General features: G+C 40.5%; 3 protein-coding genes across 4 annotated transcripts; all 3 read left to right on the top strand.

Annotated features, from left to right (window-relative positions):
• Positions 1–69: 69 nt before the first annotated feature.
• On the top strand, positions 70–2,900 carry LOC119018966 (piggyBac transposable element-derived protein 4-like). Of its 2 annotated transcripts, XM_037097075.1 has the most exons (3): positions 70–167; positions 643–1,630; positions 1,858–2,900. In XM_037097075.1, the coding sequence occupies exons 2-3, from the start codon at positions 646–648 to the stop codon at positions 2,643–2,645; spliced, it is 1,773 nt and encodes a 590-aa protein (XP_036952970.1). In that variant the 5' UTR covers positions 70–167; positions 643–645; the 3' UTR covers positions 2,646–2,900. The 2 variants fall into 2 exon arrangements, with proteins under 2 accessions (XP_036952970.1, XP_036952969.1); XM_037097074.1 differs by lacking the exon at positions 70–167 and having other exon boundaries at positions 612–1,630.
• A 5,304-nt stretch (positions 2,901–8,204) lies between these two features.
• Positions 8,205–25,096, top strand: mccc2 (methylcrotonoyl-CoA carboxylase 2 (beta)). The gene is made up of 17 exons (XM_037099324.1): positions 8,205–8,427; positions 10,119–10,185; positions 11,040–11,124; positions 11,459–11,560; positions 11,808–11,935; positions 12,515–12,627; positions 13,487–13,600; positions 13,788–13,852; positions 15,107–15,206; positions 15,307–15,402; positions 16,797–16,869; positions 16,980–17,056; positions 19,265–19,331; positions 19,550–19,706; positions 20,840–20,954; positions 22,879–22,964; positions 24,669–25,096. Exons 1-17 carry the CDS (start codon positions 8,296–8,298, stop codon positions 24,784–24,786), a joined length of 1,695 nt encoding a protein of 564 aa, XP_036955219.1. The 5' UTR covers positions 8,205–8,295; the 3' UTR covers positions 24,787–25,096.
• A 4,842-nt stretch (positions 25,097–29,938) lies between these two features.
• Positions 29,939–69,963, top strand: tmem8b (transmembrane protein 8B). The gene is made up of 13 exons (XM_037097034.1): positions 29,939–30,875; positions 35,928–36,117; positions 36,649–36,856; positions 40,930–41,063; positions 42,184–42,452; positions 44,464–44,846; positions 52,623–52,719; positions 53,140–53,263; positions 57,342–57,484; positions 58,778–58,956; positions 60,671–60,817; positions 65,760–65,876; positions 68,845–69,963. Exons 1-13 carry the CDS (start codon positions 30,791–30,793, stop codon positions 69,178–69,180), a joined length of 2,412 nt encoding a protein of 803 aa, XP_036952929.1. The 5' UTR covers positions 29,939–30,790; the 3' UTR covers positions 69,181–69,963.
• Positions 69,964–72,089: the final 2,126 nt, after the last annotated feature.

The following is a 72,089-nucleotide window of genomic DNA, read 5'->3' as shown; positions in this document are numbered from 1 at the left end:
TGTTTTTGTTTCACAGAAATCATCATTTTTTGTTTTTCTTTCTTACTATACGAACAAGCACAGCTTTTATATTTCTACATCAACTTCACACACATGGGTCAGAAACGACCCACACAAATTTGCTGAATCATTTGGTGTCAACTGCGTCTGTGACATTTGCTCCCTGTGTAAGTACCATAAGTATTTTTCAACTGTTTGAAAATATTTGACAACAATTGTGAAAGATAACTGTACATGATATTTGATTGGGTTTAGGTTACCTTGAGTGAGTACATTACTTCTCAGAAAGTTAAAAGTAATTACTATGAGCTAGTTAGCTAGCTGTTGACATATTCTATGTCAGTTAGCTAATTCTACCATAGTTAGCTAACTGTTGTAGTTAGTCCAGCTAACTACTGTTTTTGTTTGTTTTTTTGTCCAGGTAACTACTTAGCAAAGGAGATTGCTAGGCTACTTATCAACGACGTTAGCTTAGCTAACTACTTAGCTTAGCTAACTACTTGGCTTAGCAGATTACAAGGCTACTTAGCAGAGTAGTTAGCTAAATAATTAGTTAAGATACTTAGCCAAGTCACCAAAATAAAGCTGTGTATTAATGTGTATCTGAAAATATTATGTGTGCTTTTTATTTTCTTTATCCAGAGTATGGCTGTTCGCAGATTTACTGCTGAGATGGTTGCAGCAATGATTCAGGAAGAATTAAATGAGGAAGATGAAGAGGCAATTTGTTCTGAATCCGAGTCAGAAAATTCTGACGATGATGACCCAGAATATGGAGTTGTGGGTGTGTCTGGGGATCCAGCACTCCTACATGAAGACTCCTCTGATAGAAAAGACGACTCATCTGGTGACTCCTCAGAGGAGGAAACTCAGACTCAGTCCAGTAGACTGAGTAAAAATGGGTCTTACTGGAATGAGAACCCCCCCACTCATGGCAGAACAAGAAGCCATAATATCCTGAGGAGCTGCCCAGGACCTACACCTGGATCAACAGCTGTCTCACCTAAAGATGCCTGGGATATGTTCATTACTGACAATATCATTGAAGAGATTTTGAAATGCACCAATTTAGAGGGACGAAGAATAGCCACAGCAAAAGGGAAAGAGTGGAGAAGCATCAATAAAGAGGAATTCATGGCCTTTATTGGTTTGACCCTCCTTGCAGGAGGGGAGAAGAGCTGGGATGTGGCCTTGCGGGAGCTGTTTATGGATCCGCTCCAAAATCCCATTTACAAAGCCACCATGAGCACTGGGAGATATGAAGATATCCGCCGTGTCATACGGTTTGACGACAAGAGGACCAGGGCTCTGCGACAGGAAACAGACCACATGGCGGCATTTAGGTACGTGTGGGGCTGTTTCCTGGACAACTGCAGAAGACGGTTCATCCCCAGTGACTGTGTCACCATAGATGAGCAGCTTGTGCCATTCCGAGGCAGGTGTAAGTTCAGGCAATACATGCCCAGCAAGCCCGCAAAGTACGGGATAAAAATCTTCTGGATGTGCGATGCAAGGGTACCCTATGCAATAGATGGAACTGTCTATACAGGGAGACAGCCAGGACAGGAAGTTCAGAGGAACCTTGGGGAGAGTGTCGTCCAACAATTGTGTAGCGGAATAAGGCAGACAGGTGAATATACAGAGATATACAGATATAATAGATAATATATAGATATAATAGAGAAATTAAGGTATACATTTCATCAAAATACACAATTTTTCCCAATCTCCCAATCCAATTTTTTCTATAAACAAAATAGTAGAACAGAACAGAATGCAATGCAATTCAATGCAACAGATGTTGTTAGAATTTAGAGAAATTTAGAGTAAATTTACAATCTTTCCCCCCTCTCATAGGTCGCAACATCACAATGGACAACTTTTTCACTAGTGTCCCTCTGGCTAAGAAGCTCCTCGAGAAGAACCTGACCATTGTTGGGACTCTTCGCCAGAACAAGCCAGACATACCACCTGTCATGAAGCCATCCAAATCACGGGAGATTCATAGCTCAGAATTTGGATTCAGTGGCAACATGACCATGGTGAGCTATGTGCAGAAGAAGGGAAAGGCTGTTGTCCTCCTGAGCACCATGCATGATGACAAGGCAGTGGATGACAGTCGAAAGAAGAAACCAGAAATGATCCAGTACTACAACAAGACAAAAGGAGGAGTGGACACAATGGATCAGATGGTTAGCAACTATTCATGTAAGCGGAGAACCTCGAGGTGGCCCCTAGTTCTCTGGTACAATATGCTGGATGTTGCCACCCTCAATGCCTACACCAACTTCACCACACAACACCCTGATTACATGGGTGGTGTGAACAATGCACGTCGGCTATTCATCAAGGAGCTGGGCAAAGAGCTTGTTATGCCACATATGAAGAGGCGCATGGAGGGCACACCCAAACTCCAGAGGCATATCGTTGAAGCAATGGAAAGATGTGGGGTAAAAAAAAAAAACCCAGCCACCACCCAGTCACAAGAAGCCATCCGGCAAGAGGGCCAAAGGAAGAGGAAGAGGTGCTCGATCTGCCCTGTCTCCAAGGACAGAAAGGTCAGCAGCTGGTGTTCCCAGTGCACCAGGCCTGTTTGCAAGGAGCACAAACATGTGGTTGTCATTTGTGAGCAATGTAAATATTGAGGTGGCAATTATTGGTCTTGTTATGTGGTCTTGTTAAGTTGTATTGTATTTTGTTAGGTCACATTTCACCAGTTTACAGTTCAGTTCAGTTATCTGTTACCAGAGTTATGTGTCATGGTTGTCATGGTTGATTCCTGCTTCCTAGTTTCCTACCCACCAATCTGTGTTCTCCTCACTCCCCCTCACACCTGTCCCTCCCCCTTTTGGATTTTTCCTGTAATCTTTTTTTGTTTATATAAAAGATGCTTTGGTCAACCCGTCTCAGCCTATATCTTCAAAATTGAATGACTTCATGCTGTAATAATCATAATAATACTTATTATGATTATTATTATTATTATTATTAGTAGTAGTAGTAGTAGTAGTAGTAGTAGTAGTATGAAGTAATTTAATTTTAAATCACACCGGGATGAATGGGTCATTTTTGACCCATGTGTGTAAATTTGATGTCGTAATATAAAATCAATTTTTGTTCATTAAGTATGAAAGGAAAAATGGAAGAATGATCAGTGGTAATCAAAAACAAGATATTTAAAGAATATTTGGAATATTAAATCATAAAATGAATGAATTTCAAAAGATGGAGAAAAGAAAAACTCACCCAGCATGAAATAACCTGGGAAATGAATGCGGGTCATATTTGACCCATGTTGTGCATTAGAGGGGGTGTGCATATGTTATGCATCAAAGGGTTAAAAGGATACATTCTGCACAAAAGGAATAATTACTCCTGGAAACGCCAGGATTTTTTTTTCCCTGGTCTAAATAAAAAAGCATAGATGAATTCCTATAACAGCTGACCGGCTGTGATGGGTAGCTTTTATATTCCTTTAGTACTAATAACTACTAGCTGTGAATCAGACATTACCAGAGAAACTCTGCTCTTAATAAAGTCAGAAACCTCTTGCTTATATGCACCAACAGGATTTTTCCTCTTACAAAAGCAGCAAATAAACAACTGACAAGCAACACAATAACTCAGAGTGACATTTTAAGGCATTAGAAGAGGGAATTTTGTCGCAGTGGGAGCATTTCTGCCCACTTATTCATATTTTTGGGACACGGGAGGATGAAAGTGAATACTGCCAGTCCCTTCCCTCGCCGAAAAATATGACAGATAGAAAATGAGGCTCCCATTGCTGTGAAAAACGTGTCTCGTCATGTGAATAAAGATTTGTTCCTTTGGTATCTGGAGGTGCAGGTTATGCTATACTTCAGGATCTGCTTTGGCGTGTTATATCACAGTGAATGTGCAAAGATCACAGCGTTCTCTTTAAAAGGCCTTGTATCACTCATGGACTCACACAGATCCATCCTCATCATATCTGACTCACTAATTCCTCCCAGTTTTCACTTTACCGGGCACTGTCATGTCGGTGAAAGAGAGTGGACGAGGGTGCACAAGGGAGCACGTCCATCAGTTTATCTGGTGGAGTAAATTCGATGAGATGAAAGATTTGTAAGGAGCTCTATACTTCGGAGCGATTCAAAGGGACATTTCTCACAACAACTGATGCCGCTAACAATCCCTCGCCCTATTACAGGCTAGACTGATGATTAATTCATGTCTCCGCCATCTTAACGAGGCTGTGGCCGTTAGTGGGCGGGAGGGGGACGCACTCTGTGGCGCTTTGATTTCCTACATTCAAGGCCGTGTCACACATTAATGACTTCTTTGAGCTGAGAAACGAGCATCATTATTTCTTTTCAAAAAGGGGAAGGATGGGAGATTTCAGCCCAGCTTGTAAAAAGACAGGGGAGGAATCATTTAGTGTCTGTGTGTGTGTGTGTGTGTGTGTGTGTGTGTGTGTGTGTGTGTGTGTGTGTGTGTGTGTGTGTGTGTGTGTGTATGTGGGAGTAAGGGACTGACTGACACTTGAGCATTGCAACCTGCATTCGAGGCGAAGGACTGAAAAAGCAGCTTTTTCTGCAAACAGCTCCACCCAAACAGCAATTAATGCTGTCGAAACCGGTTTCAGTGAGTAGAATTAACCTGAAGTAAAATCAGAATATTATGATATCAAATAATTTTATGTCACAGTCCCGTAACGTTGAGGGACTTCTGAGAGACAGCTAAAAGTTGTGTGGTAAAAATCGATACTCTGTGGTTTGGATCAAGCTCCCATAATGCAAGTGGGTAGCATCTTTAGGAGACCCTCCAGCCTGGTAAATGCCCATGTCTTTCAGACCTCCAATCTGAAACTAATGCATGAGATTATAAAAAAGTTGTTGTTTGCAAACCTAGTTTTCTTAGACTTTAGACAGCCACGGAGGACATTATCATTTCTTCAAATTATTCACAGGCTGTGTTCTTCTCCTCGTGATGAGCAAACTCACCTTCATGTGTCAAACTGGTGGAGTGTCCCTTGAACACGACAGCTTGTCTTTTATAACAGTGCCAAAACACTGCCTGACTTTTGGTACAGATGCTGAAATCTTACTTTGTTTGACACTAGAGAAACATAAAGCTTTAACACACACCTTTTTCTAATTTAAGAGAAGAAATATATATTAACACCAAATCACTACAATAAGATACAAAAAATGGCTTAAAAGGTTTACAGCCTTGAAGATAACCTGTGCGGCTGAATATGTGTTGAGTCTGAATTCAGATTAAGGAAAATTTGAGATTAACAGACCGACGCCAGACTAAAGCAAAAATCAACAGAACGAGGCACATTAGTATTGATTCTGAATGGACACCATTCTTTCAAATGACTTTACCTCGTTTTGTGTTTTAATGATGGTAGCTTCCTGTAGTTGTTTAAACATGCCTGGAAATGTATGTAATTGACTGTTGTGGGCTCTAGGGCGGGGATATAGGCCTCTAGTTCCTCAAATGAGCTGTCAATAAAGGATCTTAGGATCTCTGTTCAAGATCACGCTTTTTTTTTTTTTTTTGCAATTTTGTCACCAAAGGGACATTTGAAAATAAGAGAAGACAATTTCTACAGGAGTTTGTTGCAGTACTTAAACACCCAGCCAATTTATTGGTTTATTGTTAGCTTGTTTGTTCATCATCAGTTGTACGTTGCTGATGTGGTTTTATCTTGAAATGGTTTGCTTGAATAGAATCACGGATGTTTTTCAGTCATTTTGGTGATTGAACGATCAAATCATTCGGTGAGCCCTGGTGCACTGTGGATGGGAGCACTGACGTCCTGGGAAAGAACAACCCCATCGGAACTTAAATGTTTCATCACAGGATAAGGGTGATCACTCAGAACAACTTTGTACTGATTTGCAGAGGCCCTTTCCGTTAAAAGGACCCAAACCATGTCAGTAAAATGGCTCTCACAGTAAATCAGAGCTACAGAATCCCCTCACTGGAAGGGTCAGGCATTCAGGCCTGCATTGTTCTCTTGGTGTACAAGTACATCACACATGCACTCACCCACTTATCAAGAATGTAATGAAATATGACTCATTTGATTATATCACTCTCATCCATTTCTCTATAGAGCAGTGCCTATGGGTTCTGCACAACTTAACGCTCAAATGCCGATGAATTTGTGTAAGGAGGGGACCGCAGCCCCACTCTAGCACCCTCTCTGATCATAACCTAAGTTGTCAATTGAATGTGCACTGTTGACCACAATTTCCAACCCGACTGATGTCTTTCCCTCAAATCTAAATACAGATATCACTTATGTTGCTGTTCCTATTGAAATACTAGCCATATGAGCATTTGTTGTGACTGATGCTCCGTGCCCCAAGAATGAACCACCGTTTCAAATTCACTCAGATCTTTTCCTCTTGCCTGCTCAGCATTATTATACAGATGATGGATGGATGTTAACTTTAGTGCACCCATGTAAAGTAATTTGCATCTGTTATGTTTGTCCTCTGATTTATTCTGATTTTTCCTTTAATTTGCTGCTCGTTTATGCACGTGTTGCATAAAATGGACTAATTTCTCCTGTTAAAAGAGAGCAACCACATCAAGCAATGAAACACTAATATCACAAAAACAAAAAATATGTTCAAGGATAATACTCCCTGATACTTGATGTTCTGAAAGATAAATCCCTTGTCTGACCCCTTTGATTATCCACAAATTTCATGAGCACATGGTAACCTGTTATTCCTTTCTTTTTCATCCCACCCCGGTGTGCTTTTCAAACGCTTTCCTGCACTCTACTCCCTGTCAGCAAAAATATTTTATTTATTAATTTTTTTCTCGCTTTTAAGAGGCTTTTCATACCTCTACATCTATTCTGTCACTTCAGCGCTGCAGCAGTTAGAAGGGCTCAAAGGTCACAGCAAAGTAGAGAGAGCTGGATGAGTGAGAGGGTTTGAGTTCACACAGAGAGTGGAGGATTGTATATTTCCTAAGAAAACAGGAGCAGCCATTTGAGTGGAGGTCATGGACATTTCTATGCATGCTGATAGAATAGGTGGAAGCGTTGGAGGAGAAAGGCCTCTTAAAACTAAATGAACTAAAAGCTCTTGGTTTGAATGCTCTTCAGCCCGTACTCTGCCAAATGTACTCTAGCTAGAATAAAGCACTCGGGTCAGATGGGGTGTCCGTTGAAGCTTTTAGGCTAACTCTGATTCCCACTTAAAACCAACTTTAGTTCCCATTTCTGAACGAGACAAGGCCGTTTCTCTGCATCTGTGTGCAGAGTTACTGTGGCGTGTTGTATGCTTCGATCTTTCTTCTACATTTTTTAGACACTTGTGATTCGAGGTAAGTGGAGTCTATCTGCTTTCAAACAAAGGCACTAAGCAGTCAATTATAAATGTATTCTTATATTTTTTCAATTCATGATATCATTAGGGAGATTAAACAAAAAGCACTCCTGCCATAGTGTCTGTTTAATACAATGAATCCTCTCTCTCTCCCTCTGTCACACACGTGCCCACACATGCACACAGACAGACAGACACGCACAGATTTTGCACTGATTTTGAGTGTGTAGTGTTTGTAAAATCCACACGATGGCAGCATGGTTCTGAATAATGATCTGGATCCCTCTTACTAGGCAGCATGTATGAACCACAAACAATTTACATTTCAATTTACATCACGTTCCAAAAAAATCTAACATTTTAACTGAAATCTATTGGGTATTTTGCTGTGTATGAATATTAATTTGTATGTATTTTCTTAAGGTACAATGTAGTGTTTGCACCTTTTAGCCAGGTACAGAGGTTGTACTCAAGCATGAGGATTAATTATTGACCTTAGGAAGAGTATTTTGACACAGATACCCTCTATGTATGAACTTTTCTGCAACTTTAAACCTACTGTCTTCTTTGGGGGATGCAGCTGAAAGCCGTAGAAAATGCATGTAAATGGATCTTGAGCTAAGATCATTTTGTCAGTGCTGTTTTTCTTTTTTACTTGACACACAAGTTAATTATCATAATCCTGCAAAATACTATTCTGAAATGGGCCATTCTGCACATTTAATACATTCACTTTTTGTTGATAAAAATTAACTTGTTGAATACAGCTGTTCTTGTGCTGCTGCAGCACCTGGATTCCCCCTGTGGGTCAACACAGCCTTGCCTCATCTTACCTCCAACAGCAGGTGGCACTATGGAGCTTCACTCCTACTAACATAACCCACCGAAGAAGACCACTGCTAGGTTAGCTAGCAAGCTAGCAAGGTGCACGTATACTAAGTCACACGTGAGCATCAAAATGCTTCTTCGGACGGCCAGACCGTGGTTGGTCCGATGCAGGAGTCTGCCTCTGGCTTGCTCGAGGTCTTACTACGCCGATAAAGTAGCTCGACTCGGCTCGCAGCCGGATAAACAGTCTTCTGAATATCAGGTAGGCTAGCCTGTTGCTAACCCTAGCTAGCCACACGGTAACATTACAGTTGCTGCTAATGTCAACCGTCACTGTTGAGCTAGATAGGTTTGGTGGCTCACCTGACCTGAATAATCAGGTTAAGGTTAACAGCTATTGTTGACAAGCATTAAGGCTTCAGTTTGTTTAAAGTCGCTAAACCACACAGAGGCTAACATTAGCTAGTTAAATGGCTGCAAGAGGTCAAAACCTTGAGTCTGCATTGTGGACAAGGTCTTAGCATCACAATGCCAGTCTGACAAATGCATTTCTATTAACGACTGTTGTCTGAACAGCAAGTAAACACGTATTTTAACTCCACATGTCATAACAGGGCAGATTGTGACTCTTATTCAACCAAGTCAGTTTAATAAAGTGAAGTGTACTTCCTTGTATGCATCTTCGCCTCAGTGCCTAAACAAATTATTATGTTTAGTGGTGAAATTTTATCATACCTGCGACATCTCAGGTGTATATATAGGTGGGCCTATGGTACACTGTGAATCCTTTAAGAGTATAAACTGTGGCAATTATGATTTAAGAAAACAGATAAAAGTAATAAGACTTTTTAGATGACCACTTGGATGTCAGCTTTGCACACTGCTAAAACATAAGATTGTGATTCAGACAACCTCATTAATCCCACCACTTTGTTTGAACCGCTTGCCTGGCTCACGCACGAAACATCCAGTAACATGTGGACGCTAAAATAGATGAGTAATGAATTAAATACAAGATAATGAAATAAAATAACATATGCCAAGGAGTTCAATGGAAAAGTGGAAGCTGTAATAAATCAAATAAATAGTGTTAAAAGCAGAGAATGCACATTAGGCTACTCTGTTATTTTAATGTCTAAGTTTTTGTTGCTTAAGAGTGCTAGATTGAAGTTATAATTCAACCATTCAAATCACAAGGTGCATCTGTGTAACTATTGGTACATTCAGTACCCAGCATCCATTTTTAATTTTTATCCCCACTGATGCAATGCCAAAACATATCACTGGATGGCATCACAGACACATTTTCTGTGGATTAGTAGCTGGGAGAGAGACACCAACATAAATGTGTCTTTTAGGTGTTCATGTCCCACGTTAAATCTGTGTTATTGCAGCTGTGTTATTGACCTTTTTCATTTCCTCTTGAGAAATGCGGTTTGATGACTGAGCGCTGAGGAGGTTATAAACTTTCTTTATTGCAAGTAATCTAAGGGCTGACTTTAAGAATGAAATAGGCGCCATGACCATAAATTGTCCCATTTTTTGTAATAGGGTGGGGAAAAAAAATCTGTCACAATGCACTCAGAGGTTGGTTGGGTGTTATTACAAGCAGTGGTGTTTTTTAATTTTCTCTTATCTGATTGGCGAGTAGGTGTTAGCCTGATTGTTTGACAGGTTACTATTAAGCTGAATGGCGCCTTGATTAAATGGTATTTGTGGCATTCACATTAAACTTTTAATAGACAGATACACATTATTTTGTTGACCAAAGCCTTAAAACCATCACTGTTGTATGTATGACATTAAACTTTCCTACCTTCCTATATGGATTAAGTTACAGCCACATATTTTAGTCATTAGTTTCTTAATGTGGTTATTTGTCTGCCACAAATTGTAATCTTCAGAAAATACATATACACAAACAAATGTATGTTTGTTGTCGTTGTTTTTCAGGAGAATTATGACCGAATGAAGGTTCTTGTTGATGAACTGAAAAGCAGGACAGAGAAGATCAAACTGGGTAGGTGTTCCACTACACTAAAGTTCAATTCATAACATTGTGTTTTAATTCTAACATTGGAAATGAATTTTCACGCAGTCTCGGTGATGAAACTGTTGACAAAAACACTATTACTTCCCCGACCTGTTTTATTAAAACTGCTCATGATTTATATATTAAGGATTTGAGGACCGACTGTCACATGTGAATGTGCAAATTGCATGTAATGATTAATTAGACATTCGACACTGTGATAAGTTGGTTTTCCGGGAATTTCCTTCAGTAAACTTGAATAGCTCTGTTTGAAAGTAATTAATCATGATAGAACGATGGGAGTGATTTTGTAAGGGAGTGCATTTGATCAAAGATACAAACCACAGCCTGCTTCTTGAATAAATTGATCAAGAACAATCAGTCAATGTTTATGGCTCATGCCGAGCCCTCACAAGCAGCAAACTCCCATGTCTCCGAGTTGTGCTTTTGTATTAGGAAGCAAGAAACTGGTAGCAGAATGTTTTTAAGTTAATTTTCCTTATCTGACATTGTCCATGCTAATGAAGGGTGCAAACTTCAAGCTTTTACTGTGTCCAAACATTATCAGTCACACTTTTATTTACAGTAGACATTTCAGTGCTGATACTAATTTAACTTTGAGCATATTACAGTTAACAACTACAGTTTGTTTTATGAGAGTTGATAAGCATGCTAAACATACACTTTTTTTTAACATAGTTTAAATGTGTAGGGTCTAAGTATGTGGTTTGAATTTGGATCTACACTTAAACACATTGTATTAAGTTTAAAATAAACACTAGGCTTTGCAAAGTATTGCTTTTAACGTTTTGTTAATGTCCTGTTTATTTTTATGAGTGCAGGTGGGGGTGAAAAAGCCAGAAGACTTCATACATCTCGTGGGAAACTGCTGCCTAGAGAGCGTATAGACAGACTGCTGGATCCAGGGTAGAACCATCTTTTCCCATCACTAGTTCTGACTTTTTAATGGCTGACTCATACAGCACCCAGCAGACCAGATGCTATAGATTTGTAGTGGTTTGACGTCAATACACAAACTATGGCGCAGGTATTTCTTATGACTGATTCTGTCCACACTCCCCTGTATACTGTGAACAGGGAAGCAGGATGGGTTACTGTAGACTTAAAATATTTCACAGTCAGGACACACTCAACTGTGAACATCTCATGTGTAAAAGTGCAAAAATCCAAGCCAGGACATTTCTCCCTCACTGTTAAAAATTAACTGTGTTACCTGTTTTTTCGTTTGTTATTTTTGCAGTACCCCATTCTTGGAATTCTCTCAGTTTGCAGCATATGAGTTGTATGGAAAAGAGGAAGTCCCAGCGGGCGGTATACTTACCGGAATTGGGCGAGTTTCAGGGTAAGCGCTATTACATGATAATCTCTCACAGTGTGAGCTCTCAGATATTTATGAACAAATATTTTGATTGGAGCGAATATTTCTGCTAAAATAACACAGACTACAAAATTAAATTACATGGGGTGTTAATTTCACCGTTGTGCCTTGTAATTAGCTTTTTTCTTTAATTTCCAGTGAGAATTCACTGTTTTACTCCAGGTGCACCTGATCATTTTCAGTGTTTTCTTTCTTTTGTTATTTCTCACAGGGTGGAATGTGTTATTGTTGCAAATGATGCTACTGTCAAAGGAGGAACATACTACCCAGTCACAGTTAAGAAACACCTCCGTGCACAGGAAATAGCCCAGCAGAACCACTTGCCATGCATTTACTTGGGTGAGTTTTCCTCTATATGTGAGGATTTAGTAGAGAAAAAGACTTACAGATTTAAATAGGTTTAGGGCTAGCATTATTGATTAATCTGCTGATATATTATCTTCATGATAAATTAACTGTTCAGTCTATGAAAATGCTCCCAGTGTGTCCCAAGTGTCCAAAAGCCAGACTCTTAATTTACTCACATAAATAAAAAAACAAATCTTCAAATCCTCACATTTAAGAAGCTGGGAGAGGCAAACATTTGAAATGTTTGCTTGAAAAATTAATTAACTGACAATTAAAGTCACTCAGGAGAAAAATAAATATATTTTATATCAGTAAGTCTATAAAATGAGAGAACCAGAAGTTGTAGGTCTCCTCTGCATTTGTTCCAAAGACAATGAGCCCTTTGGGAGAAATACAGTTTTTCCTTTGTTTTTTTTTTTGTCAGTGTAGACTTGAGACATCCCAGAGGACCCTTGTTGAGGCTGCAGTTCATCATAAAAGTGGAGACTAGGTGTCTGTGATACAGCCTGAGCCTGAATGTTAATGATAATCATTGAGTTCTCTAAATATCGACTTTGTTGACTCCTTCAGTGGACTCTGGAGGGGCCAATCTACCCAGACAGGCTGATGTCTTCCCAGACAGAGATCATTTTGGACGCATATTCTACAACCAAGCCCGGCTGTCTTCAGAGGGAATATCACAGGTGATTTTACATGTTAAAAAAACCTACAGCAGCTTCATAATTTGCTTGTTTTTCCACAGCTTAGTGTTGTTATCGCGGATGGGGTATTTGTTGTATTTGAATTATCTTTTGGGTCTGATTCGTGGATTAGTTCTACGAGGGAGAATGGGATGTCTGAAAAATTATACCCGAGAGTGCAGAGATGGTGATTATAAATGAAGTGCACTACTGTAGGTTATTCATCTTTTCATTTTCTGCCGGCAGCTAAAATCCATCTCGCTATCGACTGTTGAAGAAGAGACATCCTGTGTTTAGAAGCAAAACAAAAATGAGTCCGTTGTGGGAAGGAGCTGATAAATGATGTAGAGAAGTCAGGTCTCGCACTCAGTAGACCTAGAGGTGATAAACACAGCTGAATATATTCATACACCTTTAAACTAAATGGCCATTTATTCATGCTAATATTGTCTCTCCTAGTGATTAAACTGATATATTATTCAAGGCTTACCCATCTGCGGCATCGTTTTTTTGTCTAAAGGTTTTTTTTTTCTTTTTTTCCCCTTGCCACATTTAGTATTACAGGCTGATTTACCGGTAGATTGCAGTATTACGAATTTACGAGTCTACTTTCCATTGCCCATTATATTTTTTTATTAATCTCATTGACAATTCACATCTTCACTCAAAAAGGTCCTGTAAGGACAGGTCTACAGTACTGCGTCTAATCAATACTTAATCTGCATTCCTTCTACAACCTTTGGAGTAATTGGGTTACATAATTTATAGTGTGCTTGTATTGCATTCATAGAAATCAGCCGTTCATGTCATAGCAGAACTTTTGGATGTCCATTGTACATATTAGATTCATTCTTCTTTCCAGATTGCTGTAGTAATGGGCTCCTGCACTGCTGGAGGAGCATATGTACCTGCCATGGCAGATGAGAGCATCATCGTGCGGAAGCAAGGAACCATCTTCTTGGGAGGACCTCCACTGGTTTGTTAAATCTTCATTGTTGGATTGTATTGAAATAGGATGAAAGTTGGCGCAGTGAGTCATAAATTAAGGACAATAATTAACTAAACAATAGCATGTCCTTTTTGTCTACCTAATTTCATTCAAGCTGTACAGTAAATGGTGACACACTGCTAGCAGACGCTACTTAATGCTTCTGTGTTTACAGGTCAAAGCTGCCACAGGGGAAGAAGTTTCTGCAGAAGACCTTGGTGGTGCTGATCTTCACTGCAAGTACGAAAAAAAACAACATTTCTCATAACAACACATCATTGATCCCTGCTTTTAAAGAACTCATCAGTCTTTAGAAACCCTTAGGCTGATGTCCACATAGGTTTTGTGACTCAACCCTAAAATCTGTGTAAGTTACTCTTTGGTTTAGCCCAAAAACATAAAGCAAGGCCTGTGAGTGGGGGAATAATATCCGGTGGTGAATTCTCCAGTTGCGCCATTTACAAGCTGGGTGAGGAGGTTGTTTCCTCTGGTACAATGTGTGATGTCATAATCAATACTGTAGTATGGATTTGTTTTTGCCTATTTATGTTATTTATTTATTTAGGTTCCCTTTTTACAACTACCAAGGCAGAATCTTTTCTTCTTGGGGTCCACACAAGTAAAAAGCAAAGTAGAATTTATGATATTAATCAAAAAGTCAAATATTATGTATCAAAACCTGTCCTATTTGGAGAGGGGCTGGTGTTCTGTTCTGTTAGAGTTCAAAATAGTAGTTAAAGCTGGTAAAGATGTTGATGGTACAGTGTCTTGTAATTGAGAGACTGGTGTCTCTGTCTCAGTCCCCACACATCCCTGTCACTTGTTTCTGCACTATGTAACTTCAGTGAGAGGGAAGGATCACAGCTTTACATACATGTTTACTTCAACAAGACAACATTGTTATTGCGTATTGAGTTTTTCTGTAGTTAGCACCAACATACTGTCTGAGAAATTGAAATTGTTACTATTGTGTGTATGGGTGGGGTCTACATAATGTTGCTTTAAATGTGTAATATCTGATGGTAAACTATCCCATATTTGTGACTGCACATTGCCGTGCATGCTTTTCACTTTAGAAGCAGTATAAACATGCACACCACATCAGAGCTATTGGAAATCAGCATTGATTGAAAGGGTGATTTAAAAAAATGTTTTCAGATCAAAATGTTTTTGAGATGTGTGAAACCCCGACTGGTATCGAAACAATGTTATTGAAATAAATGTGTTGTTTGGAGTCATTACTCCTTCAGTATAATTTGTTTTTCAGTTAACATAGATTTCAGTGTTTTTAACACACAGCTCATCAAGCAGATTTGAGGATTGAGCATTTACAAAAGTAAATACTCAATTTTTTGGAGGAATTTTATTTTTATGATTGATATCATTTGATTTTATTTAAATTGAAGAAACATATGCTGCTATCAGTGTTATTATTTTTAAGTAATGATTCTCGTGCTGTAATAATTTCACAGTGATTTGTTACTCATTTTCCAGAAAATCTGGTGTGACGGATCACTATGCATTAGACGATAACCATGCACTCCATTTAGCAAGAAAGGCGGTGAGAAGCCTCAACTACAGGAAAAATATTGAGGTCAGTACGATATCCATTAACAATCAGTTTTTCTTATCTAAAAAGTTGAGTGTTGACTGTTTGTGCTCTCTGTAGACATTCAGTCTGTTTTACCTTTTAGGTCACCACAGAACCGACAGAAGCCCCTCTTTACCCTGCAGATGAACTCTACGGCATAGTTGGAGATAACTTGAAACGCAACTTTGATGTCAGAGAGGTATGTTTCCTGTGCGTTGCTTTTATATTTCCACAAGTTATTGAACAACGCTCTAATATAGATTGATCCAACTGAATGATGTGGAGCTTTGTTAAATGTATATACATATATTTTTTTTGTATACATGGCTTTTGAAGTTGTAAAACTACTACATGGGACCACATGATGGTCATTTTAAAATAATTCTTTAGCTCTTTTTATTCAGCTGGTTACAATTATTAAACATTTAAAGTGTGTTTAGCAGAGCATTGCCATTAATGAAACACCAGAAAACAGGAAATATAGAACACAGACACATTTGCACTGTTTTATAATTAAGATATATGAATAAAACAAATGAATCTGGCTTTCACAGGTTCAGACTGAACTGTAAGCAACTGTCAGGTTTCTCTAACCAGAGCGCAGTCGATAATATTCGTGACTGCATCAATCACTTTGTATTTGCGCTGTCTGGCAGGGCTTGCCAGATGTTCTCATTTGGTTAAAGCCCCTGCCTTTGATCCTTGATGTAGACCCAGGAGCAACAATTACTGCTAACTCAAGAGATGTCAGCGTTTTGTAGTGTTGAACAGTATTGGCAGTCCATTTAGGATGCAGGATCAAGTGGCTGCTCCATGTATACAGGAGTTTTGTAACTCTAATAGACCTTTCAACATAAATAACCCCTACATGACTAATGTAAACTGTGTTTAAATTGCATATTACATTGTATATCTTGCTGTATCTCTCTTTTTCATTGGGTAACTTATTCTATTAATACCATAAACATCTCAGTTTGTAAGAGGCACACTCACACCTTCTTAAATTAATGATTTGCCTACTGTGCCCACTTTAATTGCCAAGTACTTTATGATAAACACCTGAGTGCTGTCAGTCACACCTGCTGACTCTGCTACAGCAGCATGTTGGCTACTGTCCTCCTCCTACATCTCTCTCTTCATAACTACAGCAATTCCTTCCTGACCCTCCCTCACTGCGTCAGCTGCCACAGCAGTGCTGGTTGAGGCATTAAGCTATTTTTTAAGATTTAATTGGATAACTAATCTCCCTGGTCGGACGGTTCAGCATTCCCACACGTGTTTGCTCAAGTTTCTAGGTACACTGTTTTTTTCCCTCATACATCTGGTCCAGATTGTCTGTCTGCTGTGAGCCCTTTTGAGTCTTTTTTTCAATAATCTATTCATCTGCACTGAGGAATCAAACATTTACTGTTGGAGTTAAATTATTAAAATTAATGTTACCCTCTTGCTCAAGCAGTCATTATTGACTAGCAGCTGTATACAGTGTGCTAACTTAAACTCAAAGCAAACCAAACAAACACTGTACACTTTAAATGCAAGTTATGCCTAGTTTTTGCATTGTTGGCTTTTACAACTCTATTTATTTGATTGCAGGTCATTGCCAGAATTGTAGATGGCAGTAAATTTGATGAGTTCAAGGCTTTCTATGGAGACACACTTGTCACAGGTATGTTTCCATCTTTATAATCCAGAAATGTATGTATGTATGTTGTTATTGTTGTTTTCTCATGGAGTCTCCCAGCCTTACTGTTAAACATTCAATATGTGCCTGTTCAGGATTTTCAAGAATATTTGGTTACCCTGTCGGAATCATCGGCAACAACGGAGTCTTGTTTTCAGAGTCTGCGAAAAAGGTAAATATAGTTTGTACCCAGAGATGTCTGAAACAGTTAAACTACATGTTCTCCAAAGAATGGATATAGATTTCTAAAGTCCTTTCAGAGTATATCCAGGGTGTTAACAGAAAACCTAAAATTTACCCTTGGCTTCACAAAATGTTCAGACTCGTGGTACATCTTCTACTCTGTGATATTGAACAGACAGGCAACAGGTGTGAAGTGCTTAAAGCACAATAATGTTGAATTTCCAAAAGAATAAGCATTGTACTGGCAGCGTGTCTCTCAACTCTTTTAAATGTCAAGGACTTGAACGCAGCACTGCAGCACAGTATTTTCCACAGAGATTTGCCGCTTACAACACTGACTACCAATATTACTCTCTGGAGGGAGCTTCGGTCTTCATAGATGGTTTGTAGTGACCTTTCACAGTCAAGGCGCCGAGTTTCTCCCGTACAATAAGCTCTCAAATTGCACTTGTCTTGGCCATCTCATGAGTGCTCTGATGAATGGCATTGTAATAACATAGCATTTAGAAACCATGGACAAAAGACAATCATAATTTTCATTCAATATAATTCACTTAATTTGCAAGCCAATCGGCCGTGAAGAGAGCTGAACTTTGCACAGGCTTAGGAAAGATGAGGAGCTGAATTTGTGATTATGGACTAATACGTTTTTCGAACACATTTTCAATTGGATTACAAGCCTGACCTGAAAAAAGGAGGTTTATTCAATTCAGTTTTTCTGTGAGCTCTCAATGTGACAGCACATGCGTTGGGTATCACATCAATGTAATTACACTCAAAAGGCACTGATACAGTGCTTCAGACAGACACAGATGTGGAACAGACATGCTCAGAGAGCATATCCAAGAAAAATCAATACAGCACCTGCATTTACAGAGAGGTTTTTGAGACACGCTGTCATCCCTAAGGACGTGCCTGGGCTTTATTATGCTAACAGTTAAATTGCTGAAAGCTTCTCCCCAGGTGTTTGTGAAAGGCAACAGACAGATTAAATTCTTGTTGTTGAGCGCCAAAACTGCTGGATCATTTTTCACCAAGTGACAGTTTCTAATAGGCAGACGTCTTTCACACTGTCTCCAACTCCTGTTTGGGCTTTGCAATGCAAGGCAGGATGCTTCACTGAAAGAAAGCCAGTGGAGGTAACTGCCAAAATAAGGAAAACACCTGAGTAATTCAGTAATACAAAGTATATGGAAATGAGGTGTCTCCATGGCATTAGCAGTCCTTTTGTGCTTGTTCTCCTTTGCAATAGCTCCTGGCAGCTCTGTGTTGTGCAGCGCATGTTTTCTGGCAAGTCTGAAGGCTGCTCGGCTCCTTCGTATTCAAAGTAAAATCTAGCAAACACAAAGCCAATGTGAAGCCTGATGACCTTCCTCCCACCTTGATAAAATTAATAAAGTTTGGTCGTGACTGGTCTTGACTCACATTAAGGTGTGGGCAACTGCTCATGGAAACGCATAAAGAATGATTTGTTGAACATGAAGCAGGTGTATCCAGAAGAGCTGCTCTCAGAGCTGATCACTGGTTGATCGATTAGAAGAAAAGATAAAGAAAATAAATCAACTAACCAACCTGGTGACTGGTAAATCTTCTCAGTGGGTTTTCAAGCAAAAATGGCAAACATTTTAAGCTGGTGCCAGCTTCTTAAATGTGAGGATTTGCTGCCAAATGAAAAGTCTCTTCCAAACAGTTTTGGAACTGTTGGTTGGACAAGAGAGGCCATTTGATAGAGTACCTTTCAGCTCTGGGAAATTGCTATAGGCAATTCTTACACTTTTGGCCATTTTGTAGACTAAATGATTTATCACATAATCCTGAAAATGTAATGGCAGATAAAAAACATAATCATTTAACTGCAGTCTTTGCATCCAGCTCCTCAAGGTTGTTCCAGCCTCCAATTATAGTCCAAATGGTGCATTCTGTGTCACAGTTCAGCCTATATACTTGTGAGCTTTCATTATATAGTATATTAGTTATTTATATATTATATATTGATTCTGCTTTTTCTGTTAGTGATTGATCTCCAGGTGTTATTGCTGTTCATATCTTTGCGTACCTAGAACAAATACATCGGTTACAGTTTTGTCTTTTGCTATCAGGTGGTACTTACACATGTCTGTGCATTTTGTCCTCTGGGCAGTTTGTCTGCCGCAGTGAGAATATACTAGATTCAATAAATATTTGAATTCGTTTACAGGGGACGCATTTCATCGAGTTATGCTGCCAACGAAACATCCCACTTATTTTTCTCCAAAACATAACAGGTCAGTGGGGATTATTGACATGAGATTCTGTTCTGTTGCTGTGAATTTACTTTCTCTTCCTGTTTCTCCCTCGCCTCAGTTCAGAGTAAACAAAATCGTTTTTATATGATTTTTATATGGGGGTATTTATTAGTTTTTATGTTCCTCCCTATAGGTTACAACACACAAAGTTTTTTATTTGCCAATCCTCTTTTGTTTCCTCTTCATCTCCATCTTAGGCTTCATGGTGGGTAGAGAGTATGAAGCAGGAGGTATCGCCAAAGATGGAGCCAAGATGGTGACTGCAGTTGCCTGTGCAAATGTACCCAAGATTACTGTTATTATTGGGGGCTCCTATGGTGCAGGAAACTACGGCATGTGCGGCAGAGCCTACAGGTATGATGGCGTTAATGAGTCCTCTGTGCTGTATAAAAAGACGGCAGCGGTGGCATCACAAGTAGAAGCCTGGCCAAGACCCGTTACATAAATATGATCATTAGCTGTGTCTGAGTTGTTAGTGCATAATTTAAGTGTACAGAGTGTACTGTGCTGTTCAGTATGCAGAATAATATGCATCAGAGATTTTTTTTACATTTAGGAGAAAGTAAAAGCATACAAAGAGGCTTTCAGAGGCAAATCTTTTCAATGCCAAAACACATTTTATAATTTAGCCATACATTTTAATGTGAATTTCTTGACACTTACAACCTGTCCTCGTCGCTTCATTGTTTGTTTTCTTCAGATAATGTCCCCCAACATTATTGCCTCTCAGGGAATGATAAGACATTCCACTGATTTATTTGGACTCCTATACCGTTGTCAGACTCAGGATGGACAGGGAAAAAAAGCATTAATATCGAGGTGGCAGAACTGCAGATAATTATTTTTTTCCCCTTTTTAAACATTTCTAAACTGATAATGCCTCAAATGACAGCTCCATACTCAGTTTATCAACACATATAAACAGACTTGTAAAAACTTCCCTTTATTAAGTATTTTTGTACCGCATTGTGAACACTTCAATAGAAATAGTAAGATTTGCATATATTAAATAAAACGGCTCGGACACGAGCTGTAATTTGTCATATTGAAGAACTGAATTAATGTAAACCTTCCTCATCTTTGTCTCACTCATCTCTTGTTCTCAGTTTTAAATCCATTTAGAGAACTAGTGGCAACCACCGTCTTGTAAAACCTAAAGAAACGCAGATGATATGGCCGTTTTTTTTGTTTTTTTTTGCTAGTTCTCAGCTTTGGTTGGACTTTTAGACTTATTTAGTATTATCCAAGTTGTTCTACTACCCAGGCTGAGCTCTCATAAATCATTTTTTGCTGTAGTTGTCATCAGATAATTAGATTATTACTGGAGATTAGATCTTCATTAATGTAGATTTGTGTTTAGATTTCTGTGATTAGATCTTCATTAATGTAGATTTGTTTTTGGTTTTGATCTTCTTAATTGTTCCTCTGTGACAATTCTGGCCTGACAAGCGTAAGGAAATTGATGTTTCCTTATTTTCCTCTCATAGCCCTCGGTTTCTCTACATGTGGCCAAATTCCCGAATCTCTGTAATGGGTGGTGAGCAGGCAGCCACTGTCCTGGCAACCATTACCAAGGATCAGAGGGCACGCGAGGGAAAAGAGGTAATGATTCACATTAATCATCCCATTTGCGCCTCACTGAAAAGGCTTGAATTAGCTTTGGTGCATTTTCTGCCAAAATCATAAACATTATGAAAGATACTTCTCTCTCAGCAGTGCTCTGACATGATACTTGTACAAGGATACAATTATATCAGTGTTAAGTGTTACAGTGGCAGCATAATGCTGAATAGTGCAGTCATCAAATGGCTGTAATTAAATGGTGTCAGGTATGCTGTTATGGGTCTATTTAGAGTGCATTAATTGCTTTGGAATGACATCAACGCCTTGATGGCAGGCATTTCAGTCAGTGTTGAAGATAGTTTAACTAAGTGTGGAACTATAATGACTGAAAGGGTAGCAAAAAAAACATTTAATATGGTGAATTTCAAATGTAGTCTTATTATTATTTTTCATTACCTTTTTACTTTCCTTTTTTAGATTAATCTACCTGAATTTACAGTGGAAGTGATCCTGTTCTTGTCTCTGAACATGTATACATATGTATCCTAAAACACCTTTTCCAGTAAACAAGTAAACTCAAAGCTCTTGTTGAACCATTAGGTGTGTGTATAGTTTTAGGCTCTTTTTAGATGTTATTTGCTGTTTTATTTCCCCCAAGGCATTAATATCTATAGGAGTTTGATCACACTAAATTATTTTATGTATTTTTTTTGCCTACATTTTTTTATGCAAAAGTAAGTCTGCAAATAACCTGTAACTGCCCCTATAAGCTGTTAAACACAGTGGGTCCACATTATATAGTCTTTAATATCAATATCACTGAAAATGAACACTTATTGTAACTCATGTTTTTGTAAGAAAAGCTTCAGGTGTCTGGCAAAGAAAATGCAATTTTGTGACCTCAGAATATCCCTGCTTCAGAGTAACAGAGGCAAATAGTCAGTTGATTTCTCCAATTCCCTATTTACACTAATTTTCTGCATGTAACATAGTAAAAAATCCTTATGTGGAAAAACAGTCTATTCAAAGAGCAAAATGCACAAATACTTCATAATCTTGCATCTCATTTCTATATGTGTGGCTTTCAAAACAGATATAAACTATATATTGCTGGATTTGATATGCTTCATTATGCATTAATGATCCAGAGGCTGGTGTATAAGTGACTCGGGAGAGAGGAGAAAGAAGAGCGACTGCCTCACTTGTCTACACGATCACTCATTGGCTATAGTAGGAACAAGGGAGGGCATGCTTTGTTTTAACAGGATGCAGGCATCAGTACTTTGCAAAAAATAATAAAACACAAAATTTAGAATTCAAGTAGACAAGTCCTATCCTTCCTCCTCCTGCCAATCCATCAGCTTGACTTCAAGTCTCAGTAAATCAGCAATTGGAGTGTGTTTGTCCTCTGTAATGTAATGGAAGTTGGTTTGGCTTAGCCAACACAGCAGTAAGACGAGCTGTCTAGGATTGTCAGCCTCCTCCCACACCTCCTCTACCATGTTATTAGATCAGGACATGATGGAGAGGGAAAAATGAATAAACTGGACCTCAAGTTTTTGTCAACCATCATTCAAACACAGACCTCTGAACCATGACATCACTCTTCTTGTTACTGCAACTCACAGGCTAATGCATACAAGTGGCTTATTATGATGGACACTGTTCACTTGTCAACCCAAATCTCATCTGATTCAGTAAATGTATATATATACACCCCCAGGTTAAGGATGAGTCACCGAGAATATTGTAAGGTTGAGCGTTTTTGATTTTAAAATGCTCAAAATAGTTTTTGTGACCTGTACTTATTATTTAACAGGAGCTAACTGAATAATTGACACTGTGACACAGAATAAAGAAAGTATATTTCTCACTGTGGTTTTCACCGACAGTGTAGTAGTGGTCTCAGAACCCATCGGCTGTTGTCTGATGGCGATCTTTTGTTTTAACATTTTATTCACAGTTCACTGCAGAACAAGAGGCGGCCATGAAGGAACCTATAGTGCGCCGGTTTGAAGAAGAAGGCAGTCCATACTACTCCAGTGCTAGGTGAGGACATATTGTACTATATGTCACAACCTGGTGTGTCTTAAATGATATACTGACACTACTAAAGAAAGACGTTTATTGCTAGGTCTGACACAAAATATATTCCTTGTGGAACAACAATATAGGGCAGAGGTTTTCTACGAACAGGCCATCAGTCTGTGTCTCTGATTTATTTTTAAATCATCTCAATAAATCATGTGATCTTGCCTTTCCAAAGCACCAAGAAACCACAACAATGACTCTTCATGCATGAGGAGTGATGCTGTGATGTGTTTCAAGTTTATTTCTTTTCCATTAGATGTCCTGTTGTTCTGTCAATATGGGCCATCTCTGCTTTTCCATTCAGTCCTGTGGTCTATCTTTTATGGTGTTTGTTAGTAGAGCAAACATTAGATGATGGAGTTCTAACAAATAAAATACGCATTTCAGATATTGATATTAGTCAGAATTAGTTAACAGCAGGCCCTCACTGGGGCTGAAAATATCTTTTTCCAGGAGTGTGCTGGCCAACGTAATAAAACACAGAACACACAAGTACAGTGAGTTAGAAGAACAATCGGTATTCACAAAGCTGATGAGACCAAAATGATTTTAAATGGACAAACATCTTAAACGTACTAGATGTGTAACAACAAACATCCTGCTGGTTCAGCCGTGATCTTGCAGATGACTTAATGAGGCTATTAACACATTTATAGAGATGTAGATGTAGAGATGATTCTGGCATGAGATAATCATACTGATGTGTTTTGCGAGATGGATCAAAAGCGTTGATGACTCCATTGAGTCAACAGAATTTGGCTGTATTGACCACCAGCTGTGGTCCTGTTGAAGATGCTGGTTGATGATAATTATTGCCACAGTATTTGTTTCAAACTTTTTGCCCTGGTGTCTTGTTAGAATTGTCTAAAATATGTAAATTATTAATATCAAAATGTGAAACCACCCATAACTGTCTGACCATAATTTAAAGCGGCAACAGGGAACTTTTCCCACCTAAATTTTACAATTGGTATTATTGTAGCACCACGTTTATTCAATAATTAGTTTATATTAGAAATGGATTCCCAGTTAACTTTTCTTTTCTTTTCTCCCGATGGCAGATAAAGATATATACATATATAGTGATGGAACCAATGTGAACACAGATGTTTCATTTTTCTATATCCATTACATTGTGCAATCAATATTTACTTGATAATGATGTGTTGAAGCAGAAAAAAAAATTCTGTTGCCAGTTTAAGCTCACCAGATGTGTAACGGCCAACATTTAGGACAGAACAATGCCGATGGAATCATAACCTCCATTGTGATGTGGAAGAAGAACAGAAATGTCGAAAAACAACCTATTTCGCAATGTTAAAGAAAGTAAGAAAAAAAATCCTGGATGTGAATGGGGTCTATTCTGGGCTGAGACACCTCTTCCATCCAAGTTTTGTTGAAATCCGTTCAGTAATCCTGCTGACAAACCAACCAACAAATAAACAGACAGACAAACAAACAGACGCAGGTGAAAATAACCTCCTTGGCTGAGTAAACAATAGAAAATGAATTTGTGATATATTTTGATATACCTTTGATGAGCAAGTGAGCTATTGAGGGAGAGGAACACAAACTCTCAACATGAGACTTGCACACACGACAAGAGGCATCAGATGAGTGAGGTGTGATGCACTTTCATCCATTTATTTGTTTGTTTCACAGGCTGTGGGATGACGGGATCATCGATCCTGCCGATACTCGTCTGGTTCTGGGACTGAGCCTCAGTGCTGCACTGAATGCACCAACGCAGAAGACACGTTTTGGAGTGTTCAGGATGTAGAGCCCTCAGACCTACCTGTCAAGAGCTGGACATGTACTGTAATTATACTAGTTTTTGTAGATGTACTTGTGAGAATAAGAGCAACAAACAGAAAAAACAAAAATCACTAAAGTAGACTCACACAACGTTGGATCCATGTGATCGGATGGTGATGGTATGCTGTTGTTGTGGGACATTTCCACTAATAAGTTGTGCCTTAACTGTTACTATTTCAGTGTAAATGCAAACTGTTTCCTTCCTCTCTTTGATGGACCTGGTTTTTTTATCAAATACTGTAAATGTTGAAACATAAAAATGTAGAACATAAAAATGCTGTCTTTTTATTCAGGATCATAACTGCAGGAGGAAATTAAATCCTCATAAGGGGGCGCTGTTTAGCTGTAAATATCTGATCAGCCAGCAGCTAGAGGGATGACAGAAGCAACATTTGTCAAGCTAATTGCCTTTTTAGATGACGCTAAATGGTGTTCTGGTATTGACAGAGGGGCTATTTTGAGGAAAATCCTAACAAAATAAAGTTTTTAAGGACGTCCGTGCCCAGTGCAATTATCTCTAAATGCACACTTAGTGTAAAATGACTTGTCCGGAGACATCAGTGCTTCTATTGTGCTGCCTGAGCCACCCCTTCTGTTTGTTTTTGTGCTGCAGCAGGCAGGAATAGGATGTGGTCTATAGATGGCATGTTGCAGGCAGCGTGCCGCGTGCCGAAGCTGAGCCACCGAGGGGAGAGTGCTTAACTTCACCAACTGGCCCCTCTTTCTTTCCCCACCTCTCTCTCTTTTCCATTTTGTCCGTTTATCTCTTTGAGCGAGCATGTTGGTATAGACCATCTGAATACACTCTGGCTACAAGTTTTTTTTTTTCCCTCCATAGGATTTCCAGAGGCCAAGGATTAGGTGCAGCAGTAGATCCGAATGTTCGACTGTCTTCATATGTAGCCAGCTGGTTTAAAATGCTTAACTGGTAGCCCCTTACTGCTCCTCTGTGTGTGACTGTGTGGCGGCTGCATTGAAGCTGTGAAGCGCCTCACCTTAGGGAAAGCAGAAATAACTCGGGCCATGATGTGCATGCGTGTGTGTGTGTGTGGACGCCACCCACACACATGCACATCCTCCTACCACCACCTCCTACCACCAATTTTTTAAACCTGGTTTGCCGGTCATGCCTTCATCTCCGCCCACCAAATGTCAACGTGGGAGGCATTACCAAACAGCATGAACCAGTTTGAAGTGTCTAGATTTCATTGAAGTGAGCAAAACTTTCTAGAGATTTTAAGACTCAGGAAAGCTTCGTCTCATTCATGTTTTCAAGAGGAGACACAGCGGGAAAATGTCAATCAGGAGTATTTATGATGCCTCTCTGTTGTCAAACAGCTCCTAATTGCAGTAATGATCCCTCACTGGGTGGCTTCCAGGTCTCCTCTGACAGAAGGGCGAGGTCGTCCTTTTGTCTGGCCAGAATATCTGGCAGGCTCTCCGTCTGATGTCGAGTATTTTTGGCTTTGAGGTTGCACAACACTTGACAACCTAGAGGATGACAGGCTTCCCCAGCATACACTGGATTAAAAGGGCGATCAGGACAGGTTGCCAGACAACCAAACAGATGCTCTCATTAACGGCTGTGTGCAGCCGGTGTTCTCAAACTTGGATGTTTTTTGGATCATCGGAGGAAATTAAAGTGACTGGAGGAGGCTCAGAAAACCAGACACTCCACATCAAAAGTTGTGAAGTGTCAAACTTTTCATGTTAGAAATCCTTTTAACATCTTTGTCGTATATCTTCATAGTGTCATACAGATGAATTATATCTAAATCTAGTCAGATGCAGTGAGGCTGCTTTCTAGCTGAGGTTATTATTATGGGTGGAAAGTATCACATTACAGGTACTCCAAGTACCTGTACTTGGTGGTACTAACTAGAAATAATTGTACAGATATAGCACATTTTATTCAACTTATTTAACGACTATAGAATCTAATCAGTATGGTAAATTAACTTGGATTTATATAGCAGCTTTCCACCTACCAACAACAGAGCGCTTCACATTTACCCATTCTCATGCACATTTGCACATGGATGTTAGTAGATGCCATGCAAGGTGCCAACCTGCTCATCAGGAGCCGTGCATGACATTTCTACGCTCAGCGGTTCTTTTGAGAGTAATTGAGGGTTCACTAGCTTGCAGCTGGTGGATACAGCGATCTAGCCACCGACCTTCTGATTAATGGACGACCCGCTCTACCTCCTGAATCCCGGCAGCCCTGGGAAATTCACTAGATACCTGGCAGATAAAACCAGCATCACCTGCTTTGGCATTACAGTGTTGAACAAATGAATGTATCAATAATTATAATCCAATAATTTACATCATTCTGAAATCTGCTGTATGACATTTTGTGTCCTTTTACTTTTGGTACTTTAAGTATATATTTTTGTTTTCACTTAAAGGTCCAGTTTGTGAAGTAGTTGATTGTCGAGTCTCGCTGCCAACTCATGATGTACTTGGCTTGCTGGGTTGAGCGTCAGTATTTGTCGATTAGCGGATGACACTCAACAGTCAAGTCTGTTACAAATTGGAATTTTTTTGTACAAGATCTGAGAACTTCTTCCACCTCCTCATACACAATAAGTGGCTTTGAGTGGGTTGAGCTTTTTCAGGAAATTCCACAATTTTTACGACACAGCAAGAAGGAAAAACTTCTTGCTGTGTCGTTCCTCATTAAAGTGACAGGAGAGTAGGATCTCACACTGGCTGTCATCAACGTTTAAAGTGTTTGATTTAGATTTGCAAATTACACCTGTACACCTGAACCTCAACCAAGCAAGGACCCGCAATCTTTAACAGCAAAGCAAAGACTAACAAAACTTGAACAACCTACAAACACACATTTATATCACACATGCATACAAATAAGCTCAACTCAGCCTCAATATGTCATATCTGCTCAACATAAATTGAATATGTTGAATATAAATAAAAATACATACATCATGCGTGTATGTTCCATCCTGAAAGGTCAGGATCTCTTTCCTCAGAATCCACTTCATTTATAGTCACTAGTTCACCCAGAGTGAGCCTAAATCATGATCTGAAATGGTGCCAAGAACAAAAATGTAAAACTCTTGGTTTTGAATGAGGTTCTTTTGCTTGTGAGTTGATAATCGCCCCCTTTGTTCTGCTCTGACCTTCCTGTGGAGGAGGCTAAGTAGATGACGACTTTCTCCTTTTAGATTTACTCTCATTCTGCAAGGCAAAGGTTTGTTATCTGTCTTTTGTGAGGCTTACTGTGACTGTTTGCATAAATCACTTGAGAGATGATGTGAATTCAGACTAAACTATTCTGTAGTCAGTAGTTACAGGTAGATTGTGTTACCTGACTGGAACTAATTTACCCAAGAAACCTGAAGTGTGCTATGTGTTGGGTTAGTTTAAGGTCAGCACCGATTTGTCACAATGTGAAACTCAGCCTTCTCATCATTCTTAACCCCTGAGACGTTTGTCCTCCCCTCAGTGCGAACAATCCAGATTACTGATTCATTTGTGTCAAATAAATTAGGGCCAGTGTGATTCAGGAGCTCATTCACTCTCTGACAGATCTGCTGAGACAATTATGACTCATGTCGGAGTCACCCCACAGCCTAAAAATAATCTTGACTGAGAATTTGGGTCAGTCTTAATGTCCACTTCCTGGAGCGAAATGGATTATTGTCTGACAGAAAATGCATTTTATTCTCCCCACTCAGTCAGAAATCACCTGCTGAAACACGAGAGGGAAAATTAGTGTTGCAAAGTCCTGGAGATAACTGCTGTGTTCTAATTTGGAAGAAGAGATATTCTTTGTATTCTTTTTATTCTTTTTTTTTTTTTTTCAATTTGAATGAAACTCTGACAACAGCACAATCGTTTAAATAGTCTCTTCCCTCCAGTTCAGTGCTGCTATGTTAATGTCATTATTGGTCTCTGGAACAGTAAACAATGTGTTTCTTTAAAGGGTGATGCCACCAATTGTACAAATTAATGTGTGTTTACAGGTCTTGTGGATTACCGCCGCATATGTAAATAGAGTCGTATAAAACCTTTTGAGGCTCCAGAGAAAGCTGCACGTAAACTGTCCAAAATGACAGAAGCCCTAAATGGCCATGGGTTCATCATATTGTTTACTCTGTTTTCCCGTGAAATGAGTTAAACTTTGTTTTCTTGAGCTCATATGGTATTTATGTCGTTATCAGGAGATAACGATGTTGTTTTTCTGAGATAACAAAATCATTTTGTCATTATCGGGGCTGACAAAATATGAAGTGAGCTCGATAAACAACATTACGTTCATCTGTTTTTTTATTCACTCAAAAATTAATTTAGATAAAGCATAAAAGTGCAAAACAAAGGAGGATAAAGACTTACTGGCTACACGCGTGATCACGTTGTTCATCAGTTGTCATTGCTTTCTTGTGATCCTGAATCAATTAGGTTATCTCAAGAAAGCAATGCTCCTTATCTGGACATCTCGACAAACATAATCTTGGGGAAACAACAGTTGTTATCTTCTGATAATGACATGAAGAAGTCATGAACTCAAGAAAACCAATGATATTTAAATCATTGTCACAGGAAAACTGAGGAAATAATATGTAGATGGTTTCTCTTCACGACGAGTCCAACAGTGTGACTAGAGGCACAATGCCTGACCAGTGGGCTGCTTTTCAACACATGGCACCTACATTACCCATAATGCATCTGTGCTACTCTGTGACATCAGCATTCAGTTATGAACAAATAATCAAAATAGATACAGCTGAAAACCTGAGATATTGCCTTTTTACATTCCCTGCATCTTTTTTTCATTTTCAAAACCTGGCGCCTACATTACCCACAATTCAGCTGAGCCACTATCTGTGACATCAAAAGTAGGCAGATTATCAGATTACATGTAGCTTCTTCTGGAGCCACAAAAGGCCTTAGACTACTTTTTTTCCACATATGCAGTGGTTGTCCTTGTGACCGGTAAACAGACTTTAATTTGTAAAATTAAAAACCCTTTGACACTGACTTCACCTCCTTATCGCTGAGGTTTCCATGTAAGGACTGCAATATAGCTTTTTTTTCCCCTTTCATTTGATGTTATTGAAAAGCCAACATGTCACCCAGTCCTTTGTCCAAACTACTTTAATATCTCATGAAGGTGGCCATAAATGAACATGTCAGACAAATAAATATACATTACATTTTATGACATTACACAAACTGTAATAAAACAATAGCAGAAATCCAAATACAGGCCCACCTACTTGGGAGTTTTGAGTGGTGGTGGTGCTTTGAACACGATCAGTCCAACATCTGGTTTATAATTATGCATTTAAAAAGTGTCAAGGTGATAAAAAATAATAGCTGAACAGTGTTAAGCTGTTAGATGAAACATGGGGGGGTTAAACTTATTACCAGACAGAAACAGAAGCATCTGCTTTGCAAATGAAACACGCTGCAATGCAGACGAAGCTGCAAATCCATCACGATGACCTGTGTCATCGGGACACATGTGAGTTCAGGGCGCTGCTCAGGATCACACCAGGTCACATCCTCCCTCCTCTCAACTTTCTGTCCCGGGTCCTGGGTGAGGAGCCTCCGGGGGCAGCTGCAGCCCTGGTGTCGGTGTGTGTGTGTGTGTGTGTGTGTGTGCCGGTGCTGGTGCTGTTGGTGGTGGCCCGGACGCCGAAGTGACGAGCCTTGTGGTGCAATCTACGTGAGCACCGTCCCCGGGACTGACAGGGCCGGAGGTCCAATGAGAACGAGCCGACATATTGAGGTTGTCAAATCAAAGCCAAAGGGGAGGCGCTGTCCCGTCCTCGTCTGGATTACGTCATGCACAAACAGCTGGTCGTTGGCAAAAAAAAAAAAAAAAAAAAAAGAGAGAAAGAAAAAAAATCTGAAAAAATGTAGACCAGCGCAGCGACTGGAGAGAAACTGCAGCCGGGCTGGAGCCCCTCCACTCAGTATTTGGCTTTTCAACGATGTGGCAGCCGGAGCGCCCGGGCTCAGGATGGAGCCCTCCGAGGCTCCTCTTGCTTGTTTACACCTCTCTCTGCGCTCTTGGAGGTGAGTGTTGTGTGCGCTGCTCCGATTCACGAGGAGCTGTTCTCTTTGTCGGGGGTGCTGAAATCCTCCCCGAGAGGAGCAGCAGCAGCAGCGGCGGCGGCAGCAGCAGCAGCAGCAGCAGCAGCAGGAGGAGGATCGGATCCCGTCCTCCCTTTGCTTTACAATTCAGTCTCCTGAACATCCACAGCTGCTGCTTTTTCATCCGTCAAAAAACAAAACAAAAAACACCCGATTTCACGCACACAGACCGGGGCTTCCGTGAGGTGACGCATGGTCGCCGCTGATAATGGCACGCAACACATTGACAGATTGCTCCCGTAGGTTCGGAGCCGCTGCCGGGCTGAGGTGTCTGACCGTGGCCGCAAGAGAAGCACGCCAGGCTGGACGCTTCACGGGGTTGATGCTCGCCTGCCCCTCTGGTTCTTTGTGTGTTTGTTTGTTTGTCGTTGGGGTTTTTTAATGCTGTGTTAAAGAGAGCTAGAGACACAAGTTGGCAGGGTGCTGAATATGACCAGAGGATGAAATGTTGGGAGTTTACACCTTGTTGTTTGTTTCAATTGGAAAAATGAGCAGATTGAATTGGATTGTGTTGAAGTTCAAGCTGTCACATCCCTGCAATGTGACATGCCTTTTGTCATCAGATGTGCCCAAAAAGTCCAACAAAACGTTCAACCTCTTGTGTGTTTATTGTCTTTTTCTCAACAATCAAATGTTGTGTTGGAACACAGGAAAGGTGTTTGTTCTTTTCTCCCCCCCCTCCACCCCCTCCATCAACCTCCACTGTCTTTGCTGCTTCAAGGCAGAGGCGTGAAACAAAACCCACCTCAGAGCTGAATTGTGGGACAACAATGAATCCATACCTGCAGCACACGCTGTACTCTCTGTGGTCACTGAAGACCCCTCAGCTCTGTCTGAGGACGTTGTAGTCGCCTGATGAGACTTGTTGCTGTTTGTGCTCCATCAGTTTAGGTAAATCATTGGACTTTTGTTGAAGTACAGAGAGGACGATCAGAGTGATATTGGAGGACTTGGTCTTATTGCAGAATTCAGAAAAAAGAAAACAACTGCTGTATATCTGAATGGTTATTGTCTGTCTTCCTCCTTGAATAGAGGGGACGCTCGGTTTGATCTTGTTAGGGTTTCACATGTGACAGCTCTGATGTTGCCGTCTTTGAGGCTGAAAGAAAGAAGGGGTCGTGTAATTTTCATGACTTTGTGGTTTCTGCTCCTGTCGGCGAGCGAGGGGCAACATGAAGCAGAATACAGTGTGTTTGACCAGGTGTGGGAATCAATCTTTTTGTTTGTTTGTTTGTTTGTTTGTTTGTTTCCCTGCCAATCGTTTGTTGTTACAGATGGTTTCCTCTTCTCCATCTGGTGTTTTTAAAGATTTTTTGTAATCAAGCAAGATCATGCTAGTAGAGGGGGAGTTTGGAAAAGCAGCTTTTACCTACGCCATAAAGAAGAAAAAAAAATCAAGTTTAAAGACCATCCAGCTCAGCATTCAAGTCTCTTGTTGAAATGACAAAAAGCAGGATTATGTCTGTATTAAGCCTCTAGCAGAGTCAAAAACAGTGGTTGGGAGGCGCTCATTGGAAAGATTACCGAATTCAGAGCCATGTTGTAAGAAAAGCCTGTAAGCACTCTGGCTGCCTTTATCTCCAAATGAAACGTCTTCATTTAGCTGGCAAACAAAATGCGCTTATTTAGATATTTTGGCATGTTTACACCTCCACATTGAGCGGAGTCGCAGTGTGTGTCTCTGCTGGATTGTCGCTGAGACTGGCGCTGCTGATTTCCTTTTGCTTTTTTTTTTCACATAGAGGGGGGTTTGAAAATAAATATGCAAGTTTATTATTCAAATCTTCCAAAAATAGCTCAGGACGTGGGTTTCATTCATGCATTTAATTTGTCATGACAACCTCAGATACAGATTTGTTTCAAATTAAAGCCTGTCTCTGTTTATTTGGTGTAACTGTATTGTGTTTCTTATGTATGACAAAACAATTAAGACCTGGAAAACACAGGCTAGTGACACCCTATTTCAGAATATCGATCACACAATGTATGATATCAGTAAATCTGCTGCAGAGAAAGGTGTGTAGGAGAATAACTTATCACTAAGAATAACAAAAACAGACCATGGATTCCTGACTCGCCACGTCCACACACCCAGCACGGTGCAAGTCTTTGAGTTTGGTGAAGTTCAATCAAAGAGTGATTTTAAGTCTGAAAAATATACCTTGAATTGGATTTTCCTACCTCCAGTAGTTATCTCAGAGCCCCTTTTGACCCACAATTTGGGAAACCACTGACATAAACTTAAGCGTCCTCTGAGACACATCAGGCGTTCAGAAACAACAGTAACCAAAGATCATCTGCAGCAGCCATCATGGCTGTCATCATGGTCCAGGCAGACAGTTAAAAGTGCATGTCTACACTTAACATAAGTGCTTTACAGGGTGTGTGGTTCAAGCTCATTGTTTATGTAATAAATTGTGACTTTCTTGTTATTGACATTACAAAGCCTGAAGAATGCAGAGCCTGACCGATACTGGACTTTTTTTGGGGCCCACGCCAACACCAATATTTGGAGGTTTAAATGCTGACATTTATGATATTCATACACATGCAGAACAGGTTGTTAAACACACATTTTCTCGCAGTGATCCGTCAAACGTTGTTATTGGTGAAAATTGCCGTTTATAGTCCGTCAGTGACTTTTCAGTTATCTGTATTGTGGAAGAAAACCGCGACTGTTCACTTTACCGGACAGGCAGACGAGGCTCACTGCAGCGTCTGAGCCACGCTCCATCTAGCGAGGTATCGCACTTCAGTCTGTGACATGTGACTAGTCATAGGTATCAATGTAATGAAAAGGTAATGAAGACCCTTGACATGAGGAAGACTCACAAACAATGCAGATAGCAAAGCTGAGGAAGGGCTGGGATGAGAGTAGATATAAGGCTGGGAGCTTTGTTGCGGGATTAGGCTTCAACTCTCGACAGCAAGGTTTCTGCTTCATTCTTCCGAGTTCCTGCCTCCTTATTCTGCACCTTTATTTTTCAAGGTTGCTTCCGTAGGTGAGAGGCTGCGCGGGCTTTGAGGACTGGTAATAGTGTGGGGGAGCAGAGCAGAGCCATTTTTTGCTCTTTTTTTTCCTGAACAAACATTAGAACACACTGCACATTCAAGAAGAAAAAAAGAAAAAAAGAAAAAACCCTTTCCCTTTATGCATCTGCCGCTCGCCGCCTTGTCACCGTAGAGGGTCACTTTGCTGTCTTTCACTCTGTGTCATCAAGGCAACGAAAGCAGGCTCAAACGGCAAAACATGCAGCTGCAAATGACAGCGTTAGTACTGCGCGGGGCTCGCTTGCTGCAATTCTTGAAAATGAAATTAATTCATGCTGTTTTAGCGGCACAGGCTTTTCATCGCATCCCCAAAACAGTATTGTGGAACTGTGCTATTTTTGTACAAATATCAGATGAGACAAATTATCCCCCCTCAAAGAGAGAGAACAGTGAAAGACTTCACCACAGGTATTCTGAGTGCAGATGGCTGGTATGCAAAAAAACTCAAAAAATAAAAGTGTGACAAATATTCTACTCCGGTGAAACATCCAGCTGCTGACACATTTTCTCCTTGAAATATTGCCTTCTTTCTTATCTACTTATGTTTATGTTCAAGATAACACTTATCTTACGGACACTATATGTTCTAGTATAGCAATCAAATGACTCACACGCAATTTCCTTCAGATTTTGCCCACCCGCTGGGCGTCCTCGATGCCAGCTTTGCTCATGTGCGTAATATAGGAGATTACGCCTGTCACTTGTTCTGCAGCTTTTATATGCGGTGCCGTTGGTGGATGTAATCCAAAGATTTTCCATTATGCAGGGGTGCGAGTGAGCCTGCATACCTGCATCTCCCTCAGCTGTTTTAAAAGCAGTCTGTGGGTCACATATTTAGATGATCTAGCTCTATACAAACAGCTTGTCGGGTTCAAGGAGAAGCTTATCATTGTGGACTCAGAGTGGAGTAAGAGAGAGGATGCTCATGTCTCCATTGTGATTTCGAGAATAAATGGAGAATGTTATGTCTTCATAAGCAGGAGTCTTCATCAGCTCTGTGTTAGCCAGGCTAGCGGGGTGGCTGGGGATTGCAGTGTCAATCTGTTGGTTTGTGGAGCGCTACTCCAGGCCTGTGACTGCTGGAGGGTGCTGTGAAATTTTAGACAAATAGATGCTTAGAGGGTGAAGTGCAAGTAACAGATATTAGCATGCCAACATGCAAACTATGACAGGAAACATTACGTTATCATTATGAATATTTTAGCATGCTAACACACTAAACTAATATTATGATTATACCATTGACAGCATGTCACAAAGATTATACCTGCTGACCCGTAGCATGTTAGCATTGTCACTGTAAACAATTTAGCACACTAACACTTTTAACTAAACTTGTTGCCTGAACATAGTAAGCATAATGCCAAACAACAGCATGTTAGCATTATCATTTATAAGTTTTAGCATACTAACATGCTAAACTAAGATGGCGGACACAAACACTACACCTGCTAAACATTATACTATTTACAGCATCACACCTGCTAAACCATAGCATGTTAGCTTTTTTTTTTTTTTTTTTTGTACACTAACATGGTGAACACAGCGAACGCTACACCTGATGAATGTTACACTGTTAACGGCATGTCACTGTGAGCATGTTAATATTACCACTGCCATGCTAAAGTGGCATGGTGGTGCACATATTTGGTTATAAATTTCATACATTTGTATGTTTATATGTATATATATATATATATATGTTACATGTTTATTTTCTTAAGTATGTATGTATTCATAGGAAATTATTAAATAAGGAAGACTATGTTGTATTACTAGCTAAAGATTAATGGGGAGGGGGTGGGATTTGATCAATCAATCAATCAATCAATCAATCAAGAAATCAATCAATCAATCAATCATCTAGTCTTGTTAATCAATTTTAGTTTGGCAAATTCTCACAAATATTTCTCTTTCCCACAGACTGCCTTTTTGTGACTGAATACTTCACCCGCACGCCTCGTAAGCTGAATGCTTTCAACTCCTTTGCGAGTGTGGAACTGTTCCACTTCAATGTGCCTGATGACACCATGATGGCCGTATGGAACCTCATCACCTTCAAGGAGCAAGGCGGCACATTTGGAGACAGCTGTCCGAACCGCAACGTGACTGTGTAAGACGTCGAGTGTGTCACAACGTCCTCCTCTTTTTCTGAAGTTGCCCTGTCTTTTGCTACAGCTGAAGCCTCCTGCTTCTTCGGGTTAAAAATAGATAATAAAAAAGCATGCTATACACTTTACAGTAGCGACTTGTTAAACCTGAGCAGCGTCAGCTAGTACTGGCAGCCTTGACATATGGAGGAGCTGCTGTTAAAACATTAGCCGCATTTAGCTTTTAATTTTGCTTGTCTATTTCTATCACGTTGGGGGGCAGTATTTGTCAAGAGCGGTATCTCAGTTGACTCTCAGTGTCCCTGTGATGTTATGATTGACGTAGACATGGTTATCACGTCCAGATTTGTGACACTGGATATGATTATTAATGTCTTGGATTTGAATTTTTCATATTTCAAACAGAAGATGCCATCTGTGCTCATGCTGTCAGCTGTTCCTATGGATGGATTATATATTTGGCAGGTGCCTCAGCTGCGTGTGAAAATATTAGGCCTGACACAGGGATTGATTGTCAGCTTTGTGATTAATAGGTACTTCAGGTCTGGGGCTCCTCCAGTAATCAACCCCCTGTACACCAGCTTCCCTCGGGATACAGTCGTCCCAGGATCCTTTGCTGTGACTCTCACCTGGACTCTTCCGAACCGTACAACAGGAGCGTTCAACGTGACCAGCCCGCTCCCTGGAGACTGGTTCCTGGCGGCACATTTACCCAAGGATGAAGGCAAGATCTCAGTCAAGGTGAGCCTGAACATTTATCACAAGTCGCCATCATAGATTAATCTGTGAGTTGTTACTCTGGCATCGTGGTTGCTGCACTGCACTTCCTAGATGTCCACTTACACACTCACAAACAGCGTAAACAACACAATCTCCTGTTGTTGGCACCGTGGCAAACACAAGCTTGTGATACACGTTTTGTTTCTTGTTACTTCATACCAATCACATGACTTTAATGTCACTACCACATTGCAACTTACTGTGCAATAGAATACACACTTAACTATAAACTGATCAACGTGTAAGTTGTAAAGCTGGAGTTAGAATAGTTTGGACCTTAAGTCGGCCTTGTAAAGAGAGTAGATGAGTCTCCATGTTCGACGTGATGACGTTTTACGTCACCGACAAGTTCTGCAGTTATTTAGCCACTTGTTAGCAACCGCCTTTTTCGAGACACGTAGACCTAAACCCCTTAAATTTACATGTATGTTTTATATCGTAGAAGAAAATGTGAAAAGCTTTTAGGCTTGTGTTAACTGCCGACCTTACTCCTAGCATTTAACCGAAAAAAAACCCCATTGACTTTTAGATGAGGGAACTAGAAGTGCAAAACTGCTAAAATATGAAGTATAGAAGTACACCTGAGATTGGTGGGAGTCTTGATAGTTTTACAGGTATTTGGCCATAAACTGAGTAATTGGTTGTTGTGTTAAAATAAAATGTAGAGTTAAAAAAAAAAAAGACCTGATATTGATGCTAGATGCTGCTGTCTGAAACTCTAAACACCATTTCATGCTTTTCAAGACATGTCGCTTAATTGTCAACCTCATTTTGTCGTGACAGATTATCACCAAAGTCATTCGGAAAGATTCGATGGGCATCATAAATATCTGTATCAAAAGCTGTGCCAATCAAACTGCTAAAGGTCGAGATATGCCACTAGACAAGAGACGATTTTGATGGTTTTGTTGGTGGCGCCGAATGAAAAGTCAGAGTATCACCAAAGTCAGCATGATTTATCCTCTGGGTACCAAGAACGTCTGTACCAAAAGCCATGGCAGTCCATCCAGTAGCTGTTGAGATACAGTGCAACTACAGCAGACCCACACTGGCAGCCCGGCAGCCATGCTAACATGGAGAAAAACTAATCGTTTAGAGCGGTGAATGAGAAGCTTGAATCACTGTTTCGTTTACATCGCTCGCTAATTGAGCCTGTTAAAAGTGGAAGCGTAACTTAAATGTGATTTACATCTAAAATATGTTCTTCATGGTTACTTAGGTCTCATTCATGGTGGAGAAAAAAGAATCAAATAAAAGTGATGCAAGTCTTCGATGGGATTAGCATTCTGGCCTGTGCTGCAGAGCTTAAAGAGGCAGAACAGCGTCAGAGAGTTTTTCTTCATCTCATCGTGTTCTCCTATTTGGCCACATAAACACCTGCTGATTTCCATTTCAGGCAATTTATTTGTCATTGGCATGGCGTTCCGTTGTGCTTCCTTTGTGGTTTTCCACTGGCTAGAAAAGGTGTACCTGGAATGCACAACAATCAAAAATATCATCAAAAGTTGCTATCAACATTTCAACAGAAGAATTGATGTGATTCGGGGGCACTGGGAATTGAGGCAGCGGCGGCTAAAATGTGACCAGCCTCCATTGACACACGGTATAGATGGAAATAGCGTACCTCCTTCAGATTCTGCTCTCTGAGGCAATTTTCTGGCAGCAAAGATGTGATGTTTGCAGTTCAGAATGGAAACATGGGTGGAGGCAGAGCGAGCGGCACGGAGGGGGATGCACACTGCAATTATACCAATCTCAGTTGTGTATTGAGCTTAAAACAAAAGACGTGAGGAGTTAGCACCCAAAAACAAAGAAGTGGTGATCTCGTTATTGCAATTAGGAAACACAAAATGTTTCCCTTTGAGAGTGAGCCTGAGAGTAATGATTCAGGCAAAGTCTCGTATTTCATTTGGGCATTTTTGTTAATTATCTGACCTGTATACCGAGCTAATGATTGTTATTTCCGTATTATCATTTCTCCTTCTAAAATCGCACCTGCTCTTTTTCCATCGCTTGCTTATCGAGATCAGGTGCATCATATCCTGACTGAAGTCAAGGATAATCAAACAAAGCTCACTGTAAATGAGGAAATTGATGGGAAGTGACAAGAGCGGTGAATGATATTAACTGTTTAGCCATCCATCCAAGCACCTTTTGTGCCCCCAGCTGTTCACTTGTATGACTTAATTAAAGCATAGGGCAACAGATTTATCTAAATGATGGGGAGGTGAACAAGACTCTTAAAGGAGCCATATTATCCTCATTTTGAGGTCACTTTTTTTTTCAGGTTCACTACTAGAATACGTTTACATGTTTTAATGCTCAACTCTCTGAAACTCTCTGTTTTAGCTCCTGTCTCTTAAAAGCCCCTTTAAACCAATGACAAGCCAGTGGCTTGGCATAAATCTTATGAAGTGTGTGAAGTGGTGACATAGTGTAATGTCACAAAGTCATCGATTTACAGGCGGGACTGCTGAAGAGACACTTCAGGAGCAGTGTGTTCCGTGGGAGAGTGACGCTTCTGTTGGTGCAGACTTGGACCTTTTTTAACTTTAAAGACAATTTGTGCACAAGAACGTCTGTAAAATGTAAAGAACACTGAAGGAGAGGATAAAAAAGCAGAATAGGTCTCCTATAATCAGTCTAGATTATGGAGGAGTTCTTTTTGCCCATTACTTACTCTATCTAACTGTTTTATGATGATCTTTATATTGGTTCCATATTGGCTTGACACAGCAGTTTGCCAGTATATGTTAGACGTTCATGCTGGATATTGGCCAGTCAGCGTTGTCTACTGTCAGCACAATGGAGCTATTTGTGCAAAAATCTACTGAAACTGTCTGGAAAAGCTCCAGTTGCATATCTGTTTGTTTTTTTTAAACATAATTTCCAAATTTAATTGTTCGTATATATTTGTTTATTTTGTAAATTAGCTTTGTTATCCATCCAAACACATTAAATTATCTTAGCTAATAAAGTGTACCTTTACTGCCTTATCTAAATTATTATTCTTGCAATAAATCCTTTCCGGGTCTGCCTCAGAATGATATTGTGAAGTGTTCCCTTTGTTCGATAAAGCTGAAAACGTGCTGTAAAAGGTTGCATTTATTGCGGCACTATTGCAGAGGATTGCATTTGATTGTTCAGGTGTACCTAATAAACTGGAAACGCAGTGTATACCCCAGAGTTTCCCCCAAAATTGCATTTTCTCGGTGGGTCATTCTGACTGAAAGCGCCAAAATAATGCAATTAGTCACAGTTTCAATGAAGAGTTTTACTGCTCTGTGGCCTTAACTGATTATTATAGGCTTTAACATCCTGCCAAGAAGGAAATTCAGAGGAAAAATAAATGAATGTTTTTTGGGGTTTTTTGCCATGAAAATGTTCAAATCTAAATCTATTTTAAAACCATCGAAAGCCATCTGCGCTTTAAAACATTGGACTTTGAAACCCATATTGGTCAAGCCTTAATTAAAACACAACTTGCTCTACAAGACACACGTGCCGCTCTCAACTGACAGGCTGTAATAAATCAAAGGGTCACCTCGCAGCTCCCGGACTAACGCCACATGCCACAGTAATTGTGGCCCAAACGGGAGGGGTTAGTGACTGGCTGACAGGAATGGACGACCTCATTTGGCATTCACACCTGTCCCTTTGAATCAGGTGCAAAAGGCCCCCGGTCCTTTTTTAAAACAAATTTCACAGCAGATCATGTGTTGAAAACAATGCACGCTCGCCTGGCTCCAAGTCATTCGGTCTGCTCGGCTCATCTCACAGAGTAATGCACATCCAGCATTAATGGTTCAGAACCACACGAGCGAAATAGCGGGTGCATGTTACTGTGTGCGGCAGGCAGAGGGAGGACGGAGTGATATTAATCCAGGAGGGTGACAGGCTTTACGCACACGATCCATTAGGATTTCTCGGGCAGTCTGAATGATATCTGATCTCCTCCTCACAAGCTTTTAAGAAATACCAGTGAGTTAACCACGGAAAATGACATTTAAACCACTGTTGTGTTATCTTTGTAGGGTCTTTCTGAAGAATGCCAGTATCTGTTCCAGCCTCAGCTCATCGTTCAGAGGCTAATCGGGATCTCAGTGCTTTATCCTGGATACTTCATCGAACAGATGATCCCCGTCCACAACCGATCTGCACTTTACAAGTAAGTCCTCCAGCTGAGCTTTATTACTCACTTAATCAAGAATTATCTAAGAGAAAAATATTGTTTTTTTTGTGCACAGTCCACTTCCTCATCTGCCGCTTAAGTTGATTCTCCTGGAGCCTTCTTATCTTTGAGCTTATCTCACATTCTCATTTCCAAAAGATGCAATTTCCATGTGTGTGCTTCTAGTGTGAGCACCTTTATTAACTTCCCCTTCTCTCCAAAAGTCACCTCAGTTATATGAGCAGAGGCAATAGGATTTTTTTATTTTTTCATTTCTAGGTCTATTGTTCATTTTTTTCATGAACTTTAGAAGGTGCCTCAAGGAGTGGGGATTTAATATTATACGCATTCCGCATAAACAGAATGATAAGAAGAATATTAAAAAGTTTGTTTATGATTAAGTTGTGTTGATTTGCTTTAGCGTGTTGCATGTACGTATGAACATTATACACTTTTACAACTACTTTTAAAACACGGGTCTGCAGAGTAACAGTGGGCTCTGTGACCAATCGTTGGACCTTTAAAGTGGTGACCAAATTGACCAAATTGACCAAATTCATACTAAAACTGGACCAGGGGACAGGCCAGGGCTAGCTGGTTAGCATGGTAACAACACAAAACATACTGTAGACGACATGATTTCAAACCTATTTTTATTATTATTATTATTTATTATTATTGTTTCTTCTCAGTCTTTTGATAATTTAATGAATCTTATTGTTGAACATTATAAGTCTTACATACTGCACCTTTAAACCAGATAACGCTACATTGGAGATGGTGTTACTGCAAAGTTACAGAAAGTAAAGTCACGCTAAAAGCCTTCTGTATAATTAAAACTATAACAACAGAGACGCAGTCCTTTATCATAATTATCGTGGCCTTTTTGTCTAATAAACATGAATAAACATGAATATATGAATGTACTTGAATATACTTGAATATATTTACATTTAGTGCTATTCTACATTTTCTCTCTATGATAGATCATACAGCCTCAGTTTGTGCTATTGTTTCCTGAAATGTATTCTCGTGTGTGTGTGTGTGTGTGTGTGTGTGTGTGTGTGTGTGTGTGTGTGTGTGTGTTTTAAATCTGTGTGCATGTGTGCTTGTGCAGAGTGTTCATCCCCAATTATATATCAAAGGTGAAGGTTCAGCTGGTAAACTGCAGCACCAAGAACAAGAGTAGCGAGAGTTGTCCCGTGGTGCTGAAGATAAGAGCGCGGGCGCCGCCGGTGCACAACTCGAGTGCCCTCGACTGCAGGGAGTGGAACCCTTGTGAATTAGACACCCTCGTACCTGCCTGGGAACAGTGGTACTACATCCTGGTGGAGCGATATCTCACAAACTGCAACGTCTACTTCCGAATCGGGGTGCAGATCACAGGTGAGTTTGTTTTTAGAGAAGTAGGATTGATGAGTCTTCAGAGTTTTTTCTTTAGTTATTTATTTTTATTTATTTATGGCTCGCAGTGAATTCCAGCTGAGCTCTATTTATTTTGTCTTCATAAAACACAGCAGTGTACATTCAAGGATATTTCAGCTCACTGGTATTCCTGCTTGTCTCAATGTGAAGATTACCTGCTATGTTTTATTTATTAGTCCCATGCGCAGACAGTTTTGTAAATGAGAGTATTTCACCAATTTTGCCAATTAAACAAAACATTTTGACGATCATTCGGTGATTAGTGGTGATGCTGGATTTCTCTTCTCTCTTGCCGTTTTCAGATGAACCGTGATCACGCTTGTTGCCACAATCTCTGAGCTCTTTGCTTCCAGCGTTGCTCATAATTTTTCTTCCTGCTGCTTTGATGTGTAATTTAAGATGATACCGGAGTCGTTTTCTGTGAAAACCTGAGCACTCATAAATTAAGCCAAACAAAGGCTCAAAGGAGATCTCTGCAACGATGCAGTCAGAGTATAAAGGATTGTAGCTTTCAGCTCAGATGAAGTAAAAAAAAAAATCTCCAGCGTCTTGTATAGCGTGCAGATGTTTGGGGAAATTTAGTCCGAACATGTGTTTTGCTGAAATCAGACCATTAAGAGGCTTGTACAGCCCAAATCGAGGCGATTGGTATGGGATCCCTAAGAGGCCAGTGATACCACGCTTAAGTGCTACACGCTGTTTTGGGGCTCTGTGGAGCCGAGATATTCTTTCTGCTCACTCCACAGGGATGGCTCACAAATCTGTGGGAAGTCTACTCCCGTGTAGCGATCCCCTCCCTCTATACGGTGCACTTTGTCACCATGGCAACACAGACACTAATTATTCACACTCTGTTTCTCTCCTTGCCTGCCAGGCAGATCTCACTTGACCTTTTGTGGATTTAAATTGAAGAACACCTCAGGTTCAGGGACCATCTGGAGTCCTCACCTTTCTCCCGCTTCTCTCGCTGTTGTCGGTTATTGTTGTTTTGCACCGTCTCAGAAATATGTGCCCTTGTTTGAATCCGGTCCAATTTCCGCGCACCGCGGTCGCTGGCTACACAGGAAGCATCGAAACTAGGTTATTTATTATTGTTGTTTGTACAGTATTTTCACTGGAGGTGTCCTGGCCTCAATAGAAGATTGGTCGTTTATGTGTTGTACTCTGTACAAGCAAACAGAAGCCAGTCCTTTGGATTATAAATGTTATGAAACGATATGTTTTCACAGCCCCTTTCACTCCCGGCCGCCCACACATACATATATATGTGTGATATATTTGGGTCTTTTATTATTGATTTCGCACAGATTTCTTCTTTGTTTCCACCAAAGTTACATCTGCCTGGAGCCTGCAGTATTTGGTAGTTGAGTATTTTTATGGAGTGCTTCAGCTGCCTGAACGGACATCAAAATACTTCAAACCCTTTCAGAGACAACACTATGCAAACGAGGCTGAGCTTGAAAAGCCTTTGAAATCCTTTCCCCTTGGGGACTGGCGGTATTTGATGGTACTTTGCCAGTTGCCATCAATGACCATTTTGCAGCGAGTTGCTTTGTGTTGAGTGAAAGCATACTGTTTGCAATTACCGTGGATCTTTGTCTCATTAAAAAGCAGTGTACAGCGCTGAACCTTGCTGTTTACATTATGGAAGCCAGCCGAAGGGGATCATTTCAAACATTTGCAAAAGACTCGGTTGCTTAGCATGCATAATAACGGCAAGTCAAATAACTGACTTGGTTATTGTCTGTTTGTTTGAGATTTGCCTGGGATTGGTTCTGCATTGTTCATTCACAAACACAGATTGATTTCATGATAGGGATTATGACATTACACAAGATGATGATGATGGTGCTGCACAGTGCTCTAAAAAAAATAAATAAACAAAAACCTGCAGTGAACATCCTGCTGTCTGTACAGGAATCAGTTTGATTGATTTCTTCTGTGAATTTGATGTCTTCCTGCTCTTGACTAGATTGCTCCAAGTCCAATTTGTCAAAGGATCAAGCTCAGCCCAGCTCCTCCATGAACATGCCTCAGTCCTTTGGCACCGCGATGGGTTTCTCGCTGTCTGACACGCTGTCGATGGCGGCCCTGCCCGGCCCGTCGCAGAACGCCAGTCAGCTGCACTCCTCAGAGGACAGCATTGTGTACCTTGCCCCCACCACCGACACTAACAAGTGCTGGCCCATCCGTCCGACTCTGCGCAACGAGCTGGACACCTTCTCTGTTCACTTCTACGTTTTCTTCGGTCCGAATATATCAATTCCACCGGACAGAGCCGCTGTGTTCGCCATCAACCTGATGCCTGTTTTAGACAGTGGAGGAGTCCTCAACATGGAGCTCAAACTCAACATGGTGAGTCATAGTTCCTTTTTTTTCTCCTGAAATATTGTTACTGGTATTTTTTTTTTCAACCACATCAAGGCACGTAAAAATGGATCCCCCAGACATCCCTCTTGTTTTTTCTCCCTGTTAACAATCCTCATACAACGCTGCTAAAAGAGAACAAAACAAAAACAAACAAGAACAAGATCCTCTAGATAACACCAGCCCTGCTTGTTCTATAATCTATGGTAATTGTAAAGACCATTTTTTAAGGACATCTTGCTATTACTCAAATTGGTCGATGGGTGTTTTCACAAAGGTATGAACACTAAATCTAAAGGCGCGTCTTTTTCACACAACCCATTCTTTGTCTATGTAGGAAGCCGTGCAATGAGATGGGGTGAGGTGTTTCCTGCTCCCGCTATGTCGCATAACATTGATTTATGACTACTTTATGCAAATACAGCACAACAAGCCGCCTCTGGAAACTACAAAAAAAAACAAAAAAAAACATTAAAGCTAACAATAGTCGAGATAGAAATGAAGAATGATTCTGCTATTTCTTGCTTAAAATGTCTTCAGAAACACATTTAGCTGAGCTCTTTTTGTAATATAAGAGGAAGTTTCTGAACGAGCCACCATGTTGGACTGTTTTGAGATCCAGGAGAAAACAGCCTGTGAGTGGTTTTCATCCAATCAGGCGCAGCCAGTGAGTGATTGCATGGTTGTTGGAGGGAGGAGCCTGTTTTGGTCAAGTGTAGCATCCCCTCGCGTCTCCTGCTTGAAATGATGTGTTTGCTTTGAAGAAGATTATATTTCGACTCTATGTTCTGTTTTGTTTTGTTTTTTTCATCGAGAGACATAAATTAGGTACACGTATGTAAATAAACCTTCAAATGAAGGGATGGCAAGATTGAGGTGTGTATTCATTGTCTTGATATGCAGACATTTATTGGTGTTGATGAATGAGATCTTTTGATTCAATGTGTTGGACAACACTCTGTTTCCCCCCTCACACTTCACCTGCTGTACACTTAACTACTGCAAAAAAGATCAGATAGTAATCAGTAAAGTAAACATGCAACAGAGGGAAAACCCCCAGCCAGCGAGGGCGAATAATTGGGCTCACAAAGTGTCTGGCTGAGCTCGCCTGCTAAATATGGATGCTCGTATGGTCATAGACTTTGCTCTGGGAGATGAAAAAGTTCAGAGTGAGCCAGGCGCCAGTGTTTGGGCATGTGACATATGCTTATAATTGAGAGGGAACAAAAATACCAAAAATCAGCCATGCAGTATGTGGTGTGATGTCTTTGTTAAGCTGTCCTTCAGATCATAACGGCATCAGGGATGCACCTGCAGCTGCTCCGGTGGTCTACAGGGAGCCGAAAAAACTGCAGAGCTACAGGCTGGCAGATGGACTTTAAACATTTTCCGCTAATAGAAAGCACGTCAGCCAACACTGAAAGAACTAGAGGATGAAGCGTAAAACCACAACAAATATCTTTGATTGTTCCGTTCAGAGGAATGTCCTGACATTTTGGGAAATGTGCTTTTTTTTTTCTTTTTTTGCCGTCTTCCTGGGAGACAGATTGATATCAGATTCATCTCCCTGCATTCAGAGGAGATATTGGTCGAGGGTATTTTTAGCATAGTACCTGTAGCGTAGCATAAAAGGCAGAAGCAGGTGGAAATAACTGGCCTTCAATGAAGGGGGAAAATATCCCCTTTCAGCAGCTAAACAAATCTCAACGCATGGTCTATCCAAAAGCTCTGCTGGAGCTCTCGACTGGACCGGGTCCTTTTCCTCAAGAGATGGAATTAGCCAGTGGTCAACAAATCAAAGAATTAGTAGAGTTTAGTTTGGAGTCAGTCATGAAGAGAAACGTATTTGTGTTTAACGCCAATTTGGGCTATAAGAACCTGTTTCTCTGAGATTTTATAGATAAAACATATATAATGTCATATTAAGTGATAATGAAAAAAAATGTGTTTGTTGCAGCAACATATGAAAATGGCTTAAAATGGTTTAAAGTTGTTGTCTTGCAGTCACCATGCTGTCTCTCCCTGCCTCCAGACTTTGTGATAAGCTCGGCTAAACACATCTTTCATCTCCACTAAACACACAGAGATGAGACCGATAATCGATCTCCTCTTCTAACCCTCGGCAAAAAAAAAAATAAATAAAAAAAAAATAAGCAAACAGCCCTATTTCCCAAAATGTCAGACAAAAATACAAATAGCTGTCTTTTAAGGAAATGAGAATAATGAATTGTAATTCATTTGGTGGTTTATTGATTGATTGCTGGTTGATGTGGCGACACGGTGGGTTATTGGCTGCTGTCACCTCACAGAACGATCGCCCTGGGTTTATATGGATTCTCTGGTATGATTTTCTATGCTTTTTTTTTTTCATGCTTTCTTCATGTTTATGTGACCTTTATCCCACAGTCCAATCAGGAGAGGGTCTCTTGTCAGCAAAGTACATGTCCACCACAGGAACCAGGACTTAATTTAGTTCCAGGGATATTTTAGGCTTGGAACAGTTATTATTTCTCAGAATACTGTTTGAATCTTACAACAACATACTGTATTTTCACTATGAAATTGTCTGTTTACTGTAGAAACACAGTGTGTTGCTGTAATTTTCACATATATTACTGTAAAATAACACTATAGTATACTGTTACTACTACTAGTTCCTCTTAGTGAGTCTCCAGAACTATATATTTAACCACCCAAAATGTTCCTGTGTTACTTTCCAAAAGCACAGGGTCTTTGGGGGTGGTGCTTACAGAACTGAACATTTCTGATTGGTCGAGTACTTTGCATCATGTTATTTCAGCCACCATTTTTGAAAAAAAATCTGCAGCCTTCAAGATCCAATTATTTCTGTTCACTGTGCTTCAACATATCGATATGAAATTACAAGAGACAGCACACGCTGGGCTGACGATCATCGATTTCATGGAAAAACTGTAAAATGTGAAAACATTTAAACGTCAGTGGGCTAATTTGCCTAATCTTCGGAAGTCTTTAGACGGACGTGAAAACAGACAAGAGCCGACAGGAGGAACATTTTAATTCCTCGAAACAGGACTAAAAGCCCTGGTACGCTGGGTGGAAACGTGGCTTAAGTTATAGTTGTCTGACTTTGACTTTAACTCAGGGGATTCTGCGGGTGTTACAGAGACAGTATGCTGTGATGAAACCTGGTTGCCGTGATTGTTGCATGAGCCGCGAGATGTGTTCCACAGAGAGACTGTCGAACTGTATTATTCTATGGACAGATTTCTCTCCCCTTGGCGGTGATCTGTCATTTGCTTGTCACAGGCACAGAATCCAGTCAGCCGCTGCCGGTGGGGGACTCTGGCAGATTTGCAGGGCTTTAGGAGACAATAGCTGGAGCTGCTTGTCTGCCCTGCATCACTCTCTGTGAAAGAGTGAGAAAGGAATGCATATGGCTTTTCATTGCCACTGATATCTCAATTGGCAGCGGATCGGTTTAATCGCTTCAGATCCATTTTTCAAAGTCTTCTTTAGGTAGCGCTTATGGAAATTGAGAGATTGTAAGCACTGTAATGAGTGTTATTCCCTGAGAACGCATCAGTGTGTGCCTTGTTAGATTTTGTACGTCACACGTGTTTTTTCACAGTAATACCCTCCTCTAGACATGGAGGCCCAAAAGTAACTTGGTGAATACGTTAATGAAAAGAAATGTTGCAGAAAATGATAAATAAGATGGCAATGGCAGTAAGTAAACACATATATTTTCTGTATTTATTATTCATTTTTATTCATTTATTTTGTTTGTCACTTTTGGGCCACTGTACATATGAAGTAGTTGGTAAAAATATCAAGAAAATATTGAACCAAAGCTGAAAGAAAAGGCTTTTTTCAGTGAGTGAGAAACCTTTGTTTTTTTGTTTGTGATTATGATATCTGATATGAGTTTAATATTTTACTGAACAAAATTCAGACTCATCGCAGAGTCTATTTTAATTAGTTTGGGCACTGGGCTGTGCAGCATGTAGCACACATGCCTGTGTACGCCGTGTTCATGCATCTGTTGGCATCATGTCCTGCCTGACACACTCCTGGGAAATTTTAGCAAAGCAAACGCCACATGAGGAGACAACAGAGATACATTTGGTATTCATTTTTCCCAATCTTGCAACATTTTTATAATTAAAGTAGAAGTATTTGTCCCGGATGCTTTTGAAGACGTGTTTTTTAAAAAGGAACCTCTACAGTAATTCGCTCAGTCAGTAACCTTGAGCATTGCACTGTTGGAAGATAGCCCCCGCAACTGAGTTATGCCCCTTGCCACTCACGTTCCACAAACATAACTAACAGCTGCATAATGGATCAGGCCTATAAATCACAGCATTAAACATGATTAATGTAGCAATGTTCACAGCGGTGTTACAAAGTGCTTTACAAGTAAGAGCAATAAATAAATCCCCAAACAAAATTAATGTTAAAACTCCAGGCATTCATTTAAATGTGGCATAAAAAAATAGAATTATAATAATTTAGTATGAATTAACAAAGATGCCCTGACAACAGAAAGGTAGTTTAAGAAGTGATTGAAATCCTTTCTTAATTGGTTACTGGACAGCAAAGATGAAGAGTGCTGGGAAACCTCAGCTTCAGGTGAACTTATGTCAGCTGGAGCTGGAAGATAGATTGAGTCTCCAACGTAATCAGTAAAATCTTGATATCGGATCCACACACAGACCACAAAGACATTTCCTGGTTCTAACAGCAAATGAATGGTTCAGATGAAAGATTTGAGAAGGATCAAACATACAGCTAAATAATCTTGAGAGCATCTATCCTCCTCAATTTGAGATGTTTCCTGTTGAAACATGTTGCTGGCAGCCATTAACCAATATGACACGAGGGATTCTAGCACTGGAGGCTGAGTTTAAAGGATTCGTGTCAGCACAATGTAAAGAAACTGGGGCTACCTTTATAAAAAATCTTCTTAGATTCATACTGAAAATTTGCTTTAAGTTAGTTTGAGATGGTGTGCTTACTAGGATTAATAAAAAGATACTGAGCGTAAGAATCGTGCTCAAGCAGGTTGTTTAAAAATCCCACTTGTATTGTAACCTACACACCTGTGATCTCTAAATCTCAAATCAGCTTAGATTGACAGCACCTGCCTTTGCAGTTTCCCCTCGTATAATGCCAGCACAATGAGGGTCCGGTAGAAAATCTAACTTTTTTTGGAAGACGAGATTGCAGCCACGGTGGAGGAAACTGAAGCCAAGAAACATGTTTAATTCTGTGGACTGAATAGTGGTTTGAAAACAAACCTGAACACACTCGGGGAGTGTTTGTTCATCAAAGGCTTGGACACGTGCATCCCAAACGGCAGTACCTTCTGTACCCAGCTGGAAAATCACAAGTTAAGTCTAGACTTTGCTTTTAGATAAAATCCATTTGATAAATAAGGGCCCTGAATGATATCAGCAAATGATATTTACATCCGTGTAAATCACCTTGAGATCATAATGACTTAGTAGCTAATATTGTAATAGCAATCCATACAAAACAGGGCAGTGATAAAATGAAGCGAGTTTAAAACAGGGGGAAGAAATAACATTTGTTTTGCACCTTTAATGTGTGCCCAAGAATTTGGGTCAGAATCACTTTTGAGAATAAACTACAAAGTGCTGCCTCCAGGGGCGACTGGGATTATGACTGTAATCAAAAGGGTTTAAGAGAATTTTGTTTCAGATACTTTGTCATTTCATGGCTTGCGCAACATTCGGGCGCTTCCTCATATCATTTTGGAGGCATTTCATTGTGGATATAGATATATTTCTTGGGTATATTGATTGTGTTGAGGAGTGATATGACATTACAATTTTGAAAGTTAAAGAAAAATTATATTTACACCTCTAGCATAGCAGTTAATGTGAGAACACGCAGGGAGTTGTCGCTCTTGTACGTTGCTGCTTTTTTATTTAGTGTCATTGTATTTTTGTCTGTGCGCCTCAGTGACAACACAGATGACATGTTATGAGATTTCTCTGTTTGCCGGGTATAACTTGTAATAAGAATTTCAACCACAACACAAGAAAATACTTTTTTTTCCTTTTTTGGCTCGGCTTTCAAATAGTTGCCGGGTAGACCAACCACACTGAGCAAAAATTTAAAAAAGAAAAAGAAAAGAAAAGAGAAACACACTGAAGTCCTTAAAGGGGAGTTGAGTCATACAAGACCTCTGTGGAGCTTTATCTGGGCCAGGAGGAGGGGCCACAACTTGCAGGGGAACTTGTTTTTTCCTGCCTCATCACATGCCGTGTCTCGCAGTCACACAGGCTTAATAAAGGCAATCTTAACTGGTGCCGTGACTCCCCGGCCTTGATTCTTTACATGGACAGATTATGGGACAGTGGGCACAGATGTGTACAAGGTGTCTCCTCGTCCATAGCAGCACTGTTTGTGTCTCTCGATATGCCAAACTGTATACGTTGGAAAATTGCACCTGAAATATAGCTTTCTGAGCCGTGTATGCACTTTGTAGTCGGAGAATGTATCACCCCCCCCTTAAATATCAGTCGTACTTGTCGAGATATTTCATTCTGGGCCAGAGTAATGGTTTAACAGACAGATGCTGCCACGCAGTTAGCCTGTCTTAAAGCATATCTACTTTTACTTACCAATGAATGTTTATATCAGTCATTCTAGCTGTGGGGGCTTCCTTACCCCCTTTGAAGGCCACTGGACCTGTTTCTGGATGGGCCTGTCTGGTAATCCATCCTGGAGCGTTTGTCGCTCGATCCTTCATCTTCAAACTGCGGGGCAGAACTCACAAACAGGCTCGAGCCCGTACATTTGCAGGTCTGCCAGGCTGAATGATGGGAGCAGGAGGAAGGAGACTATCTTTAAGTGCCAGTAGGTGTGATTGAGTCTTAGTACCAAGAGAGTACAGGCCAGATGGTGAGTTTAGGAAGCCTGAAATCTCAGCACCTGGCAGTGTGTTTGTTGAGTCATTGCATTAATCAACAACTTTGCCAACTCCCTGCATATACATTATGCTCATTTAACGCTCGGGGGGCGATAGGAATCTGATTTATTCAGGAAATAATTGCCCGAAATTATCCCTACCACCAAGCCGCAGTTCTCTCCGGACACAGAGCGAAGCATGAAACGTGCTTTTGCTTGTGGTGTGAAGTTCTTGTTTGGCAAAGGATGACTCCTGCTGTTTCTGACTGGCAGGTTTAGTAAGTTAGTCAGACACTTTCCACAATAGTCGTAAAACATTTCAATGCTCCTCTTCTCTCCCAAACACAGAGACACTGTGAATAAATTAGAAGACATTTTGTCATATTTGATGCCTGACTGCACACCGATGCTGCACGAGCACATGCAGTAATTTTCTTTCTGTTTGTACCCCTGTTGTTCTTTCACTGATACACCAAATTGGACTATAGTGGTCTCATTCACCTCCCTGCAGAATGAGCCAATTTACTTAAGCATATGCAGTTCCCAACGCCTGAATAATTCCCCAGGATTTTTTTTTTTTTTTTTTTTTAAACGCATGAGTGCATTAATGTATAATTGATGCTTTAAGGAGATAAACTGCCAACATCTTCATTTAGGTGCCTCGGGCAGATAGAGAGGGAGCAGTTTCACTTGATTTGTTAGTTTTAAAGTTTACTATCTCACAACTGAGGGGAAATGAGACCAGAGGTAATCATGAGCAGTGTTAGCTCAACCAGCGTGATGGCAGCAGATGGTTGATGGTTGGATGGAAGGATGAACGACATGTGCTCGTGTTTCCTCCCGCAGTCTACCCTGAAAGGAGCCAATGTGACAGTGTTTGGCTGCCTGAACCACGGGATGCCTCTCTTCTTACGGGAAAACTCCTCGCTGAAATGTGAATCAGGTAAGTCAGATTTCACTTTGACCGCATCGCATTTAAGGTACTGCTGATTGTTCCCTCAGAATATTAGGATTTTTTTTCTGAATGAGTGGAACAACAATAACATTTGACTGTTCATACACAGTTTGCTCCGTCGACTTTTCTTTAACACTTCGACTGACAGCATCTTCCTCTTCCTCTGACCTTTCAACATTTTGAATTCAACTGAATTTTCACCTGTTTTCTGCTCCTCTGTTATAATAGCATCGTTCAGTATTCGTTTCACGACTTGACACTCAACCGTGCTTCGACGGTTCTTAAAATTGCTGAAGTAAATAAACGTATTGTTCAGAAAATGTCGATTTTTCTCATTAAGAGTGAGGCTCTTTCGGTTTTTAAACTCTCCATTTTCAGTCTTCTGTCATGGTTTTGCTTCTGTTGCAGAATCGGTGGCTGGGTTTTTCCTCTCCGTGAATACCTCGGCGAATATCACCAAACTAAGGATCCCCTACCCGCAAACAGGCACCTGGTACCTCAGTCTGCGCTCTCTGTGTGCTACCGAACACGGGTAGGACAGGCAGTTCTGCCTCTGTATTTCTTTTATCCCATGCTTACACTCAGCTTCACTGATCTACATTTATTATCCACCATACGAAACTGTTGGCATAAAAAAAGAAGAATGTTTTTTGGCTTAAAACAAGACAGTAAATATATTGACACTCAGAGGAAATGCGCTGTTTGCTCTCTTGACGTGCTTCAGAAGATCAAAAGCGCCGCTATGGCTGTATACTAACAGCTTAATGCAGATGCTGAGATGCAAAGTAATTGCCAGCAGCTTGCTAAATTAGCTCAGAATAAAGTCTTGAAACAGGGAGAAACAGCAAGCCTGGCTCTGTTGAAAGGTAATAATTCACCTTTGAGCACCTTTAAAGCTCACTGATCAACATGTTACACCCTGTCTATATCACAGAAATGGCCCAAACACAAGACAGACAGGCAGGTAGTATGACAAAAAGCTAGCCGTAATGAGCTGGTTGTCCGAAATATCCCAAAAATCAACAGACAAGGACAACAAACAGCAAACAAAAAGGCAGGCAAGAAAAACTGGTAACAAGAGGCAAGGAAAGGAAAACACAAAAGTAACACAAAAAACTCAGGACAAACCAGAGAACAACGGGGAATAAATCAGGAACACAAGGAAGACACAAGGACTGGGGTAACAGGCACAGGCATTCAGGAGACACAGGAGTGATGTGAAGATACAGGATGAAACCAGATGAACCAACAAAGAGTGAGGGCAACACACAGCCTTAAATACAAACTGAACCGGAAACTAACCAGGAACAGGGCAATGCTATTGAGGCTGATGTGAGACAGGTATGGTCAGAAAATAAGTTATGCTAAGTTAGGCTAACCAGCTGCTCACGCTGCACATTCTTATTTAGACTTCAAACAACAGAGTTGTCCGCGTGTTTCCCAAAATGTCAAAGTAATCAGTCGAAATAAAAACAACAGTAACATTTGTGGCTTCCGAGGAGTGAACTCAGGAAGTCCTCCAAAACATTATTTACGAGCATAAAATTACTGACAACAGTGGAATGACTGTTGCTCATAAATGCTTTACAGCCTCATAATCAATTCCTGGCCCACTGCCCCAGAGCAACCTCTGTGATACAATATTTACCATCAATTAGAGGAAGACAATTGCAAAATAGAACCTTCAGTATTTCTTAAAAACTCATCTTTGTATAACAATCACCAGTTTATTTACCTAAATTAATAATTCACTGCCGTAATGAAGACACTGTGCTCACTGTTTAACCATCGCAGCCTTTTTCATTCAGCTACGTCCTTGCCCATCTGCCACCCGGCAGATTAATTTGGGATTGGCTTCGTGAATGTGCTTCTGCTGCTTACCTACCATATGACATGGAAGAGGGTTACATTTTGAGGTTTAAAAAAGCATATTCTCCATATTTAAACATTGGCATATGAGTGAATTGCGAACAAGGTTGTTCAGACAGACCTGCAAATTGAAAATCTGCCTTTCTTTTGCCAGAGTAGCTTTGAACACTGCATCTGTTTTCTTTCTTTCTTTTTGGCGTTGGCTATTTCTCAGGTTCGGCGTGATTTAACAGCTTTGTATTACTTGCAGCAATGAATGAGACTGCAGAGCATTTTTGAATCTTTTCTAAAAGGTGAAAGATGGATTCGAAAGTGTTCTTTGGTCCCTCATCAATGTTTGCTATTCACACATGTCGAAATGTATTGTGAAAGAGGCAGAGACTAGTTTTTCCACATAATGCATCACACCTTCAAGATGTACAGAGGTTTTTTTTATACTTTTGTTTGTCTGTTCTTTAAAGTCTTTGTGAGAAATGTCTGAAAGAGAAAGTGAGGAAATGTCTCCATTAAGTTGTCAAACACCGTGTTTTCTCCCAAGTTCCTAAGTATTAGCTATTCAGCAGATTGAGCTGTTTTGCCGAAAATCTTAATGGCACGAAAATGTGAACAGAATGAAATTAAGCAGATTTTTTTGCAGGCCACTTGGGAGTTCAAATTGAATTTGAATAACAAATAATAACAGATGGTGTGGGACATGGTCTCATCCTCACATGAGAGCACTGCAGAGGTATGAAAATGTGGGAAACAGTCACATACAGTTGCAGCATCAACGATGTCTAAACATTTACACGGGCCAAATCAATCAGGTCTTGTTGGAGAAAGAAAGACGTGATGTGAAGGATAGGTGTGCTTTAAGGCTACAAATAAGTTGATTGATATAATTTCGAAATAAAGAAGTGAGCAGCTGTGTCAATTAAAAAGGGAGTTCTGGGAGAGGAGAAAGAAGCAGATTTGTTACCTCCTGGAGATTCATTCTTCGTGACTGGATGTATAAACTAGCAATTAGAAAGGATATACTGCAAGCACAATTAAACAGGGCTTTTTTTTGCCTTTTATCCCATATAGTATAAGAGATAAATTATGCATACATATGTTCATGTGCAGTTATCAGTTGTGGATTCACACCGGGAATCCACAAAAAAAAGACCTTTTGGTTAAAATGGTTCCCTGGAAATACAAAAGAAAAAGGAGACGCTGAGAGATGAGAAGTGAGACATTCAGTTTATTATCATACGTACTGTAATGTGTGTTGTGAGGAATTCCAGGTGGGGGAACCTAAGTGAGATACCTAATGAAAGTTAAACTATCTCTGTAGAATGCTTGCTTCCTTGTTATAAAATGTAATATGTGGAAAATTACTTCTGTAATTGCTTCGTAAGATTGCAGAAGTCCAGCAGAGTGAAGCTCCTTCACTGACCTGTTGATCTGGAGCGCTGCGGTGTTGTCAGGCAGTCTAGAGTCACACTAGCGTCTCTGTAATTAAGCTTTGATTGAAATGTTTATTCACTCGTTACTCATTTGCTTATTAATGTTACAGTACAGCTGATGCTGGTGTTAATGTCATTAGCTTTCCTTTGTCTGCCTGTAAACCAAGTACTGGAAAAAGTGTAGCTTTGACCCGATGGTGATGATGATGGTCGATGTGCTGTGAAGATGTGCACGGTTCAATGTCAACGTCGCATGAGCTGCAATTTTTTTGATAAGTGCTCACTATGTCATGACAACAAACTCATAAATGAAGCAATGTGGTGCGACAGAGATGCCCCAGCCTACAAGCCACAGCACATCACATCCTCCAGATGTAACGCAGCATGCTCGTCTGGTGCAGACCTTAACCAAAATCACAACATTATTTTTTAGAGTTATTTCAGTGATAACATTTTTACTACAATTTTGACTCACTGCAATCACAGTATCAGTATAAGAACCAGATAAGAATCAGATTTTTTTTTTCTCACAAATCATTCACCCATAGGTATATCGATTGGTGCAGAGACTTCTGAAACAAAACCAGAAATGTGACACTGTGTTGTGACACTAGAGAATATGTCAGGGAAAGTCATTGGGATCGATCATCTTGGGAACATGAACGTCTGCACAGAGGTGTTGAGACTTTTCAGTCTGCACCAAAGTGGTGCATCGACTGACCATCACTGCCATCTGTAGATCCATGCCTCTACACACACAGATCATTTAAAGGGTAAAACCTTTTGTGGCTGCAGAGGAAACTGCGGGTAATCTGATACATTTCCTCCAGTGATGACAACGAGTTGCTAAATTGCATTGTGGGTAATGTTGGGGTCAGGTTTTTGAAAAACACGAATAGGGCTTATTCTATGAAGGCAGTATCTCTGGTTCTGCTCTATTGGTTTTGATCATTTACTTTTAAAGTATAACAGTTGTTTAGATTAAATGATCCACCAGTGAGTGCTTTTCAAAAACCCGGTGCCTACATTACCCACAATGCAACTCAGTGTCATCACTGAAGGCAGTTTGTCAGATTTCCTGCAGCTTCCTCTGGAGCCACGAAAGGCTTTACACTGCTTTTACACACATGCAGTAGAACTCCTCAAGACCTGTAAGCACACTTCAATATGTAAAATAGGTGGGGTTACCCTTTAAGTGCAAAAATGTCAGTTGAAATACATGTAAAATCCAATCTTTCTTCCTTCACACCACCAGCAGTGCTGCAGCGATGTCCCTCATGTTCACCTCCATCTCATCTTCTGTGTCCTTTCCAGATTTGAGCCATGCACCAACATCACAGCCGAGGTGTACATGCGCTCATATCTGACTCCATGCATCAACGACTGCGGGACGTACGGACAGTGCAAGCTCCTCCGCACCAACAACTACCTTTATGCCGCATGTGAATGCAAAGCAGGTAACAAGAGAAGCTCTTTTGTCCTCTTTGTTTGTTTATTTGAGTAGACATTTACGTTAGGTGCTCCATTTATATTTCCACTTTATTTTTCAAATTGCGTTTACCTTCAATAAATCAACTGAAAGTGGCCAGCCATTTACTGAAAAAAACAAAAGTTGTTTCATAGAAGTGGAGAAACAATTGTGTAAATATGCTTTATGCTCACCAATGCCTTTAATTATTAATCACTCATCATTAATTAGAAAAAAGCGTGACCATGAATTAATAATTGGAAGCGATTTTCAGCAGTCAAAAGCTTTCTTTCTTTCTTTCTTTTTTTTATCCCTACAAGATAAGATAAAACTTTGTGAGAGGAAATTGGGTCATCGCTGCTGCAAGGAATTTTCTAATTTGTTGGAAATACATCATGCAGAGTGACAAGAAAATGAGAGAGAGAGCAAGGTCGGATGGCACAGGTCGTCCTCAAGAATTGAACCAGCAATACAGCGATTAAATTGTACGCGCCGCTGTCCAATGAGTCATACAGCGGCCCAGTATTAATCTTCTAATATAAGCCGTGTTGATAAGACAATAAAACAGGCTCCTAATTACGAACAGCTTTTCAATAAAAGATGAGCTTATGAAACTAAACAAAGCATGTCCTCTGAGGCTTTTTTAAAATCCTGCCTTTGATCTTCTTTTATCGGAGCTGGTTTCTCTTCAGTTAAACTCATTGTCATACTTCATATGTGTGACTGCTTCCTGGCAGGCGCTCTTGCATTCAGCACTCGCCCTTGGCCCGTCTCACGCTGCAAACCCTCTGTTCAACAGTGCTCGCGAATATTTAATTCACACTGTCTTATCCAATCCAGCGCCAGATAAGGATCCAATTTAGGTGGCAGAGCAGGGCTGTTTTCAACATAGGGACGCAGTTCACACCGAGATGCTCTATTGTGCAGGGTAAACAACTTCACATGTGTCTGCTGTGGATTATTTTTCACAGAAAAAATGTGTTTATAAGATACGGATGATGTAGCTTTCATCTTGTCGGGAGATAAATATTTTATCTATTTTAAGAGATTCTGTAAATTCTAAAGGGGATGTGCTTCTGAAACAAACCAATTCATCCGCAGTTTATGGAAGAAGAAACTTTCCAAAAGGTTGTTTAAAGTTTAAGGAAGATGGAAACCATTTTAGTTTCAGTTTATTCTCACCTGTAAAACCTCCAGTTGCAGAGGCTCTCTCATCTCTCGGATCTGTTCTTTGTTACATCTACACGCAGTAATACTGACTCTGTGTGTTTGTGTGTGTTAGGCTGGGAGGGCTGGGGGTGCACAGACAACTCGGAGGCCTACTCCTACAGCTTCCAGCTGCTCTCCACCCTGCTGCTCTGTCTCAGTAACCTGATGTTTGTCCCTCCGGTGGCCATCGCCATCCGAAGCCACTACCTGCTGGAGGCTTCGGTCTACATCTTCACCATGTTCTTCTCCACCGTGAGTGACTGCCACACACACACAAAGCAGCGCATGTTCCTATCCTCTGGAACGAGAGTTGACCTAAAAAGTATTTTTGGGTCTGGAGCCAGCACAAACAACCGTACAGCTGCATTACATACTGTGAGAGAAAGACATATACAGATTATCATAAGCACAGCTGTTTTTATGAGAAATCCAGTTAAAGAGCTAAAGGTTAAGAATGGAATTTTTTCACCAATCATTGTGTTATTGATCACGCATACAAATGCATGAGTTCTTTTTTTTTTCATTGTCGATGCACATCGGTGTGAGAGAGCAGCTGGGTAACATGGAAAGAGGTATAGCATAGGTGATGAGAAGACTGTAAGCTAGCAACCCATATGTACATATAGGATTTATACATATAAGGAATTCCCATATGTACATATACATACATATACGAACCATATATGAAACTTACATAACACACCCATGCATATATATGTAATTTATGGCATAAATGTCAGATGTATAATTGTTCTTGCATGTGTAATACAATCTATACATATGGTAGAATATTATCTAAATATATATGTATAAAGGTATATATTTGTATACACATTTTAATGGGTATTTCATTCATGTTTTAAACTTCTGTCTTTACACATATGGTTAAATATATGTTGTGTATTGTTAACATGTATGGTCGCGGCATAACATACCATACAAAATTAGATAGATGGATAGATAGATAGATAGATAGATAGATAGATAGATAGATAGATAGATAGATAGATAGATAGATAGATAGATAGATAGATAGATAGATGTGAAAGGATATGGACTCAAAGTGTAAGTGTTGTAAGCCTGCGTTCAGACCGACTGGAGCCCTGCATGATAAAAATGCAGCCTCCCCATTCATTTGAATGTGGGCAGTCCATCAGCACAGCAGGGGAGCCAACGCAGGCATGGGGCCACACAACATCAGTCAGCAGGGCGCTGCGTTGGCCAATCAAACACATGCAAACACACATTCCTGGTGGATTGCTTTGAACTGGGAACAGAGTGTTTCTACTTTTCATACCCTTCTAATGGTGAAATAGGCACAAAAACTTTTTGAAAGTTTTAAAATCCTGCCTTTAAACATGTTAAAGGTGCAATATGTAAGACTTCTAATTAAAAACATTCAAAAACCAAAATATCAACAGAAAGTGAAGAAACATTGTTCACGTAATGTCAAAGAGGTTTTTCAACTGAAGTTCGCATGCGAACCAGCTCACTTCTTGCCAGTTGGTACCTCAAGAGTAAACAACACCGACACTCCCCTGGTGCTCTCAGCTCACAGTGAATACAACCGATCCGTCAACTTTTCCAAGTTTCCAAGTTAAAGGCAGCTACAGTTAGCAGCACTTAGCAATTACTCTGGTGATTTGCTGCTTCCCGTACATTTGGGGTGTGAATTCGACAGGTGGCCATTTCTTACAGACTGCACCTTAAGTTGGACCATGAACAAGAACAAAACAGAACCTTTTCGAAAGTAATCGGCTTTAATAATGGTGGCTAAAATAGCCGGCCAATTTTGGGCTAAATTCACAACAAACCAGAGACTGACCAAGACTTATCAATGAAAATACAGACGGACCATGCAACCATCTATTATCAGAGTACATTTAGTTTTTTCTCTAATGCGGGCTTTGCAGGATGTTTTTCTGCTCGTCGGTCTAACCACTACCTTTCCCCCTTCCTCTGACAGTTCTACCATGCATGTGACCAGCCGGGTATCGTGGTCTTTTGCATCATGGAGTATGACGTCCTGCAGTTCTGTGACTTCCTCGGTTCACTCATGTCAGTGTGGGTCACTGTCATTGCTATGGCCCGACTAAAGTCTATCATCAAACAGGTAGGCGCCTCCTGTAATTCTACCTATATTTATCCTTAAAGGAGAGTCAAGGACTGTCAGAGAGCAGAGAGTGTAGGCACCGTTTGTCCTGATATTCAAACTGCAATTTTGTTTCCACTTCAATAAAACCGCGAGCTTGTGTTTTCCATGTGGGAAGTTCAAGGACACTACATTATTTGCTCAGCATTCCAGGTGGATTAAGTCATGAAAAGGTGTAGGAGCCGTGAGCCACTTACAAAGTTGTTAACTTGTCAGTAGGTTGTTAAAATCAACTTTTCTTTTGGTCGGTTGCCGTACACGACCCCACTTAAACGCACCATCTGAAACAGCTTAATAATGAGTGCACTCAAATTCTGACAATTCTGGTTTGTGCTCTCTATTAACTCTCTACAGGGAACAGCACATCCCAACCATGCCGACATGAATCGATGCACCCGCAACACATTAAGAAAATGTGAACACATGTTAAACATTAACCGCACAGACTGATAAAAACATACTTGACATGGAAAAGGTAAAGTATTTTTAGTATTAGCTGAAAGGAATTCAGTGATGTAATATGCCACCTGCCGATTGGCTCGCTTGTGTCTCTCCTAACGATGAAGCAGCCATTCGCAAGAGCAACTCCAGACCTCTTTGATTTGCTTGACGAGCTCTTAGACATGGGCAGTGATTCAGACGTCTGGAACCAGACATCCTCAGACCATAACGCATGTCTGCTGCCATGTGTTGCAGCCTTGAGGCACCTAAGCCGAGAGCCACGTGTTAGTGGTGGGCAACTTGAGATAAGCCCCCCCCGAAGCACTGAGGGATTCGAGGACCGGGGAGCGGAGCCGCAGAGCCATAAATGAGTGCCGCATATGCCTCAATTTTTAGCTCTAAATGAAAAGATCAATGTGTGAGAATCGTTGACGCGCGGCGCTAAATCCTCCGGTTGTTGACATATTGCGGCGGATCACAGTAAACACTAACAGGTGCACCTTCTCCCTGGGTCACTCCCTGGCTGCATACCAAGATGGAGCAGTCTCCAGGAAAGTGTGCACGTGTGTGTGTGAGTGTGTGTGTGTGTGTGTGTGTGTGTGTGTGTGTGAGTCGATAAATGAGACAGAGAGACGGGGGAGGGGGAGAGGGGGCGGAGTAGTGGGAGGGAGGGAGAGCACACGAACATCTGCTGTCCTCTAGAGTTTTCATTTTTGCTGAGCGCTGCAGTACGCAGTCACTAATCAAATCGCACATGTCAGGACTGGCAAGTGGAGCTGTGTGTGTGTGTGTGTACAAGAGTGAGACAGTGTACAAGTGTTTGTATGTGTGTGTGTGTGTTTTTGCTCGTTTGTTGGTGTGTGTTTGTTTGTTTGTTTGTTTATGTCTGTGACCACAGCAGCAGCAGCAGAGGGTGAAGGACTCAGAAGGACCTGATAGTGTGCATACGACTTTGGGACCTTCAGAGGTCAAAAAGTCCTCGCTAAAGAGTCGACACAGTGACACGTAAACATGTTTTTTAGAGCTTCGCCAGATGTGTTAAAGGAGACATGTTTTGCTAATTTTCAGGCGTATAATTTTATTTTGAGTCACTACTAGAAATGCTCTGTTTTAGCTGCTGTCTCTTTAAGGGCCCCTGGTCTGCTCCGATTGGTTAGCTCACATAGGCCTGAGCCACTTCGCCTGCCACGTCTTTGGTTGGCTCTGTACTGTTTCTCAGCTTCCATTTAGCTTCACTTCTTCCGTACATTATGCAAAGTGTGACATGGTGATGTAGTGTGATGTCACAGAACCAAAGGCAGGAGCACTAATGGGGCATTTGAAAGATGTCAGGAGCAGGAGCATTTTCTGTGGGAGCAAGGTGCTCATCTTGATGCAAACTTTTGGCTTTTTTCTTTTTACTTTCAAGAGCTTTTACATGCACACGACCAGAAACAGCAAGTCTCCTTGAATCTCTACTCGCGGAAGGTTATTGCATCAGAATCACATAAATCATTCTGAAGGATTATTACGTTTCATTACATCTTGGATCTCATGTTTTGAAGTTTTGACCCTCGTTTATTGACCACTTTTGATAACCTTATTCTACCACTGACATCCATGCACAACACCACATGAAACAGGAGTGTTCAAGTGATCATAACATTTTTAGTCAGATGATCTTAACTACTAAAATATTCGGCTGAACCGGGAAGATGGGCTGTAATCCTGTGATGAATGTATATACAGACGTCTTGTTCAATATTAAAACTGAGTTTTCACTTTCAAACAGGTATTTAAAACCGACAGTCTGACTGATCGTGTTTCTCTTCCCGTTAGACCTCTTTCACAGATTTTCCCAATTACCTTGGCAAGTATGAAGTATACACTTACTGATGGGAACGACTGCCACAGCAAGTTGCACGATAAAGCCAGAATTTTCCTCTATGCTATGGCGCTAATGAACATTCTAAAAATTCTGTCATTCAATCATTCAGAGAGCTCATCTCCTCCAGCATTGTTATTCAAATTACACTTAATGTTTATGCAGATTAGATGCATGCAATTATGTCTAATAGTTAGACAAGGGGTTCAACAAATCAGCAGGTGCACAAAGAATCAACGGCGCAGGTAGAAACTCTGAGCAGCTAACTTGATGTTGCATGAAACATTCTCTTACGTTGTGTAGATGTAGATCGGCAGACTGGTGAAAACCTTGAAAACCAGAGCGGGGAGTTTGTGAAAGCACATGTAATAACGCAGAAACACAACATTTCAACATTAATACATTATTAATTCCAGCGTGTTGAAGCACCAAGGTCTTGAATTTAGTGAGATTTGTTGAAAGCACTCGTGTGCTTAGAGGCTCTCTCCACCACTTACTGTTCACAAAGGGGGCAAGAAAAAATGTCCATGGTAAAAATGTATTTTGTTGTCTGTAAACATGTTCTTGTGAGACAGTATATTGTGGCATGCTGTAATCCACACAGGCAGAAAAATACAGCGTGCGTCCATATTACTGTACACTGATTAGCACGGGGATAAAAATAGACTTCCAACATGGATTCCTACAAGCTCGTCCGTCACAATGACAGATAAAGATTCATTACGGAGAAAGCCCTGGCTCCACGCTTGAATCAATTCATTCACGCCTGTATATAATACATGTATGCATGTATGTTTGGGTGCTACCGGATGATCCAGCGGTGCGGCATGACTGATGACTGCTGCTGCACAGAGTCCTCGGGCTGCATCACGCTGCTCCTCTCCTCCTTTCTCTGTGCCAATTAGTCCTGTTCTCCTGCAGACGGGTCATTCCTTCCCTGCTCCAAAAATCCCCCAATTTTCTCCTCACGTTCCCTGCCAGTCAGTACAGTGCAGACCTCAGGCATCCTGCACAGGCTTAACTTCTCCCAAGGCATGTGCAGCACAGCGTATTGATTTTATTTCCCCCCCCTCTCACTTTATCTCTTTTATATCCCGTGGCTTTATGTCAAATTGTGAGCTTGACAGGGAAAAAAAAAAAGTTAAACTGGTATTATTTATAGCATGGAGCCTCTATTGTTAGTGTTTTTATATTCATTGATTTATTGCAGCTTTGGCTCATAGAGGGGACGTTCAGTTGGTGTTTTGTTCTGCGAGCACTTTGAAATACTAATTTTGACCTCAGCAGAACTCAATTATTGTCAGTCACAGGATAGGTCTGACACTATTTTTGATTTTCCCTATCGTCAACAAATCCCTTGAAAAGAGCAAAAAATAACGCTTTTAATCTCTATAAACAGATTTATCCATATGAATGCAGAGTCAGTAGGCTGAGATTTTGGTATCGGAAGTATACATTGTTTGACTTTTAAAAAAGGCTAATCTCCTAAAACGAGGGAGCACTGTTGTTTAAAAAAGTGATTAGTGCATTTGTCGTGGACTATTTTTAGCTACGGGTTAATAATAATGATAATGTAGATTTATTTCTGAACAGAATTACGAAAGTGCTTCACGAAGACGAATTAAAACCCGACATGACAGATAAAGTTAACGTGAAGTAAGTAAGATTTTAAAACAATAAAGGGAAACAGGTGTGGAACATTTGGTGCTCTAGTGCCTATTTACTGAACCAGGGTGCTGTATGTGGGATTAAATCAAAATACACTTCTGTGTATGACTATGATAATGAGGGAAAATGTCACCCAGTGCCACAGTCTGGGTTCGTTTTATTAAAAGTGAGGCACGAAGGATAAGCTTTAAGGAATAATCAGACTTTGACTACACCGACAATGCAATTCAGTAGGATCAACTCACTGAAGGCATTCATGCTTTCATTGGATTGCTTGATAATAACAGAAATATAAAAGCTCCGGTCGTAACCATTAATATATAAATGTTCTCCAAATAAAGTTGCTTGATCTTTGACATGGCGATGCCAAAAACAAATGAAGACTTTTCAATGGTGCATTAGCGTAGTGACTCAAATAAACTCCAGATATGAGGACATTGAAATCAATACTCCCTCACTATTTGGCTGAACCTTTCTGAACTGTCCTGCACCCACAACACTGAGTTTCAGCGTCGTTCTTTTTTCCTGCCTGTTTGTGGGAACTTGAAATGAGCACAGCACAGCTTTCCTCTAGACCTCCACGAGTCCACAAGCTGTGCTGTGTGGAAAAGTAGAACTCTCACATCCACAATAACAGGACACAGCTGCAGAGATAATTAAAACACATCTACACCAACAGTCACGGAAACTCGTCTCCAGGTGTTTGAGTCACTGTCAGTCATCTCTAAATGATTTGTAGTGCAACTGCAAAGCTTTTTTTCAACACGAGTGGGGAGAAAATTACAATTTTGACGGTATTGTTCTCTCCTACAGCAGCGACGTGCTGTTTTCTGACCATGCAAACATCCTTTTATTAACTGTGGATATAACAGTGTCAACAGTGTTTATGGAGGGCTGGTATTGATCCATGTGGTTTTTTTTTTTGTAAAGGTGCTGTATCTGCTGGGGGCAATGTCTCTGTCCATGGCTCTGCAGCTAGACCGTCACGGTCTGTGGAACCTGCTGGGACCCAGCCTGTTTGCTCTGGGCATCATGGCCGTGGCGTGGGTAAGGGCAACTGTTATATTTATTGCAGTTGACCAGTGCTTTACAGTACAATGGAAAATGGGTTTATACCACTTGAGTTTACATTTGAAAACAATAGTCTCTGAAATTAGAAATTACGATTCACAGTTTATGGAAATTAATGATAATGATTTTTCCTTCTTTATCTGTTATTTCTGTTTTTTTCCCCCTCAAGAAATGTTACTTCTCAATATGTGAACAAACTAGTCAACAGGATTTTTTATTTTTTCACAAGATAAAAACACAATTCATTTGAATACATAATGCGTGTTTGACTTGTTCAAACATGCAGATGAAACGTGTCAGCACTGCCCCTCTATTATTCCTCATGCTAGTTAAGTGTAAATGGACTTAATCCATCATTCAAGCTTAGTGCTGGAACATGGGGCTGGAACATGTGCAGGGCTAAAAACTGAGGGTTTTCTGACCAATGAAGCTATTTTACATTAGCATGGAAGGAGCTTTAAAAGTTTTGCAGCCTGTGGGTATTAGTCATGGCTTGTAGTTCCATTATAAGTCAGCTTGTACTTTCACTGACTCTTCTCCGAGTCATAATGTGCTCCCTGAACTGAGAAGATAAAAAATAATAGTCTTTCAGGCAAGGTTCTTGGGAAAAAAAAGCCGTTAACACCAAACCTCTGACATGAGAGTTTGAAAACAAGGTTTGTGGCTTCCTTAGAGAAAGCTTTGCTTTGAATAAAGTGTGGGAGTTGTAGCTGTGAGAGTTATCTTTCTGTGAGCTGTAGGATCCTACTAAAACTGTGGAAGATGAAGCTCTATCTAATTCCACTATGTAAACCCTCAAGTTTTAGCACCAAGGCTAAGAGACAGTATATGTTACCATGGAAGGGATTAACAGCAGTCCTTCAGAATCCTTGCACAGCACTGCTGAAACATTCAAATGTGAGTGTAATCTGAGATTTACATTAAGCCATTGGCTCGCACTCTTTGGCCAGTTCTTCTCAGATATTGGTACATGTGTTAGTCAGTTAAAGTTAGCTCTACGGACTCTCCCCCTCAGAAGAGAAGCATGAAACAAAACATGGACATCGCAGGTCTCCAATATCCACTTGTTTAACTGAAGTGAAACTTGAGACATCACTATTTTGGTGCATATAATTGAATAATAATTGGAGCCCCACGATGTGTGAGAGGTTTTTTTGTTACGTGTTTTTCTCATTAAGCAGCTGCCATTTTTGGGTTTGGATGTGCATGTACACTCCTGCATGTATTTTTTACAGGATTACAGAGGGGAAGTAAACACAGATTCTGTGCAGTGTCAAAATGACTGATACGCAGAGACACAATCTCTGATCTTCCGATGGTGATGAACCACATACTAACCAGACACAACAGAGCAACTTTTCCACATAAAGTCACTTGAATGCTATGGTAATGCACAGTTTCTTAACATAAAACTGAGGCCTCTTGATTTGATTACTTGACACTCCATAATTTATCACCTGCTCAATAGCGTATGTCTACATTTCAGCATTCTCTCCTCGGCGCCGCACCTCTGAGTTTGAGCGCTGCACATTTTCTACAAGAGCTCTTTCATTTCAACTTGTCATGTTTCTGCAAATCCTGGCATTCTGAATGTTCCCAGACACTACCGAATTAGATCAGTCAAGCGGAGGGCACAGAGCGCCTGCTGCTTTGCAGGGGTGTCATGAGCTGTGAGAAGACGGGGGAGAAGTTCAAATCTGTCAATGCCAAATATCCCAGAGTCTCCACACTAAATGAGGCCCCTGACTAACGCACAGGAAGACCACCCTGGTCTGAAATTGTTTGTCTTAACAAGAAGAAATGTGCAAGTCCAAAGGGACGGGAACAGTAAAAACGCATTCATGTTTTTCTTCACTCGGTTTCACATCGATTATTAGCCCTTAACCTAAAATGTGTGCTGCGTAATAACTCAACTCACAATCATTCTCCTGCAAGAATACATGTAATTACTTTTGTCATTCATGAACGGCTTACATTTCCCCTGACAACGTGGAGATTCTTTATGGTAATGTTTTTTTGGGGGAAAATATAATGCAAGCAATCAGTGTTTATGAAGCGATGAAAACAGAGTCTGAATACTATAATGAAGCGCTCTCTAAATGGTGTTTAGATGGAAATGAAATGAAAAGTCCAAGTCTCAGCGCGCCACACTTTCAGAAAATTGTGGGCCACTTACAGAGCAAGCACATTCTCTAATAGGGACATTATATCCAGTTACTGTCAAAAGATACATGAACATAAATAACAAAAATAGCCAAAGTGGTTACTGGCCAATCACTGATGACCAATTTGAAACATTTATCAGCTGATTATGATCGTCATGATGGACTTTATGCCGCAGCAGCAGACGTGAATACAAATTTGGATGATAAAATCGATGGAGATTTATAACGAGTCCCATCCCTCTGTTCGTCCGAATCAAAGTAAACAGCCTGCTGCTCCCGCTCTGAAATCCAATTGGTCTGCTTGTTTGAACGACTGCTCCCTGTGTGATCTCCCACTTCAATATCCTGTTTCTACATGACAAGTCTTCATTAAATTAAGGAAATTAGGGAAAGAAATAAACTGTGAAATGGCGTATTTTATGGGTCCCTTGGTTTGCTAATAATTTTATAGAAAAAAATTGATATCTAACTGTTATTTCTTGATTAGTTTTTTTCTTCTTTAAAGGACTGTTTAATTTGAGACTAATTGCTTAGGCATGAATTGGCATAGTTTAATCTCAATTGGCATAGCCAAGACGGCATTTAAAGCTAGAATTATGCTTTTGCGGAGATGAGCGCAGAGGAACTGTTGATCAGTCAACAGGAGCTAGTTTGAATATCCATTTAAACAATGTCCTGAAAAATAATGGAGCATTCATCAACAGTTCACAGTTTGCATTATAAAAAGATTTTAATTGCAAAGTTGAGAAATATTGTTTTATGTGTCTGTCACCTGTCAGACGGTGCGCACCATCCGAAGGCGGCGCTGCTACCCGCCCACCTGGAAGCGCTGGGTGTTCTTCCTCTTCCCGGGCACCATGATCGCCACGTCTGCCGTGGCCCTCTACGCCTTCGTGGAGACAGAGGAGAACTACTTCTACATCCACAGCATCTGGCACATGCTGATCGCAGGGAGCGTGGGCTTCCTCCTGCCGCCCCGCGCCAAGCCCGACTCCAAGGTGACCCCGCTGAAGCGTAGGCGGGGCTGCGGCTATCAACTGTGCGTTAACGAGCACGAGGAGCTGGGTCTGGTGGACCCGGCCATTATCTCCATTAACAGCATCTGTACCAGCTGATAAACCACCACACCCCCCAACCTTTTACCTTAGAGACACTTCATTGCCTTCTTTTACTTGGGAAAAATTCACACACGGGAAATTAAGCCACAGAACTTGAACAAGCAATGTAAATACTTTAATGCAGATGTGACACACTGGATTCCTTTTTTTTTTTTTTGGATGTTAATGTCATGGTAATTACAATCAATACAACTGTAATTATTATTATCTATGGTTAAAGTTGTTCTGAAGAATTGTGGGTGTACAGTGACACACAGTTGTTTGTGAATATGTATTTAAAGTCAAAGCTGAAACACTGCTGCTATCTGACGGTGACTGTAAAACTGCTTCTGTTGGTTATTTATTGGTGGTCTTGTAAACAGGCCAATTATTTTACTGTCGGGGCACAGATCAGGGGGTAGACGTGGGAGGACATTTATCAAGGGCACGGCTTTTCTGAAATTCTTTTGGAATATATCTTTTGCACTGAGACACAAAAATGTTATTCTGTAAATTTTTATAATGATATAAACTACAGTGGGCATCACAAATGTAAAACCTAGTTGTCATGTGGAATGTTAGACTGTCTTTTTGCAATCGCAATGTAATCGCTTTTACACGAATGTGCTGATTGTTCCCTCGACGGGAACAACTCCAAAGTCCAGCTGCCTGTTGAAAGAGAAGAGGGGGAGGCAGGATTATTTCAGAGACCTCAAACCAAGACCTCACCTCCCTGTTCTTTTTCTTGACAGGACCTGTGTGACACCACATTCATAAACAATAAATGTTTTCTTTCTTTGCCTCAGAGTTACGTGTGCTTTTCCGAGCCTTTTAAATTTAGCGCGACTGGTGAACACTGCACAAAGACATCACATTGCAATTCCTGCCTTAATGGAAGCCGGTGGTACTCAGACAGTGAGATGAGACGCTGTCAACAGTATCCTCCCAGGAATAGAGCAAGAGATGAATAATTCTCCTACAGAGCAGCTGTGTGAAGGCAGCTTCAGAGCACACCGTCGATATGCAGCCTCGATCTTATACAAGGCAAGAGAGAGTTTCATGACTCTCTGCTTTATGCCTTTATCAGGTGTGATCCATCAGCAATTCATTAGTATTTGTCACCCTATCATCATCGTCTTTGAAGCGAAAAAGATGATGGAATTAATATTTTTTTTTGCAAGTGTGCATACAGTACCATAGCTAGTATTATACTAATAAACAGGATTAAGACTCTCCAGCCATGCGAGCAGCCCTGTAACGCTGTTCTCGAGCTTGATGCTTAAATCAACACGCTGATTTTGACGACGATGGAGTTGTTTAGGAGGTGTTTGCCATCTTGATATAACCTGTTGGCATGCCAACATTTCATAATTAGTACTTAAAGGAAAGTACAGTTGAGGTATGGGCGGTTGTCATTAGATTTGCAGGTATTTGGTCTTGTATGAGTTTGTAAAATAATATCTTGTCTAGATGTGGGGATGATCCAGGAAGAGCATGATCAGTCAGTATGATGGTAACACGTTGATATTACATTTAACAACTAGAATGGGACTCAGTAGAGTGTATACCTCCATCAAGGCTTAGAAGTCCCCTTTTGTATGTCAGAGATTCCAGCCACCTAAATACGCCCGATTTTTTTCATCAAGTTGTGTACTCTAATCCCAGAGAAAGACAGAAAAATGTCAAGAAACGCATCTCGTAATGTTCTGGATCTGCACCAAAAGGTACTGGGATATGTTCCAGGCTGACATTAATTCTCCATTCAAGTTTTGTGGAAATCCATTCTGTAGTTTTTGTGTAATCCTGCTGACAAACCAGCCAACAAACAGACAAAGAAAGTAACAATGCCCAAAAAGTTAACTAAGATGGTGGAATAAGAAGTAACCTAATAGAAAAGGGGTAATCTTTTCTTAGAGATGCTGTCAATGGGCAAATTGTATTAACAAAGTATGTGCCCATAATACAGACTGCACACAATCCAGTCAGTGAGAACAAAACTTTATCCGATGGATCGAACAGTTTTTAAGAGCTTTCAGTGAGGAGCAAAGTGGTTGACAGACCAACAAACCAACATGCCACCATTATGCTAGCATGGCTAAAAATGAACACAGGCCATAAGGAACTAGTTTGTGGAACTAAACTCATCTGTAAATTGTCACAAAATGCATCGTTAACTTTGAGCACTGTTGTAATAGGCTTACCGTTGCAGCAGAGTGCCAGCAGCAGTCAGCGTTTCATGAACAGTTGAAAAGGCAGCCCTGGCTAGATGCTAGCAGCTGTGGCCTGATGGACGAGAGATGTAGATGAGATTAAACAATTCAGCACAAATGAGCTACGTAGCAGTTCGCTTCCTAAAGCTTATTTTCATTGGCATATTGTTAAAGCCGCAGGCTGCTCATAATCTCTAACATTGTCATCCTCCACAATGTCAACAAGCCCTTTTGTAAGAGACGCTACATTTTGCGCTATGTATCGTCATTTGTTTCATTCATCCATTTACTCACCCTTTTGTTAATTCACACAGAAACCGTACGCTCCAGTTCTTTGAAGAGCTACACTGTAATTTTAGCGTTGAGCATTAGATTTATAAACACCGCCTTAGTGAGCAGTGGATAAGAAAATTGAGGTAAAATGGAGTAAATAATATAATTTAATCGCTGTTTTTAAGACGTAATGGTGGAGAAAAAGATATAATGCATGCGTTAGAGGCTTTAAATTTGCTTGTAGGTGTTTTATTTTCCATCCACGGACAGAGTCAGGTTAACTTTCAGTCAGTCAGGTTTTGGTGTTTAATGGCAAGCTAAGCCAACCACGTCCCGGCTGCAGCAGACACATACGAAGGTGGTATCTATCTTCTCATCTTGCTCTCTGTAAGAAAGCATATTTTACAAAATGAAACCAACAGAAACTGTGTTTATCAGTGTAGA

The sequence above is a fragment of the Acanthopagrus latus genome, chromosome 5 (assembly GCF_904848185.1).
Source record: "Acanthopagrus latus isolate v.2019 chromosome 5, fAcaLat1.1, whole genome shotgun sequence".
In the NCBI taxonomy this organism is placed as follows: Eukaryota; Metazoa; Chordata; class Actinopteri; order Spariformes; family Sparidae; genus Acanthopagrus; species Acanthopagrus latus.
The sequence above is the reverse complement of the archived record's forward strand: the minus strand, read 5'-3'. Positions and strand labels throughout refer to the sequence as shown.

Excerpts from the sequence above, each read along its gene's own strand:
- mccc2 (XM_037099324.1), top strand. The coding sequence starts at position 8,296 with ATGCTTCTTCGGACGGCCAGACCGTGGTTGGTCCGATGCAGGAGTCTG. Across the intron at positions 11,936-12,514 it reads CTTGCCATGCATTTACTTGG|TGGACTCTGGAGGGGCCAAT; the intron begins GTGAGTTTTCCT and ends TGACTCCTTCAG. Across the intron at positions 15,207-15,306 it reads ACTACAGGAAAAATATTGAG|GTCACCACAGAACCGACAGA; the intron begins GTCAGTACGATA and ends TTTACCTTTTAG.
- LOC119018966 (XM_037097075.1), top strand. The coding sequence starts at position 646 with ATGGCTGTTCGCAGATTTACTGCTGAGATGGTTGCAGCAATGATTCAG. Across the intron at positions 1,631-1,857 it reads TAGCGGAATAAGGCAGACAG|GTCGCAACATCACAATGGAC; the intron begins GTGAATATACAG and ends CCCCTCTCATAG.
- tmem8b (XM_037097034.1), top strand. The coding sequence starts at position 30,791 with ATGTGGCAGCCGGAGCGCCCGGGCTCAGGATGGAGCCCTCCGAGGCTC. Across the intron at positions 42,453-44,463 it reads AATCGGGGTGCAGATCACAG|ATTGCTCCAAGTCCAATTTG; the intron begins GTGAGTTTGTTT and ends GCTCTTGACTAG. Across the intron at positions 60,818-65,759 it reads TAAAGTCTATCATCAAACAG|GTGCTGTATCTGCTGGGGGC; the intron begins GTAGGCGCCTCC and ends TTTTTTGTAAAG.